A 72089-nucleotide genomic window follows, 5' to 3' on the forward strand; every position below is an offset into this window, starting at 1 on the left:
TCTGTAAAATATTTTGAGTCAGTCATTTTTGTTAAAATCACCTTAATAAATGTGCAGGATGAGCACGATGCAAAATGAACATTTTTCAATAATGACCAAAATCCCTGTCAAGTTACGGCTATGGTGGAATGATCTAGGTGTTGAAGGACAAAATGAGGTTAAGAAATATCTGAAAGGTCTTGTGGGTCTGTTGGAAATCCAGCCTCGGGGAGATATCATAAGAGCTTTGGTTACCTATTGGGACCCGGCGCACAATGTTTTCCATTTCTCTGATTTTGAGCTCACCCCAACTTTGGAAGAAATGGCCGGATACATCGGGAATACTGAACTTCCGTTGAGGGAAAAATACTTGGTCGCCCCAAGAGTCGTCACGGTACATCGATTCCTAGATTCATTGAAGATACCCAGAACAGTCCACAACCCGGATCTAGCAGCCGGATTCTGTACTCCATGCTTCATATATGATAGGTACGGTCATGAGGGGGGATTCAATAATCCAATCAACAAACTGTGCAGCAAAGGAGTTCGGCAGAAGTGGGACGAGCACAGACGGGTAGCATTCATGATGATGTTCCTGGGCCTTCTGGTATTTCCAAGGAAAGATGGAAACATTGATTTGAAGATATCTGGGGTCGTCAGCACTTTACTCACGCAAAGTGACAGTACTCTCGCGCCAATGGTGGTATCCGACATCTTTCGAGCTCTCACAGCTTGTAAAGCTGGAGAAAATTTCTTCGAAGGTTGTAACTTGCTCTTACAGATATGGATGACCGAGCACCTCTGCCATCATTCTGAGATTTTTAGCCATGGTTCCTCGGAAAAGACATGCATAGAAGAATCTTACACGAGAACCAAAGAGATCAGTTTGCCCAAAGGAGTCCTGGCCTGGACCTCGTTCTTGCAAGCTCTTACTGCTAGCCAAATACAATGGACGTTGGGATGGTTGCCTGTTGATGAGATCTTATATATGTCGGCAGCTAAAACTCATTTCTTGCTGATGGGGCTTAAGAGCATTCAACCTTACGCACCCGGCCGAGTTTTGAGACAGTTCGGAAGATGCCAGACAGTACCTCATGAGGAAGATCTTAGCACTCAAGCAGTCGAGATAAGTCCTAACGGACAGTTCCCAGAAGCAAAGATTCGCCAAATCTGGAATGAGGGCCAATATCTGAAATCAGATACTTGCGTGCGGGATCGAGCCAAAGGAGAAACAGCGCCAGGTTACCTTGCATGGTACAGAAGGGAACTTGAGCATGAAAGGCCAGCTAAGAGACCCCACATCCGAAATTTCACCGAGTCATCGCAAAGGCATTGAGATTGGTTAGCAAAGGAAAGAGGCTATTGTGCCGAAATCAGCAGGTTAAAGCAACAAATAGAAGGTTTGAAATACGAGCACAACGTGCAAATTGCTACCGATCTGGGAGAGCGGAACAGGCTAATTCAAGAAAATGAAATGCTCAGAGCCCAGATAAAACAGATAAGGTTGGATGCAGATAAACAGCCAAGGCGTCGATCAGACGAGCACCTGATAAAAAGGCTAAAAAGCGAGATCAGAGAATGGCAAGACGGTTTGGAGAAATCTGAAAACGTCATAGCAGAGCTCAAAGCACAGTGGGATACAAAAGCAGATAAGCATCGTCGATACCTGAATCAATTGGAAGACGACCACGAGAAAACTGTTGCTAAAACAAAGAGAGAGATGGCTGCACTTGAGATCAAAGCAGCTAATCAAGCCAAGGATTTCCAAATTGAGAGCAGATACTGGTATGACTCAATAGCCCAGATGAAGTTGGAAGTACGGCGACTGAAGCATCAGCATGTACAAGATGCTCAAGTTTTCAAGATATGCAGCGATCAGATAAAACGCCTGCTCATAGAGAAGAAGCGAACCAGAGATAGGATCAAGGCCATTGCCCATGTCATCACCAGATGATGCCTACGATGTGAAAACATGTCCAGCGTTACCGTCCTCTCGGCAGTAATGGGTTATGTCAAGCAGACTATGCACGAGCTGGAGCAACTTGAGAGGGATCTCACGCCTAGGACCGCGGTGAGGCCGAACGATGCCCCGCGGACACCAATTTTCAAAACCATAATGCGTTCATAGGTCAAATCTGTATTTTTGCATCTTCTGTTTGTTTTCCCATCAGGGTGATTTTTAGTCTATTTCGAATCTAGTTTTGTTTTCAAAGTTCGCTTTTTCTTTTGCAAATGTAGCTTGTAATAGAACATTTCAACAATAAAGAGGTCGTTTCTTTTACGCTCATTTGTGTTATTTGAACTACGTAATGATCTGATTCACGTGGGCATCGTGATACGTAGGCAATCCTCATCGGATCCGGTCGCATTTCTTTTACTGCAAAATAAATAAAATAAATAAAAGAAAAACAAAAGAGAAAAGAAAAGAAAAGAAAAAAAAATAACAAAAACGCCGAAATGACGCATGCTCTCGTAGCAAACATATAGTAATCCACTTAACTGTATAGGTGCATCATGCCCAACGTGAGATTAACTATCTGTTATTTGCTACAAATTAACCGTGCGTTTGTCATTGAGCATTTTCCCAGGATTTTGAAAGGACGGTTGGTTTGGTGAAAGTCTGGCCTCACACTCATATTTCACGAGGTCAAGGAGAAGTGTTCAACTACCTGTTGTTAGGGCCAGAAGTAGTACTCACACTTACTTCACCAGGTCAAAAGGAAGTGTGGAAATGTCTTCAGAAATTCCATTGCAAACGATCCCTGTTTCCGAGGAGAGCTCGATCTCAGCCGTCCTCACACCTGAATCCGCAACTGCGGAGGAAAATAGAATCCTACGGCTCCGCATGTTGGAAATGCTGGACGACTGGAATAATGGGAAAGAGCCGCCAAGTGTCGTCCCCGGATTCCCTGAATTATTCTCCAGGTCAAGTGGGACTTCTAATGTCCCCATAAATTATCCTGCTACCCCATTCGGGTACCCAGCCACCTCAGCCTTCTCCGCTGGATCGCCTTCTGAACCTCATCCCCGAATGTCGGCCACTGATGCAAGCATGAACATTTTTACTACAACGCCTTGCCCGGTTACGGCACAACCTACCACATACAAGCCAAGCTTTGACTCATCATCTTTTACATTCCAAGCCACATCGTTCTCAATGGAACCAACTAGGTTCGCTACCAATACTAATCCTCTACCGCCTTAGTGCGAGCTTGCACCCGGGCAGGATCAGAACCCCAGATTTGCAGAACAAAATGAGATTGCCAAAAGGATGAGAAGCCTTGAACAAAGTTTGAAGAATATGCAAGGATTGAGCGGACAAAAGAGCGTCTCTTACGCTGACCTGTGTATGTTTCCTCACGTGCACCTGTCGATGGGTTTCAAGACCCCAAAGTTTGAGAAATACGATGGGCACGGTGACCCCATTGCACATCTTAAGAAATACTGCAACCAATTGCGGGGAGCCGGCGGAAAAGAAGAACTGCTAATGGCATACTTTGGGGAAAGTCTAGTAGGGATAGCTTCGGAATGGTATATGGATCAGGAAATGTCCCGATGGCATATATGGGATGATCTCGCCAGAGATTTTGTAAAACAATTCCAATATAACATCGACATTGCGCCAGACCGAAACTCTCTGTCGAATTTGAAGAAGAAGCCTTCGGAAAGCTTTAGAGAGTATGCTATTAAGTGGCGTGAACAGGCGTCGAGAGTGAAGCCTCCCATGGATGAAGTGGAAATGGTCACTACCTTTCTCCAGGCTCAAGAGTCTGACTATTTCCAAAACATGATGTCGGCCATGGGTAAGCCATTCGCGGAAGCGATCAAGATTGGAGAGATGGTGGAAAATGGGTTGAAAACGGGAAGGATTTTGAGTCAAGCAGCCATAAGGGCAACCTCTCAGGCCGTCCAAAGCGGGTCTGGAGGAACGACAAGGGGAAAGAAGAAGGAAGAAACGACTATGGCGGCCTCTGAAGCAAGGGAGTATCGTCATCCCAGGCCCCATTTTCCGGAAAGAGCCCCACAACACTATTACCCCCACTCAAATTTGGCATATGCTCATCAGCCTTATATGGTCATGAATGCCCAACCTTATAACCATCCACCACAACAAGCCAACCGAGGCCCAGCTCCACCTCCCAGAAATCAGCCTCCTTACCGCAACCACTATAACCCACAACCCCCGCAGAATAACTACCGCCCCCAGGAGCCACCTCGACGGCGGACTTTCACGCCCATCGGTGAACAATACTCTACTTTGTTCCCTAAGCTAGTCCAGTTGGGTTTCTTGCAACCAATTCCCCAAACAAGACAAAACCCAACATCGCCTTCTTACAAAGCCGGAGTCATATGCGCCTATCATTCAGGGGCCGAGGGACATGATACGAACGACTGCTGGTCATTGAAAAGAGTGGTCGAAAACCTGATAGAGCAAGGGAAGATAGTGCTAAGGGACGAGGAGATCCCGAATGTAACTAACAATCCACTACCTGCTCACAATAACGGGCCGCTGATCGGAATGATTTGTGAAGACAAAGAATTCGACCCTGCTCTGAAAGCCATAATTGCCATTGTCGACACAGGGAAGAGGCCCGAAATGGACCAGAAACCAGAAAAGGGGGAAGAGGCCAAAGCTATAAAGACAGTGCTTGAGAAGAAGGTAGACAAGAAAGTGGTACCAGCAAAAGGGGAGTTCTTTACATACCACGAGGTCAAGCTGAGAAGACGCAGAAATCCGGGATCAAAAAGACAAAACCCATGTACATGCCAAAAGGGGCCTATGTGGTCCGGGGGACGATTCAACCACCTCGGCTGAATGAGCCAGTGGTTATCGGACGCGTGCCACAAAAGCCAATGACCAACCCGTCCACGGTGCCGTGGAATTATCAAAAGACTTTGGTGATGTACAAAGGTAAAGAGGTCATGGGAGAACTTCCAGGAAATACTTTCGTTGGAAGGTATTCAAATACCCAAGGATTAAACAACGCCACGCAAAGGCGCTTCCCTCCAAAGGAGCCCGTGAGTGTTGAAGAAGCGGAAATGTTCTTCCAACAAATGAAAATGCCGGATTACGAAGTGATAGATCAGCTGCGCAAGTACCCTGAGCAAGTATCCATGTTGTCATTATTGATGAAGTCAACCGAGCATCAAAAGATCCTGCTGAAAACCCTGAATGAAGCATATGTACCAGTTGGAACCTCGGTGGAGCAACTAGAGCGGATGACAGAAAGATTCTTCGCCGTCAACCAAATCTCTTTCAGCAAGAATGATTTACCCCCGGAAGGAGCGGCACACAACAAGGCCTTGCATTTAACAGTTAAATGCGAGGACTACTATGTCAAGCGGGTAATGTTGGATGGAGGCTCAGGCGTTGACATTTGCCCGCTCTCCACGCTACAAAGGATGGAAATTGGGACCGGAAGAATCCGACCCAACAATGTCTGCGTAAGAGCTTTCGACGGCATCAAAAGAGATACCATGGGAGAAATAGACCTGATGTTGGCCATAGGACCAGTCGAATTTCGAGTAACCTTCCAGGTGATCGACATGGACACATCCTACAATTTTCTCCTTGGCAGACCTTGGATCCATGCGGCAGGAGCCGTTCCTTCCACTCTTCACCAGATGGTGAAGTTCGTGTACGAAGACCGAGAGATCGTGGTCCACGGGGAAGATGAGCATGCCATTTATCGGGATCCATCCATCTCGTACCTTGAACCAAGAGAAGGAAGGGAACATACGGTCTATCAAGCTTTCGAGGTTGTACTGGCAGAGCAGCGCGAAGAGGGAATACCCTGCCCCCAGCCTTTCTTGTCTAACGCTTCGTTTATGGTAGCCAAAGAGATGATCCGGCACGGATTTAGGCCAGGGAAGGGACTTGGACGAACCCTTCAGGGAATAACAGAACCCATTACTTTGCCAATCATCAAGAAACCTTTTGGACTAGGTTTCAAACCTACTCCAGCAGACGAAGAGTGGGCAAAGAAAAGGAAAAATGAGGGTTGGAAGTTACCACAACCACTGCCAGATTTATATGCAACTTTCATCAGTCCGAGGTACATTGAAGAAGAAGATGATGAGGTCTTCACGGCTCAGGAGATTGAGGAGATATGTGGGGCAATGAGAGAGATGCTCTACGAGGTACACATGGTTCAACCAGGTGAAGGCACAAGCACTGCTGAGATGCTGTACATGGGGCCGAGCGCCCAACTTCAAAACTGGGAGGCCACGCCATTCCCGACTAGACGGAAGTCCGGGTAGACCTGTCCCGCCACCTTTCCTGTGTCACAAGTTATCTCCAGGACATAACTTGAATGTTTTCTTCTTCTCATTTGTTGCTTCGAATTCCTAGTTGTAAACATTGTTGTCTTCCCACTTTCCAAAGAAAATAATAAAAAAATCATCATTGCTTTCCTATTCTTTCTTTGGTTCTGATTTTTATCATTTTTCCTTTTATTTTCCTTTTCAGTCCTAATAATGCGGCTTTAAATATGACATGCTTGCGGACTTCACGCCCGGATCACAATGAGTTATTTAACTGCGAATTAATGAACCCAGAACCAGAATATGATGCGGAAGAGGCTTTTAGGGAGATAAACCGAGAGTTGGAATATTTCGAGAATAAACCTAAGCCAAATCTGAATGACACTGAACCGGTAAATTTAGGAACCCCGGAAGAAATCCGGGAGACCAAGATAAGCATTCACACGGACAAGAAAACGCGAGAGGCGATAATTCAACTTCTTTTTGAATTCAAAGATGTGTTTGCTTGGTCATATGATGACATGCCGGGACTAGGTGTTGATCTAGTGGTTCACAAATTGCCGATTCATCCTGATTGTCCTCCAGTTCAACAAAAGCAACGAAAGTTCAAAACTGAGGTCAGTGACAAGATTAAGGAGGAGATCACCAAGCAACTAAAAACAGGAGTGATCCGGGTAGTCCAATATACAACATGGTTGGCGAATGTGGTTCCAGTACCAAAAAAGGACGGGAAAACTCGGATATGTGTAGATTACCGAGATCTGAACAGAGCAAGTCCTAAAGATAATTTCCCGCTGCCCAACATCTACATCCTCGTTGATAATTGTGCCAAACACGAGATACAGTCTTTTGTAGATTGTTATGTTGGGTATCATCAGGTACTGATGGATGAAGAGGACGCCGAGAAAACTGCCTTCACCACGCCTTGGGGCACCTACTGTTACCGGGTCATGCCATTTGGTCTGGAGAATGATGGGGCTACTTACATGAGGGCCATGACTGCCATTTTCCATGACATGATGCATCAGGAAATAGAAGTGTACGTGGATGACGTGATAGTCAAGTCCAGGACGCAGGATAATCACATCCAAGACTTGAGGAAATTCTTCGAGAGATTAAGGAAGTATGACTTGAAGCTAAACCCAGCCAAATGCGCTTTCGGAGTTCCGTCGGGCAAACTTTTGGGCTTCATCGTAAGCAGGAGAGGAATTGAGCTAGATCCAACTAAGATAAAATCCATCAGAGATCTACCTCCCCCGAGAACAAAGAAAGACGTGATGAGTCTGTTGGGCAGGTTGAATTACATCAGTCGGTTCATTGCCCAACTGACAAGCACGTGCGAGCCCATATTCAAGCTGTTAAGGAAAGACGCGGCGATCAAATGGACAGTTGAATGTCAAGAAGCCTTTGATAAAGTCAAAGAATACCTTTCGAATCCCCCGGTCTTGGTCCCTCCAGAACCGGGAAGACCACTTTTCTTGTATCTGACAGTCTTGGAGAATTCTTTCGGCTGCGTCTTCGGGCAACACGACGTAACCGGGAAGAAGGAGCAGGCAATCTACTACTTGAGCAAGAAATTCACCGGCTACGAGGCCAAATACACTTTGCTGGAAAGGACATGCTGCGCTCTCACATGGGTTGCTCAAAAGCTGAGACATTATCTCCAAGCCCACACTACATTCCTCATAAGCAGGTTGGATCCTTTGAAGTATATATTTCAGAAACCAATGCCTACTGGGAGACTGGCTAAATGGCAAATCTTGCTTACGGAATTCGACATAGTTTATGTCACTCGCACGGCCATGAAAGCCCAGGCGTTAGCAGATCATTTGGCCGAAAATCCGGTTGATGAGGAATACCAGCCATTGGATACCTACTTTCCAGATGAAGAAGTGAACACCGTAGAAGTGATCTCGGAGGAAGCACATGTTTGGAAGATGTTCTTTGACGGAGCCGTGAACGCCAAGGGTGTAGGGATTGGGGCAATATTGATCTCGCCTTCCGGTCAGCATTATCCCGCCACAGCTAGACTTCGTTTCTTTTGCACAAATAATACAGCTGAGTATGAAGCCTGCATTATGGGCATGCATATGGCAATCGATCAGGATGTCGAAGACTTACTGATTATGGGAGATTCTGACCTGATCATCCGGCAAGCTCAAGGCGAATGGGAAACTCGGGATGTCAAACTTATCCCGTACCAACAACATGTGGAGGACCTCAGCAAGCGCTTCACATCAATAGAATTCAGGTACATTCCGAGGTGTCACAATGAACTGGCAGATGCACTTGCTACTTTGGCTTCAATGCTACCCTACCCGGGCAACGCCCACGTCGATCCTTTGGAAATCTAAATCAAGGAAAGACACGGTTACTGCAGTGTAATCGAGGCGGGGTCAAATACACAGCCTTGGTACCACGACATCAAGAGGTTCCTAAAGACGCAAGAATACCCTGAGCACGCTACTGGAGATCAAAAGAGGACCATTAGGCGACATGCAAGTGGTTTCTTTTTTAGCGGTGAATTGTTATATAAGAGGACCCCGGACCTCAATCTCCTAAGATGTGTCGATATCGAGGAGGCAAGAAAGATCATGCACGAAGTACACGCAGGTGTGTGCGGACCTCACATGAACGGGTATGTCTTAGCGAAGAAAATCCTCCGAGCAGGTTATTATTGGATGACCATGGAAAAGGATTGCTTTAGCTTTGTCCGGAAGTGTCATCAGTGTCAGGTGCACGGTGATTTGATTCATGCACCTCCCACGGAACTGCATCCCATGTCCGCTCCTTGGCCATTTGTCGCTTGGGGCATGGACGTCATTGGACCGATTGAACCAAAGGCTTCGAATGGACACAGGTTTATACTGGTAGCCATCGATTACTTCACAAAATGGGTAGAAGCTGTCACTCTCAAGTCGGTCACCAAGAAAGCTGTGGTGGATTTTGTACACTCAAATCTTATCTGTCGCTTCGGTATTCCTGCGACTATCATTACAGATAACGCAGCAAACTTGAACAGTCACTTGATGGGAGATGTGTGCGAGCAATTCAAGATAACACACAGGAATTCTACTCCTTATCGGCCAAAAGCCAATGGTGTCGTGGAAGCGGCAAACAAAAACATCAAGAAGATTCTGAGGAAAACGATCCAAAGTTCCCGACAGTGGCATGAGCAGTTACCTTTTGCATTATTGGGGTACCGCACTACGGTACGCACGTCAGTAGGAGCAACTTCTTATCTTTTGGTTTATGGGACCGAGGTCGTAATACCGGCAGAGGTAGAGATTCCTTCACTTCGAATCATTGTCGAAGCAGAAATCGAGGACAGCGAGTGGGTTAAGACTCGGTTAGAGCAATTGACGTTGATTGATGAAAAGCGGATGGCTGCAGTTTGTCACGGACAGTTATACCAACGAAGGATGGCCCGTGCTTACAACAAGAAAGTCCGACCCCGGAATTTCGAAGTAGGTCAGCTGGTACTGAGGCGTATTCTGCCGCATCATGAAGAAGCAAAAGGAAAGTTTGCCCCAAATTGGAAAGGCCCATACATCGTAAGGAAAATATTGCCAAGAGGAGCATTGTATTTAGGTGATATCGAAGGAAATGACCCCGACACAGCAGTAAATGCAGATGCAGTCAAGAGGTATTACGTCTAAATCATACTCCAGTGGTCCAGACACGTTTGAAAATGGCGAAGGTGTTTATTCCCCACTACTCTCCCAAACACTACCCAATTCTCTCTACCAACTTTTGAGCCGCTTACAAAACCAAAATAAAAAAAAAACAAAGAAAAAAAAAACAACAAAAAAAAAAAAAAAAAAAAACAAAATTTGATTGAGGCCTGAACTACGTTTGACTTGATTCCGAAAGGATACGTAGGCAGCCTCTCCCTGAGGTTCAGTCACACCAACAATAAAATCCCATTCACCCTGAAATTGAAACCGGGGCACGTCGAGCAGTTTAGAAGTTAGTATCATCTACCTCTCTTTACCAAGCACAAGCCTTCAAATCAATTACCAAAGATAGTGGGGAACCAATAAGCGTCACAAATGGAGACCAGCACACTCTGAATTGAGAGAGATAAAATGAGAGAGTCTCGGCGGTGAAAACCTTCGGGCACCACGAGGCGACGGGAGTAGAGAAACCAAAATGAGAGAGCTTGTTTAGTAAAAACTCGCAAAGAGTGCTATCAAGCGATGACAGGAAGAGAAATGAGAGAGGTCAGCCAGCGAAAACCCGCAAAGGGCGCTGTTGGCCGAAAAGGAATGACGCCACCCCAAGAAGGTCTCGGCAAAGTTCCACCGGTTTTGGAATCACAGATCTGTTCTGGTTCAGGAAAACGCAAGTTCATGGAAGGTCGGACGTCCAGTCCAAAGAGCATGTCATGTCATTTAAAGCCAGCGTTATCTTCCTCAGATAAGTCTTTCTCGTCCCGAAAAGGGTATTCCTTTTCTGATTTGTTTTCCCCTTTCTTTGTTTCTTTTCGAATCCCTTTTGCATTTTTTACCCCGAGTTCAGAACACACCGGAAAGGACAGGTGGCAGGTTTGTTTGCACGGAATCCCGTCGCATGAAGGAAAGCACCTCATCTCGTTGATATGATTACCCAAGCATGATGAATCATGACGTTTGATGGTGTTCCGGAGTAAAGAAGAAAGAGAGAAATCTTGAAATCTTCCCCAGCAAGTCCACCTTCGGACAAATCCCCACAGAGTCTCCCCCTGTACAAAACCCCACAGAGTTTCTCTTTTTGTACAATCTCCCACAAAGTCTCCCCAGTATATAAAAAAAAATAAAAAAAAAAATCCCCGTTGGAATTTCATCAGCACATCCCCAGCGAGTCTTTGTGTAAATATTCTCCAACAAGCTTACCCCAACAAACCCTGGGAAACCCGTTTTGAAACAAAAACCCAGCATACCCCATTTTACAGAATCCGCACAAAGAATCCACTTTGTAAATATTCCCCCCACATAGCTTCCATTTGTACAAGTTCCCACAGAACACCTCCAATGAAACCCCCGTTGAGAACCTTCAATCAAAACGGGACAAAAGAAAAAAGAGGCCTCACGAGGCAAATCATCACAGAATCCGGAAATACAAGCCTGAGCAGTCTAAAGGTTTCGCCATTCGAATCAAATCAATGGCGGGACTTCGCAACAGAAATAGAGACGCAACAAAGCAATTGGGAACGATCAAGGTCACTGAACCAACCGTCGTTTCCGAACTAACAATTTTTCTTTGTCTGAAAAGTTGAAACAGGAATGATCCAAGACAACCATGCAAGAAGCGGGTGTCGCCCAAAGGAGAAGGTACACGGGTACAAGAAATATTTTGGCAATAAGGAATTCACTCAAAAGGTAAGTTCCCGCAAAACTCCCTTTTATCTTCTATTAAAACAAGAAAACTCAAAAATAGATCGTGTAGTATTCTCGAGCTTTATCTCCAGCCAATCAGCATTAGGGTTTTAAAACCCTAAACTGAATTTTCCTTTTAATCAACATTAGGGTTTTAAACCCTAAACTGAATTTTCCTTTTTGTCAGCATTAGGGTTTTAAACCCTAAACTGAACTTTTTCCTTCCAGCCAGCATTAGAGTTTTAAACTCTAAACTGAGCTTTTTCATGCAATCAGCATTAGGGTTTTAAACCTTAAACTGAATTTTCCTTTTAGTTAGCATTAGGGTTTTAAACCCTAAACTGAACTTTTCCCTTTCAGCCAGCATTAGAGTTTTAAACTCTAAACTGAGCTTTTCCATGCAATCAGCATTAGGGTTTTAAACCCTAAACTGAATTTTCCTTTTAGTCAGCATTAGGGTTTTAAACCCTAAACTGAACTTTTCCCTTTCAGCCAGCATTAGAGTTTTAAACTCTAAACTGAGCTTTTCCATGCAATCAGCATTAGGGTTTTAAACCCTAAACTAAATTTTCCTTTTAGTCAGCATTAGGGTTTTAAACCCTAAACTGAACTTTTCCCTTTCAGCCAGCATTAGAGTTTTAAACTCTAAACTGAGCTTTTTCCATGCAATCAGCATTAGGGTTTTAAACCCTAAACTGAATTTTCCTTTTAGTCAGCATTAGGGTTTTAAACCCTAAACTGAACTTTTCCCTTTCAGCCAGCATTAGAGTTTTAAACTCTAAACTGAGCTTTTCCATGCAATCAGCATTAGGGTTTTAAACCCTAAACTGAATTTTCCTTTTAGTTAGCATTAGGGTTTTAAACCCTAAACTGAACTTTTCCCTTTCAGCCAGCATTAGAGTTTTAAACTCTAAACTGAGCTTTTCCATGCAATCAGCATTAGGGTTTTAAACCCTAAACTGAATTTTCCTTTTAGTCAGCATTAGGGTTTTAAACCCTAAACTGAACTTTTCCCTTTCAGCCAGCATTAGAGTTTTAAACTCTAAACTGAGCTTTTCCATGCAATCAGCATTAGGGTTTTAAACCCTAAACTGAATTTTCCTTTTAGTCAGCATTAGGGTTTTAAACCCTAAACTGAACTTTTCCCTTTCAGCCAGCATTAGAGTTTTAAACTCTAAACTGAGCTTTTCCATGCAATCAGCATTAGGGTTTTAAACCCTAAACTGAATTTTCCTTTTAGTCAGCATTAGGGTTTTAAACCCTAAACTGAACTTTTCCTTTCAGCCAGCATTAGAGTTTTAAACTCTAAACTGAGCTTTTCCATGCAATCAGCATTAGGGTTTTAAACCCTAAACTGAATTTTCCTTTTAGTCAGCATTAGGGTTTTAAACCCTAAACTGAACTTTTTCCTTTCAGCCAGCATTAGAGTTTTAAACTCTAAACTGAGCTTTTTTCATGCAATCAGCATTAGGGTTTTAAACCCTAAACTGAATTCTCCTTTTAGTCAGCATTAGGGTTTTAAACCCTAAACTGAACTTTTTCCTTTTAATCAGCATTAGGGTTTTAAACCCTAAACTGAATTTTCCTTTTAGTCAGCATTAGGGTTTTAAACCCTAAACTGAACTTTTTCCTTTCAGCCAGCATTAGAGTTTTAAACTCTAAACTGAGCTTTTTCATGCAATCAGCATTAGGGTTTTAAAACCCTAAACTGAATTTTCCTTTTAGTCAGCATTAGGGTTTTAAACCCTAAACTGAACTTTTTCCTTTCAGCCAGCATTAGAGTTTTAAACTCTAAACTGAGCTTTTTCATGCAATCGGCATTAGGGTTTTAAACCCTGAACTGAACCTTTCCCCAGCTAGTCGGTATTAGGGCTCCAACCCTGAACTGAGCATGCATATCCTCTTTCATCAATTTTATGAACTTCCTGGTGAATAATTAACGAAATTTTCCTAGTGAAACTGGGGCAGAAAATTTCGTTCGTTTGTTTTTTTTTCCCGCAGGTCTAACCTCGAGCCACACGGATCGAAATGACCCACGAGATGAGTCTCGACTCAGAATCAAAGAAGAAAAAAGACAAAAGAAGACATCTCGAGATATCAGAGTGAATGGATAGCAGATCGACTCCAACATTTGACTAAGGTCCTAAACCCTGCCAATTGCGTCTCACTCAGTATCCCAGAGGTTAAACAAGTCGCCGCAACTCGCAAGCATCAAGATTCAGATCGGAGTCTACAAGCAGAATCAGCTAAGACCCAAGATCAAGTCGTAAAAGAATCATAGATAGGAATCTTGTAACTAGCAGTTGACATACATATAAGTAGTTAGTTCAGTTTCTAATTTTCGTTTGGTTGTAATAAGGCGGTCAGTGACGTAGCAGTGACAACAGCAGCAGCAGTAGCAGCAAGCATTGCAGTCCCATGGTAGTCCCAGCTACCAAAACTTCTCGAACTACATTGACCTGATTCCTGTTTAGCCCAGGATATGTAGGAAATCTTTGAAGCAAGATTCGGTCAGATCTTTCAAAAAAACATGCTTCATACGGAGTGGTCCATAGGCAAAAATCGCTCATACACGCTCACTTTATCTTTGCACGAAAACTCTTCGTGTTTCCGAACAAAGAGGGGCAGCTGTGAGCACGTGATTTTTGTTTCGCACGACAATCGCTCCAAAAAGAAATAAAAAATAATAATTGGCCCTGCTGTACAATTTTTGGATTTCTGTGCGGCACCTTGTTGATTTATTTGTGACTTCGGCCCATTTTTATTTATTTACTTTATTAAAACAAAATTCAAAAAATATATGTGTCCTGCATAATTCGAACCGTAATCCGGTCGTTAAATAGAAAATCATGAATAGGCATCTTCGTCCGTGATTTTATTTTGTTTGACTTTACCTGTTTTGAAATATTTTAGTGTGTGTGCAAATAATTGTATTGAGTGTGTATTTAATTTTAATTTGATTTTTTGGCTTAGTTTTTGTTTTAAAATAAATAAGAATAAAAAGAAATAAATAAAAAAATAAATAAATAAATAAATAAAATAAAGGACCCCTTCCCTTCCGGACTTGGGCCAATTTTAACAAAATTGGCCCAAACAAACAGCCCAAAACCCAGGCCTGCCCGGTCCAGGCCACCTGATGCCCAGGACGTCCAAACGACGACGTTTTAGTCTAGTGTGATCTGGGCCGTTGATCTCAGATTGATCAACGGCCAAGATCACTTCCCCACAACCCACTGAGGAACCCGACCCGTTCACACCCGGACCGACCCCAACTCTCAACACTTGAAACGACACCGTTTCACTTAAGACCATCAGATCCAAACCGTAGATCTAGATTGATCTAACGGTTGAGATCAATCCACCCACTAACTATATAAGCCCAGATCGTTACCCTACCCCCCTATCCAATACCCCAGCCTCGTCGTCTTCACCCAAACCCACAAACCCTAGGCCGCCCCTATACTCCTCACCATGAAAAACCGGCGGCATGAACGCCGGTGACCTCGCCTTGAACACCATAGAACCCCCTCACCACCCTGAACATAGACCTGTTAACCGTTTAGTTCGAATCACCCTCCAAGTCCTCGAATCTTCATTTGAAGATTCGAGTCAAAACTCGATCTACACCAACCAACCCCAGCTTCACACTAGACACTCCCCAGGCCCTCCTCGTGACCAAACCATACTTGGTTTGGTCCGAATCTGATCAGGGAAGCCTGAATCCCAGATCTAAGTTTTGAAAGTTTTGTGTTCCTCCGTCACTGGTTCAACCGAAGAGATTGAGGTCTAATGGACTTTAATCAAAGTGTTTCTCATCTGAGAAACACTTCGTTTAAAGTCCGTTCAGCCTTAAGAAAGTCCTGACCAAGTCCGAGTTATGGTTTTGATCTTTTGCGGTTTAAGGTGAGTTTCTTTCTTTTCTTAGTTGTTTTGGTTCGTTTGATTTGTTGTAAGGGTATGTTCGTTTTCTGTCCTTGACTTCTATCAACTGTGTTTCAACCGCTTTGCCTGAACCTCTGTTTGTTTGTCTAAAATTCCCCCCTCCTATTCTGATAAGACATATGTATTTGTTGTACAATAATTGAGCTTCAAATGTTGACTGAGCAATTGGTTCCTTGAGTACCACTTTGTTCAGTTAGTATAATTCGAATTATGGGTCGATACTGTTAAATGTCGGATTTTTGGTTACGATTGTGTATGTTAATGCTAATGTAGTCGAGTCGACATGTGTCGTCAATTAGTTTCAACTGTCCGAACAATAACAAATCGACTTACTTCTGCTAAGCATGTGTTGAGTCAATTAAGAACCAGTTTTGCTTACTTATAGCTGTTGAATTGATCAGTAATGTAAAAAGGGATGTTTGGTTTAAATTCTGTATTGAGAGGCATGTGCACTCGGGCACAGCATGTGCATTGGTGCACCTCATGTGCTTTGTGCACAGCCTGTGGCCTGCATAAAGGTTTTTTGTTAAGTTTTAAACAATTTGACAGCATATGCTGTCAGATATATTCTACTGCCCATACCTTGCTTTAAGTTTAAAAAGTATTAAACCTTTTAAAAGTAAGTCTGCCAGGGAATGTTGATGGAGGTTATATACTTAAATAACTAATTGGGATCTGAAAAGGTAAAAGACACATGGGAGGGGTACTGTGACATTCTGAAAACAGGCTGTTAAAAGAGATGGTGTTGAGGCTTATAAAAGGAGGAGGACCTGGGAGAGAAAAAGGATACAGAATTAGGGGGAGAGACAGAATTAAAAAAAGGGAGAGAATAAGAGGATATAGAGAGAATTAGAGGGGAAAAAGAAAATAGATAGACTGTGAGGAATTCTTTGAAAGAGAGAGCTGGAATACACACTGATAGAGACACACAGACAGAACACACAGAGATAGGGAGAGATACTAAGAGGGAACATCTGAGAGTTCAAATTTGTTGGAAACAGAAAACTGGAAAAGAATTTTTGTCTGATAACTCAGACAGACAAAACCAGAAGTTGCTTCCTTTCCTTTTGTTTCTGACTTCACTAAATCTGGACCTGTTCTGTGCAACACTGATTTCTCACAACTGAGTCTGCTTGTTTGTTGTTTGTTCTACTCGAAAGTTTGGTTTAGTCGGGGTTGATCTCACTCCAATTGTTTTGTGAGTTGTGGTTGCTACTCTACTGTTTCTTGTTGCTGTTGCTATACTGCCCTACTGCTACTGTTAGTGTTGTACTGCTGCTGCATTTGTTCATTGTTACTCTACTGATTGCCCTCTTCTTCAATTGCAAATATTCCCAGGTACACAACCTTTGAACCATGTATTGTTGAAAGTTTGAAGTTGAAGCAGAAATAAAGAAATGAACATCAGTTTATGTTATAGCATTGGTGTAAAAAGATAGTTCGAATGTTAGTTGGGCCTGTATTTTTACTGCAAACTGCAAATATTCTGTATAAACTAGCATACATTCTGTTTAAGATGAACTGTTAGATAGCATGGCTCAACAGTAATGACAGTATGACATAGACAACATGTTTGATTTAGTATACATTCAGTTCAGTATAACACTTGTTTGGTTTAGTTATGACTCTATAACATAGAGTCATGGTAAGCACCTGTATGTATTTTGCCTAGACCACTGAATTGACAAATCTGTGGTACTAGGTACGGGATAAATGTATCCCAAATAAACTCTCATGCGGTCGCATTAAGAGTTTGGCTATGAAGGTCAGCTTTCCTGTCAGATTATGTGCTCCAATATAAGTTCGATGTCGGGTCTCGGTATAGATTCCTTGTTTCGAAATAATGTGATGAATGTTGAGGGAAGCTAGTAGTCGTTTTGAGGTCAATTAGTCGTAATTTTCCTAATAAAACAGCCAATTTCGTTTATCAATTTCAAATAGGTTGGAGTTAAAAAAAACAGAACTTGGAGGTCGTTAAATATAACTCAGTATATGTTGTTAGTTTGCTTGCAATCTCACTTAGCAAATTAATAAGCGCGTTCATTCGATGAAGACAAAGCATGAGGTGACTCTCACCTCATAAATATTCAATCGGGTAATCAAACAAACTTAGGTTCGGCAAACATAATGAAGATTCAGTCTGTATTTGTTCAAATAAGTAAGTTCGGTATCATCTTTCTTTTAGAGACACACATAGTAGAAATGTCGTCACTGTAGGATACCTTTCTAAAATAAAGAGACGAGCCTCGCCAAATAAAAAATGCAAATTGCGGGGCCCTCGATAAATAACCATAATAAATATTTTAGAATTCAGGCTAGGCCGTTTAGCGAATCTCACGGTCCTCCACTAAATAATAACGCGCTAGACTCTTCAGGCACGGTTTAAGTAAATTATATTCTTAAATTCGGGTGCACATTGATGTGACCCAAATTCAAATCTCAACGAAGTCGAAATGTGTTAACAACTACGGGTGCATTGATTGTGACGTGGTTCGAGATGCATTTTCACGACGTTGCAATTCTATAAAAATAAATGATAATGATAAAAGCGGTTTTAAACTTAATAAAAGCACATATAGTCATAACATGTACTTGAATCAGATATTTAGCCATTATAACAATTTAAGCGACCGTGCTAGAACCACGGGATTCGAGGGTGCCTAACACCTTCCCTCGGGTCAACAGAATTCCTTACTTAGAATTTCTGGTTCGCAGACTTCATTTGGAAAAGTCTAAAAATTCCTCGACTTGGGATTCAAGATAAACCGGTGACTTGGGACACCAAAAGTCAAACCTTTCCCAAGTGGCGACTCTGAATTAAATAAATAATCCCATTTCGAATATTGTCACTTAAATTGGAAAAACTCCCCTCGCGCATTTAACCCTTCGAGGCCGGGCGCGCAAAAAGGAGGTGTGACAAGTGTAAGTTCAGTGGAGAGGTCAACCAGTCGAAGAGTCTATATGGGATACTGGGCAGGAGAAGCGGAGCAGCTATCCACACCTATTTGAGACTCCAGGTATGATCTAGACCAATTCGAGGACAAATGTTTATTTAAGAGGGAGAGAATGTAACGACCCGACCAGTCGTTCTGAGAATGATAGCCATGTTTCCCCATTTATTGCTTATTCTATATTTGTTTGTTGTTATGTGACTTTCTCGGGTGGTCGGTTAGGTTCTAGAGATATTTCGGAATGAATTGGGACAATTAGTTCCAAAGTTGGAAGCTTAAGGTAAAAAAATTTACTGGATATTGAATTATGAGTAAATCACTTTACTATAGAGTTTTGATGCTTCTAATAGCTTCGTATAGTGATTTTTGACTTAGGAGTATGTCCAGATATTAATTTGGAGGCCCGTAGGACGTTTTGGCTTGAATTGGCAAAAGTTGAAAAGTTGAAGGTTTGGAAAGTTGAGAAGTTTGACCAAGAGTTCACTTTGTTGATACCGGGCATAGATTTTGATTTCGGGAGTTGGAATAGGTCCATTGTATCATTTATGACTTGGGTGCAAATTTTGAGGTCAATCAGAGTTGGTTTGATAAGTTTCGACATCGATTGTAGAAGTTGGAAGTCCACTAGTTCCAATAGGCTTGAATTGGGGTGCGAGTCGTATTTTGATGTTGCTTGATGTGATTTGAGGCTTCAACTAAGCTCGTATAATAATTTGGGATGGGTTGGTATGATACGATGGGGTACCGGCAGCCTCGAGTGTGTTTCAGATTGAAATCGGAATGAGAATTTAACTTGTGAAATTTTTGCTATGTTCAATTCTGGTGCAACCACACCTGCAAGAAATTGGCCGCAAGTGCGGAGCCGCAGAAATGGCCAAGGGGTCGCAGAAGTGGTTCTGGGTAAGCTGCGCAGTGGCCGCATGTGCGTGATTTATTCCGCATCTGCGATCCCGCATGTGCGTAATTGTTTTCGCAGAAGCGGAAGAGGAGCTGAAGTTGTAGGTCTGCAGAAGCGGATAGTTGTGCATAGAGGCAGTGGTCATCTTTTAAGTGAATTTCGCAAATGCATATTTTTGACCGCAGAAGCGGCGATCTTAACCCATAAGTGGTGGTCTTGACCGCGGAACAATTTTGCTGGAAAGAAGATTATAATCGAGGGTTTTGAGAATTCAATCATTTTTGGACTTTGCAAGCTCGACTAGCGGCGATTTTTAAGAGGGGTTTCTCTAGATTTCAATAGTAAGCAACATTTGATCATTTTTATTCATTAATATTGAATATCCATTGATTTCTACACCTAGATTATGTTTTTTAAGGTGAAAATTGAGAGATTTTAGACTAGGGATTGGAGAGTAAGATTTGCGAGTTTGAGGGTCGATTTGTGGTCGGAATTTGATGATTTTGGTATGGTTGGACTCGTTATTGAATAGAAGTTCGTATTTTGTAAATTTTGTCGGGTTCCAAGGTATGATATCGGGGTTGACTTTTGAATTTGGTTAAAGAACTTAGTTTTATCTTATGGGATCAATTCCTATAGTTTGTATTGATTATATTGAGTTGTTTGTGACTAGATTTGAGTCGTTCGGAGGTCGATTCGCAAGGAAAGAGTTTGTTGGAGCATTGAGTTGCGCACTTTAAGGTAAGTAACACTTCTATATTTTGTACTAAGGGTATACATCCCTAGAATACATGTTATATGGTTGGTGTTGGTGTCACACACATGCTAGGTGATGAGTGTGTGGATATGGACTGTGGTAATTATGACTCGGTTGATTCTGTGGTACTATGTAATTATCTAGTGATCTTATTTATATCCGTGTAATTCCTACGTGTTAGAGTAGTTGAGTTGTGATTCATGTTAGCAATCATGTTTAGGCTATGTGCTTATTCCTTTGGGACCCACTTAGGTCATTTCTGATGTTGAGTTATTTGCCTAAGTTGCAATTATGTGCTCAGTCATATTCATTCATTTTCATATCATATCTCAGTCTCTATTATTATTCACTATTACATCATGCTTTCATTGCTTGGGCTGAGAGGTATGAGATTTCTGAGCCTGAGAGACTAGAGAGATTGATGACTGTGTTGGGGCCTGAGAGTTGTGTTGAGAGTGATATTATGGCTCGGGCTGCATGCCGTAGTAGCCATATTAGCTTTATATCTATTATTATTATTATTATTATTATTATTATTATTATTATTATTATTATTATTATTATTATTGTTGTTGTTGTTGTTGTTGTTGGCCGCAACCCGGAACCACACCTCTGAACTCGATAAAACACACAAATTCTGATAACCCATTCGAATACAAGTCCAACCATACTAGTTTCATGCAAATCTGACCTCAATTTCATGTTCAAAACCCAAAATTCATTCTCTTAAGTTCAAGTAAAAAAACCATAATTTCTTCTCCTCAAATCCTTGATTTAGGTGTAATAATCCATGTAAAAACAAAATGTATAACCAAAATAAAGATACATAAGATATTTTATCGGATGATTACTTGAAGCTTGATTATCCGCAATTTGATTACAGCGAGATTGACCAATTGCCAAAAGTAAAGAAAAGTAGATTTATAAGAACAATAAGATTTTTAGCGTTGATAGCAATTCAAGTGATTTTAGATGATCTGCCAAAGTGAACAAGTATTGGCATTTATAGTGATAAGTCTAGGTTGTTGTTTTCTTAAGTCACATTACTATTACATTCATTTATTTTGGCCATTTAAATAATCTGTAACAGTTGATTTATGTTAATTAAATGCTAAATCTTGTAATCACTGAGTGAATAGCGAATCCCGGATATTTTTAAACCTGTCGTCTGCTACCTTCCTTATCCGTAAACTCTTAGTTCTCCGGACACTCATCTTCTTTCTGAGTATTCGAGTTGATCTTTCGAGTCTTTTATCTTCCTTCGATTTTAAAAAACTCAAGGTACATATTCTGACTTCCCGATTTATGTACTGGCGCACGCGTAAACTCTCTAGACAATACTTGCCACGTGTCTTTTTCTAAATGGAACACGTGTTAAGCTAGTTTTTCTATCAATACAGGCGCCCCCGGGCCTCATATATTGTTGGGCCTCCAAAGCCAAACACTTAAGTTAGCCCATTTCTTTATTTATTCTGTAAAGAGGTTGTCTTGTATAGATATCCATTCTTTGTGTTGTATTAGAGTTAGCCAGATTTAATAGGTTAGTCATAATATATTGTATTAGTTTTGTAAACATTGTGGACCCGGTCTGGTGAAGTAAAGATAGTCTTAGGCCCAACTGTATTGGGTTGGCCGACCATTTCTCTCATTTCTTTGCCTCGTTTCTATCTTATTCTCTCTTGTAAGAAACATCTAGAAGCCCTAACCACCATTAACAAATTCTTGGATTGAGCTCCTATCTTCTGTTTTATCATGGTATCAGAGAGGGAATCGATCAATCCTTGTTCTCCTCTATCGGGCGGTGTTACCCTCGCCTGATTTCGTCAAGTTTTCACTACAGTCGGAGTTAGGTTGTTTATGTTGATATCTCGATAGAAATCTAGCTTTTTTGTTTCAATTTTTCATTACTGACATGGAGAAGTTATATTAGGTGGAAGTTTCCTTTCTGATCAAATTTTGGTTACGCAGAAGATTCAGTCACTCGATTTCATCAGATTAGGATTTTTCTTGGTGCATTCATCAGAGCTTTTCTCGTTTTCCAGGCCTTACTTCTTCAGGTTGCTAAGAAGGCTGGCATTATCTTCTCTTATTTGATTTATTGTGTGTGGTTTTGTGTGTTATCATTTGTGACTTGTTGCTGTGAGTTGTTGATTGATACTCCTTATTTGATATCATGACTGGTTCTAGTACATCTTCTGCATATACTCATGAGCCTTTCTCTCCCTTGTACCTCCTATTTTTTTTATATTCCCGGAGTATCCCTTGTTCCTGTACCTTTCTCAGGGAATGGTTTTAGGGGTTGAAATGTAGCATGATAGTTTCTCTTCCCTCTAGGAATAAGATAGTTTTTATTAATGGTTCATGTCCCAAAACTGTTGTGACTTCCCCTGATTATAAACAATGGGATCGTTGTAATAACATGGTTATATCATGGATAATTAGCTCGTTGTCTTCAAAAATAGCTGAAAGTGGTCACTACTCAGAGACAGCTAAAAGTATTTGGAAACAATTAAGTAACAGATATGGAACTGTAAATGGCACCAAAGTATTTAAATTAAAAAGGGAATTAGCATCTACTTATTAAGGATCCCTTGATATTGCTTCCTACTTCACCAAACTTAAAAGAATCTGGGATGAATTGGGGGTACTATGCACCAGCCATGTAAATACTTGTACGTGTGCTGCTAAAGAAGGTCTTCAGAAGGAGAAAGAGGAGGATAAAGTCCATCAGTTCTACATGGGAGGAACATGTGGGTGTCAAAAGCAATTTGCTAATGATGCAACCTTTGCCATCTGTTGACAATGTCTACAACATCCTTCTGTAAGATGAAAAACAAAGACAAGTCAATCCTACTATACAATTTACTGCTGAATAAGCATCTTTCAATGTCAATTCTCCCAATGACAAACCTCTTCAACCACAAATTAATATTTAGGGTCATCAGAGACATTTTGATCAGAGAGTCAATTTTGACAAATCTAGGTCTAACCTCTTTTGTAAGTATTATGTGATATCTGGGAACTCTATTGATAAGTGTTTCAAGCTTCATGGTTCCCTCCCAATTTCAAGTTCACTAAAGGAAAGAAAGCAACTGCCAATGTGGTTATGGACTATGACTTTTCTACTCCTAAGTGTTCTTCACCCAACCAAGCCCTTGTTTTTGCTGCTAGTTCTAATGAACATGGTTCTGGGGTGCCTGGATTGACAAAGCAGCAGTATTATCAGTTGATTTAACTACTACAGTAATATCTCTGATTCTGGATCTCAATTCAACATAATGAGCTCTGCCAATTTTGCTGGTACTTTACTGCCTAAGAATATAGTATATAGTTTTAATTCTACCCTACTAAGTCAATCTGATTCATTAACTTGTATTGTTGACTCTTGTGCATCAGATTACACGACCTCAAACAATATTACCTTATTAATATCACACATTTACCTATTCCTTTCCTTGTTTCCCTGCCAAATGAATACAAAGTTAAAGTCACTTGCACAAATTTGTGTAAGAACAACCTTCTCAGCCCCAAGCTACTTTGTCAAATTCTTGTTGCAGCTTGTCATCTATTTGTAATCCGATTTCTGTTCCTTCTATTGTAAATATTATTTCTTCCACTTGTAATAAAGCTGCAATGAATAAAATGGACATTGTTTGGCATTGTGGACTTGATCATGTCCCTTTTATTAGAATAAAATGTATTTTTGAAGTATCTTCTGATATTTTTTCTACACGGTCTTTTCCATGTCATGTCTGTCCAATGGCTAGGCAAACTAGATTGTCTTTTCCTGATAGCTCAATTCGTAGCTCTAAGCCTTTCCAAATTATCCATGTTGAGACTTGGGGATCATATCACACGCCTACTTAGTCAAGTTCTAAATACTTCCTTACTATTGTTGATGATTTCACTATAAGCACTTGAACTCACTTAGTGGGCTCCAAGAGTAATGATTTCCCTCTTCTTAAGGCTTTTGTTGCAATGGTAAAGACACAATTTCATGTGACTATTCAGTGTATAAGGTCTGGCAATGCTTTAGAGTTAAGAGCTAGTAATGCTGCTATTTCCTTCTTTTCTGAACATGGTATAATATCATCAAACCAGCTGTCCTCACACACCCCAACAAAATGTTGTGGCAGAGAGGAAGCATAGAACTTTTCTTGAAGCTTCTAGAGCTTTGCTTTTTCAGTCTCAAGTTCCAATTAGATTCTGGGGAGACTGTCTCCTCACAACCACTTATATCATAAATAGACTTCCCTCTAGCTTGCTTTAAAATAAGTCTCCTTATGAGTTATTATTCAGCAAAAAGTCCAATTATTCTCACTTAAGAACTTTTGGCTGTCTTTGTGTTGTCACTGTTCCCACTTCTCAAAGAGATAAATTGAAACCTAAAGCTAATCCTTGTGTATTCCTTGGCTATCCCTTTGCAAGGAAGCCCTATAAGTTGTATAATTTGCAATCTAAATAGTGTTTCATATCCAGAGATGTGGTTTTCCACGAGTTGAATTTTCCTTTTCCCTTAGATTCCCCTTTCCTGTTGTGTCTGAGTCCCTTTTGTCAACTACCCTTTTACCTTATTTTCCCCATAATTTTCCTATTCCTTCTCCTTCTCCTGAAGTTGCTACCTCACCCCTTACACCTCATAGTCCTTCTTCGATACTTGTTCCCTCATCTCATACTCCTCCCAGTACCTCTTCTCCTCTTGGCATAGATGTTGCAGTTTCTCCTTCAGCTGCAGTCTCTCATTCTGCCCCTGATTCTCCTTCTTTCAAACCTGATGATGCCATTCCTGCACCATTCTCTATTCCCTTCAGAAAATCTGATAGACCTCTTACTCATCCTTCTTACTTAAATGATTACATCTACAAGCAGCCCACTTCCTTTTCTTGTTCCTCTTCCCAGGTAGTAGAGTTTGAACCATATATATTTTCCTAGGCAGCCCCTATCCTAGCTTGGCAAGATGCCATGAGGAAAGAGTTTGAGGCTTTAGAAGCAAATCACACTTGGGATATTGTTGAGATTCCTAAGGGTAAGAAACATATTGATAGTAAATGGGTCTATAAGATCAAATACAAAGCTAATGGTGAGGTTGAAAGATAAAAGGTTAGGATTATTTTTAGGGGGGACACACATGTTGAGGGAGTGGATTTCATTAAGACATTCTCACATGTTGTAAAGATGTCTACTGTTAAGTCTTGATTGTTGTTGTCGTTAAAAATAATTGGTCTTTATTTCAACTTGATGTCAATAATGTCTTTCTTCATGGTAACTTAGATGAGGAGGTTTATATGAAATTACCTCCTAGCCTCCTTGTTTCTTCTCCTTCTTCTATCCCTTTGGCTTGTAAGTTGAAATCACTCTATGGGTTGCGTTAAGCCTCTAGAAAATGATATGCCAAGTTATCCGAGGCTCTTTATTTTAAAGGATACCATCATTCACTCAATGACTACTCTCTTTTCATCAAAGGGTCTCTAGGTAATTTGGTGAAAATTTCAGCTTTAAAGCATTCTCTGGATGATGAGTTTAAAATTAAAGACTTGGGTTTTCTACACTATTTCCTGGGCATTGAGGTTACTGTTTTCCCTGATGGTGTTCTTTTAAATCAAAAGAAATTTGTTTTTGGTAAGATAAAAGAGTTTGATTTTTTGAGGGTCAATTCTGTTGCTAGTCCCCTAGAGCTAACCCCAAAGCTCAAGGCTGCTGAGGGTGAGGTATTACCTTCTCCTAAGAAGTACAGGAGACTCATTAGCAAATTGCTCTTTTTAACTCACACAGCCTGACATCTGTTTTGGGGTTCAACATTTGAGCCAATTTTTGCACACTCCTTGGATACCTCACACGGTAGCTGCTCTCCACCTGCTCCGGTATCTTAAGGGCATACTTGATTTTGGTTTATTTTACTCTAACAATCTTGATTTCTCTATAAAGGCTTATACAAATAATGATTTGACTGCTTGCCCCGATACTTGCAAATCTATCTCGGGCTATTGTATTTTCTTGGGAGAGTCTTGTTGGCTGAAAACCCAAAAAGCAACCCAGGGTTTCTCTGTCATCCACTGAAGCTGAGTATCGAGTTGTGTCATATGGTGGCTGAATTAGTTTGGTTGTCCTGCCTTTTACATGATCTAGCAATCCATGTTTTTGTCTTTTGTGATAACATGGAAGCTCTTCATATTGCGAAGAACTTGGTGTTCATTGAGCGTACAAAGCACATCGAAGTGGATTGTCACTTCATCAGAAACAAGTTGGCTGAGGGGTTCCTCCAATTGTCCCATATTTCCACCTCCTACCAACTTGCCAATGTCTTCACTAAACTACTGTTTGGGGTCCTCCATCATACCTTTCTAGGCAAGTTGAAGGTGGTTTCTCCCTCCAACTTGGGGGGGGGGGGATGTTTTGGGCCTCTACAGCCAAACACTTAAGTTGGCCATTTCTTTATTTAGTCTGTAAATAGGTAGTCTTGTATAGATAGCCATTCTTTGTATTGTATTAGAGTTAGCTAGATTTAATAGCTTAGTCTCAATATGTCGTATTAGTTTTGTAAACATTGTGGACCGGGTATGGTGAAGTATAAATAGTCTTACGGCCAATTGTATTGTGGTCGACCATTTCTCTCATTTCTCTGCCTCGTTTCTATCTTTTCTCTCTGATAAGAAACATCTATATGCCCTAATCTCCATTCACAAATTCTTCAATTGAGCTCGTATTTTCTGTGTTATCATATATATAATTAAAAATAGTACAAACAGATATATTGATTTCCTATATATTTAGTTTTCCAAATACAAAAGGGATATCTAAGACTATCGTCTATCACCCTCTATTTTTGATGCAGTGACAAATTTAACTAATAGTTCCAATAAGTATTCCGCAAGCAATTCAAACGAGAAGAGAACATTGATACATTACCAGATTGACAAAAGGTTTAAACCAGTCATCATCAAATAGTTCTGTTATTTGTGGTTTGAATTATTTCTTTGTATTTTTAGGAAATCCATAGTCCTATAGGTTTAGGAAAACCTATTGTCCTAATAGATTTGGGAAAGAAAAAATTATAGTCCTTGTCAAATTGGGAAACTTTTCTCATATATGTTTGGGTCCTTTTGGGATCTATATATAGGGGTTGTAGTTGGGGATTCTATAGATTGTATTGTGTTTTTCTTCTCATTCATAGTGAAAAACTCTTTCTGCTTTTGCCCAGAGGAATAGGCTTAGCCGAACCTCGTTAAATCCTTGTGTTGATTTTTCTTTTCTATTCTTTACTAGAAATCCGGAAAAAAGCAACCAAAATTTGGCGACCAAAATTGGTCTGTCAAGAAAAGCGACCAACGTTGGTCGCTAAATTGGAGAAAATAATTAAATAATTATTCTAAATACATTAGCGACCAATGTTGGTCGCTTTTTGGTCGATAATTTGGTCAAAATATTGACCGGAGTGATCAGACTTGCTTGGTCAAAGAAACACTGAAATTAACGACCAACTTTGGTCGCTAAAGTGGGACTCACTTTATAAAATTTTAATAATTATATTATTATTTAAAAAAAATATAAAATATAAATAAATATAATTTAAAATTAGCGACCAAAGTTGGTCGCTAACGAAAGGAAGCAGATAAAGACCAACTTTAGCTATATATACTATATACTATACTATGTATATATAGCTTATATACTATATACTATACTATATATATAGCTTATATACTATATACTATACTATACAATACATATCGAATATAGCTTGTATACTATGCACTTAGTATATATAATACACCACACACACACACACACACACACACACACACACACACACACACACATATATATATATATATATATATATATATATATATATATATATATATAGCTTATATACTATATACTATACTATATAGTTGTAATTAACTTATAGATTGACATTATACTAAGTATTAGTGCATTAGCTAATATTATATATATATATATATATATATATATATATATATATATATATATATATATATATATTTAAAAAAAACAAAATAGAAAAAAAAGTTATTTAATTTTTTTTTTAGAAATAGCGACTAACTTTGGTCGCTATTTTGGTCAAACAGACAGAAATAGCGACCAATGTTGGCCGCTTTTTTGTAAATCCAGACTCAAAAACGGGTTTCCCCCTCCCATTCTCTTATTTTCTTCCCAAAATTTCCCCAAGTTCTCTCTCAGCACATTCCCCTCCCCTTCTCTATTTCCCTCACACAAATCAATCCCCTCACCCCGCGTCACCACTGTGACCGCCTGAGCCACCGCCGGAGCCGCCGCTGCCGCCGCTGTCGCCGCTGCCGCCGCTGCCCCTTTCTCTCCTTCTCCACCTAAAAAAAACTAGGTTTGAATTATAACCTTGAATCTTTGTTATTTCTAGTTTTTGTTTCAATTATTTCAATATTGTAGTTTAAGGATATGAATTAGTGTTTAAATTCTTTGAACATTGTATTTTATTGAAGATTAGGGTTTAGGTCTTGTTTTAGTTAGCCTTGTTAATTAATTTTATTAACTAATTAGTTTAATTAGTGTTGAATTTAGTTTAGTTAGATTTGAATTATACTTTGTATTGTCTTAATAGTTTAGTTATAATCTAGGGTTTAGTTTATGTATTGGAATTTTAGTTGATAAATTGAAATTTTAGTTTATAAATTGAAATTTTTGTGTATGAATTGAACTTTTAGGATATGAATTGAAATTTTTGTGTATGAATTGAACTTTTGAGATATGAGTTGAACCTTTAGGATATGAATTGGACTTTTAGTTTATGTATTGGAATTTTAGTTTATAAATTGAAATTTTAGGATATGAATTGAACTTTTGTGGATATGAGTTGAATCTTTAGGATATGAATTGAACCTTTAGGATATGAATTGAAATTTTTGTGTATGAATTGAACTTTTGTGGATATTAGTTGAACCTTTAGGATATGAATTGAAATTTTTGTGTATGAATTGAACTTTTGTGGATATGAGTTAAAGTAGCAGGAATTTTTGTGTATGAATTGAATTTTTGTTATACTATAACATGCTATATATGTAGTTAAAGTAGCAAGAAGTGTGTGTGTTATATATATACACACACTAACGTATACTATAACAAGTTATATATACGTTATAGTATTACAGTGAAGTGTTTATGTGTGTATGTGTGTGCGCATCTATATATATATATATATATATATACACACACTAACATATACTATCTCAAAACAATAGCCGAATATATATATATATATATATATACACACACACATGTTTGCGGTTGACGGATATAAATAGTTTCGGCCGCGGGCTAAAAATAATCTTTGCCCAAGTTGTTTTGGCCAACCCGAGATTATAATGGGAGTTTTGCATTTGTGCCCGTTTTTGGGGTCACAATATATATATATATATACTATACTATACAATACATATCGAATATAGCTTGTATACTATGCACTTAGTATATATATATAATACACTATACTCTATACACACACACACATATATATATATATACTATGTACTATTCTATATAGTTGTAATTAACTTATAGATTGACATTATACTAAGTATTAGTGCATTAGCTAATATTATATATATATATATATATATATATATATATATATATATATACACACATACATATACATATACATACATGCTCGTATTTAAATTGTATTAAATTGTTAATTTTTAATATCTAATATATATATATATATATATATATATATATATATATATATATTAATTTTAAATTGAAATAAAAGTAATTTAATTTTTTTTTAGAAATAGCGACTAACTTTGGTCGCTATTTTGGTCAAACAGTCAAAAATAGCGACCAACGTTGGTCGCTATTTTGGTCAAATAGTCAACCTAATTAGCTACCAAAATAGCGACCAACGTTGGTCGCTTTTTTGTAAATCCAGACTCAAAAATGGGTTTCCCCCTCCCATTCTCTTATTTTCTTCCCAAAATTTCCCCAAATTCTCTCTCAACACATTGCCCTCCCCTTCTTTATTTCCCTCACACAAATCAATCCCCCTACCCCGCATCACCACTGTGACCGCCTAAGCCACCGTCGGAGCCGCCACTGCCACTGCCACCGCTGCCGCTACCCCTTTCTCTCCTTCTCCACCTAAAAAAAAACTAGGTTTGAATTATAACCTTGAATCTTTGTTATTTCTAGTTTTTGTTTCAATTATTTCAATATTGTAGTTTAAGGATATGAATTAGTGTTTAAAATTCTTTGAACATTGTATTTTATTGAGGATTAGGGTTTAGGTCTTGTTTTAGTTAGCCTTGTTAATTAATTTTATTAACTAATTAGTTTAATTAGTGTTGAATTTAGTTTAGTTAGATTTGAATTGTACTTTGTATTGTCTTAATAGTTTAGTTAGAATCTAGGGTTTAGTTTATGTATTGGAATTTTAGTTGATAAATTGAAATTTTAGTTTATAAATTGAAATTTTTGTGTAAGAATTGAACTTTTAGGATATGAATTAAACATTTAGGATATGAATTGAAATTTTTGTGTATGAATTGAGCTTTTGTGGATATGAGTTGAACCTTAAGGATATGAATTGAACCATTAGGATATGAATTGAAATTTTTGTGTATGATGAACTTTTGTGGATATGAGTTAAATCTTTAGGATATGAATTGGACTTTTAGTTTATGTATTGGAATTTTAGTTTATATATTGAAATTTTAGGATATGAATTGAACTTTTGCGAATATGAGTTGAACCTTTAAGATATGAATTGAAATTTTTGTGTATGAATTGAACTTTTAGGATATGAATTGAGTCTTTAGGATATGAATTGGACTTTTAGTTTATGTATTGGAATTTTAGTTTGGAAATTGAAATTTTAGGATATGAATTGAACTTTTGTGGATATGAGTTGAACCTTTAGGATATGTATTGAACCTTTAGGATATGAATTAAAATTTTTGTGTATGAATTGAACTTTTAAGATATGAATTGAGACATTAGTTTATTTGTCAAGGGCCGAGCCTCGACTATACATGTAAATTTTTTACTTTTCATTATGTTTTTTGATATACTTTTGTATAAGTTTTGAAATACTAATTCAATGTAATTTTTCTTATAGGTTCGCTTCACAGCTGACGTGGAGGAATTCATACACAGTCAACCACCTAATGAGTCGGGCGAGGCAATTCAACTTTAGGACGGGGATGCTGAAAGAACATTCCTTGAGTACTTCATATACTTTGAACTAAACAATAGAACCAGTTTTCGAATGAGCTTGTAATAAGCGTTAACTTAGTTTTGTTAGCTTAATGTGTTAGTTGTATTGAACTTTATACTTTGTTGGTTTTAATGTTGTTGTGTTGTTTTTGTGTTGTTGTTGGTATTGTTGTTGTTGTTGTTGCTTGTAATAAGGATATGGTATGACTGGCAGGTGGTGTAGCTGCCAAAACAGGCAGTTTTTGCCAAAATAATACACAGAAAAGCGACCAACTTTGGTCTCTTGTTGGTCGCTTTTCTATTAAAAAAATTATTTTTTGGGTAATAGCGACCAAAGTTGGTCGCTAATTAACCTAGATTTCTCAAAAAGCGACCAACTTTGGTCGCTATTCCATTAAAAAAACACTTTCTGGAAATATAGCGACCAACTTTGGTCGCTTATATTTAAAAAAAAAAATTAAATTCTTGAAATTAGCGATCAACTTTGGTCGCTTATTTTTAAAAAAAATTAATAAAAAAGAGACCAACTTTGGTCTCTATTTTTCAGATTTTAAAATATAATATTTGGATTAGAGACCAAAGTTGGTCGCTTTTTTATGATTAATAATAAATAAAAAAAACGTATTTTACATGTAGAGACCAACTTTGGTCGCCAAAATTATAATATTAAAATATTAAAACGACTAAAGTTGGTCGCTATAGTCTTTACCCGGAATATTTGGTCCTTTTACCTTAGAGACCAATGTTGGTCGCTAATTAGCGACCAACTTTGGTCCCTAAAATAAAGGGACCAGCACTATAGCGACCATGCATGTTTGGACGCTTTTTGGTCTCTTTTAGACCTATAAGCGACCAACTTTGGTCGCTTTTTGTGGTTGCTTTTTACCAAATTTGTAGTAGTGAATTATTTGCTTTGTGTGTGATTGTGTGCTAGTTAACCCTCGATATTCCGCAACAAGTTTCAACGAGAAGGGCACGCTAATCATTGAAGTATTGTGCTAGGATAAGCCCATGAAACTGAGAATCCTAGAATGAACTTTTAAGTTGCAAAGTTGAAGGAAATTGAAATATACCAGCTGAGCCAGCATTATGGAAAATCTTATCTTGTTTCAACTGATTCATAATCCTAATTCCTAAAGGCCTTAATCATTATTTGAAGATAGATATCCATATGGGAAAAGAAGAGACAAGACCAACCTGCAACTATTGGTTTAAATCAGGTGATCACTCTAAGATATTACAATGATAATTAGAGTTTTAAAATTTTGAGAAATGAAAGTGATTTTATCTTGAGATCAAGTGATAGTATTGTTGTGCCACACTCAGTTTTACTTGATGCTGAATAATGTTAACCAGCCTTACAACTATTTTGCATCATCATATTTGTGGAGATGAAATTTTAAAAGAATTGGAAAACAGGAGAAACTTTTGAATTAAAATTACAAAACACATGATGTTTATTTGTACATCAACAAATGATGATGGATATAAGGATACATTATATATATTAGTATATCCTGGATGTGGTGAAGTAATTAATGAGATTTTGTCATTCAAAGGTGACCACAGTCATATTGCACATGAGCAAATGGGTTTTTGAAGAAAAGGGCCATCGCAGCTGTGACAAATTTTTTTGTCAGCATTGGTCTATCCTCAATAAGAAGAGCAGTAAGATAAGCTTGTGTTGCCAGTTTCACCACCCTCATTCTCCTCTCTTTTATATACTGATCCAGTGCCTCTCCAACTTTTTCATGATCAAAACCTCCCTTTAATGTCTTCGCCAAGTTTCTTGCAAGAACCACTGCATCTTCTATTCCTGCTGAACCTCCCTGGCCAAGAAATGGACCCATTACATGCATTGCATCTCCAGCAACCGTTACTGTGTTTTCGCTAAAATTTCCAAGCATCAAGTTCCATGGTTCGTGATATCTCAAGTGAAAGAAAGATAGAGAATCCAGGTCACACCCCTCTATTATTTCTTGTACATGTTTTGGATGATCACTTGTTGCCTCCAGGGCTGTTTGTTTGATTAGCTCTGCATCTTGTGGAAATTTGGTATCTGAATGTGCACATTGTAAACATTGAGTTAAGAATCAAACAGATCATATAGAGAAGAAGATGGATATATGAGGTATACAAATACGTAAAAATAGGTACCTGTTCCGTGATGGAGATTAATAAACCAATGGACCAGCTTATCGGTAATTGGTAATATTCCAAATTTAGTGTGACCACTAATGAGGCGGACAAATTCGAGAGGAAATGAATGACCATTTGGATAACTCGTTAAACCCCTAATTGCAGCGACGCGCAAAGTCTTGGTAGGCTTTACCCCAAGGAAACTTGACACTACTGACCTCGATCCATCACACCCGATCAAAATCTGCAATAATCACTCAAACATAATGAAATCAACTATTGCCCACTAGTTTCTGACAACAATTTTTTTTTTTTTTTTTTTTTTTTTTTTGTGACAAGGGGAAAATAGTAATTGTAAGCCTTTAATTTTGTAATCTAGCTTATATTATCAGATTTTTTAAAGCTTATTGGCCCATTAAATTGAAGACACTCAATACTGATAAATTATCAATATCCCTAAATTTCATTGTGTTCTTTAGCTGCTTAATTATTCGGTTGCAACCGAGCCAGTCTCGAGGGCTTGACCGCGGTCAATTTCAATGTTCATCTAAAAAGTCAGGCTCAATTGTTCTAACACGTTTAATTGATTACTTTGCTTGTCTTTACTTTAATTAATTTCTGTTCATATTCGTATTAAATTAAATCAGGTATATATCCTTTACCCGCGTACAAATTTAGTTGTTACTCATTTTAAGGGTAAACAATATACACTGTATTTTTTTTTTGTCCAGGAGATTTAATCGAACCCCGTCAGATAAAATATAGTTCATCAGCGTGGGAATAGATACTAATGTAGCGCCTTTGACATTAAACACTTTCAAGTTTCAAATGGTATAAGAATTGAGTTTGCACGATTTTGTTTTTTTTTTTTAAAAAGAAGCAAAAAGGGTACTTTATATTCAAATATGAAGTAGCGGAAAGAGCAAATAACAAAAGTACCTTGGCACCAATACGCTTTCCATTAGAAAGTAGAATACATGGCAATGAAGTGAGAGGATCCATTTCCACTGACGCAATTTCACATCCAAAACGTATAGTCTTCCGAGGCAAAGCATCAGCAAATGTTTCGACTATATCGCTCCTTTTCAGACAGCGAACCTCCCCAATATTCCTTTATTTTCATACAATGATAAAATACTTATTTCATGCTCTTTTTATGTGCAGAAAAAGGAGAGTAATATCTCAGTTTTACTTACTTGTTTGATATGTATTGTTCTCTGCCCTTGTCGATCCATGCCATTCGATTCCTGTTTTAAAGTGATGAGATATACTACATAAAGTTAACGAGAGTACAACGAGTTGCAACTACATCAAATGTACAGTAACATTGTTTTAGCAAATCGATTACTTCCACCATCCTATTTTACTGATACCCTTTTACTTTTAATTAGTCTAAAAAAAATGATACATTTTTATATTTAATAACAATTCAATTTTAATTTTTTGTAATCCTTGATGAAATAATGTCTAACCACACAAATTTTTATGAATTATTTTAGAGCATAAATTTAAAGGTTTTCTTTTATTTTTTAAACTACTTTTGTAGTTAACCACCTTCGCGTATATTGAGGCAGAGAAAGTACCATGATTTAATTTATAGGTACTCACCGTAAAAAAAGTTTCTGCTCTAAGTACATATTTGGCATTTAAGTGACCTAATAGTAAAATTAATTGCAGTAGTGTACAAAAATTAAACTCTGTACAAAAAAGAGTGTAAAGTCATTTGGCCAATTTGACGAGTGATGTTATATTTACTTTTGGTCGTTGTCTATATAATACTTGTAGTTATTTCTTAGCACGATTTTTCCATTGTTTACTACTCAATCCATTTCAATTTATATGACATGCTTTTCTTTTAAGTAGGTAAAAAAAGTCACATAAATTAGGGTAATAATTTTTTTTAGACATAATATAAATTTAAACTTTTTGATATATAATTTAATGAGTTGCTTTATAACAACACAAATATCTATGATTTATGTTTAATCATAATATTTAAAAAAATTGATCATTCTTAAACGGCATTCAAATAAATGCCACCACATAAATTATAGGACTTCTCAAGGTAAAGTTCTTCTCCTAGTTGTTTGTTAATGGAGGTCCCCAACACTTTCGATCAGTTAATCAGTACTTTAAGTTAGTACTATGTTTCATCTCTTTCATTTTATATGTCTAATTAGTTTTATATCTTCTGATCTTAAACTAAAAGGGTATATAGCATATCAAAGCTAGCCTCTGAATCTGGTGAGCTTAAACATACCATGTCATTCTTGTAAAAGAATGTTATTAAGGATAAAATTAGAACGTTAGATTAAGTACATATACCTTCTTGAAAAGGAAAAGATAAAATGATGTATAACCAAATAGGAAAATGGGTCATTAGGATAGGAGAAACAAAAGGATCACCCTTCGAGACGAAGAGCAGTAGCTCTTAGCTGAGACCCGACACCAAGCTGATCAAGTGCCCTCCATCCATTAGGCAATACACCTATAGCTGCTCCTGCTGCTCTTAATGTTTCTGATTTCTCTAACACCACACTCTTTATTCCTTTCCTGCATTTGATTTATACATATTCTTCTTCAGTAAACTACATACGACATAACTTGTCCATACACAGGAAGAAGAAAAAGTAGAGAAAAAATTAACGTACTTGTGCAAAGCAAGGGCTGTAGCAAGGCCGCAGAGGCCACCACCCACTATGACTATCTCGTGCATTTCTTCACAACCAGCTGACTCCATCTTCTCCCTCTCTCCCTCTCTCACGATATCTATGACTTTGTGACTTTTGGATATGAGGTGATTGATTGGATCTATATATATATAAATAGAAGGAGTGCGGAACCAAAATATTGTTAATTTTTACTAAAAATACTCAAATAAGTGTAAAAAAAAAAAGTTACCAAAGTATATATAACGCCACTAATAGTGGCGCTATACAGTAACGTTAACTGTACCGTTACTGTATAGCGCCACTATTAGTGGCGTTATACTGACAAACTTACATAGCGCCATTAATAGTGGCGCTATATGTCTTATACCTGAAGACATAGCGCCATTAATAGTGGCGCTATACCCCTTAATACAAATCCCCCCATCTTCTTCTTCTTCGTTCCATCTCCCTCTTTTCACTTCTGGTCCCCCCCCCCCCCCCCCGTCTGCCCCAATTTTAAAAAAAAAAAAAAATTTTTTGGCTCCCCCGTCACATAAAAGTTTAATATTTGTGGTCCCACTGTTGAGTAGAGCTTCGTGTTATTGTGGATTCACTCTTCCGGAGTCAAAATTTCGATCTATCTACATTTCAAATATTCTAAATCGAGGTATTTCAATTTATTTTAAGTTGAAACTTTTATAACAATGCATATTACTTGATTTGTATGTGTTCTATTTCGGTTTGTGTTTATTTTTTCCGAAACTAGCATGTTAAATTTTATCCGGATTTAATTTTAGTGTTGTATAAAAATATGTAAATTAGTCTAAAAATGTGTTTGTTAATATCCTCATGTATATTTATGTGTTTTTATGCCGTTTAGTTTAGATTATTTTTTAGCGTAGTAAAATGTATACTTTATTAGCGTAGTAAAACGTAGACTTTTTTAGCGTAGTAAAACGTAGACCCCTATAGCGTAGTAAAATGTAGAGTCTTGTAACGTAGTATTGTGTAGTAATTGTTTAATTATCTTATATTCTAGCACGAAACTCATATATATATATATATATATATATAATTTTTACAATTTAGTTATTAAATAAATATGAATAAAAATTATTAAAAAAATATAAAATTATTAATGATAGTTTGGTAACACTGAGTTTCAGAAAATCTAATATATATATATATATATATATATATATATATATATATATATATATATATATATATATATATATATATATATATATATATATATATATATATATATATATATATATATATATATATATATATATATATATATATATATATATATATATATATATATATATATATATATATATATATATATATATATATATATATATATATATATATATATATATATATATATATATATATATATATATATATATATATATATATATATATATATATATATATATATATATATATATATATATATATATATATATATATATATATATATATATATATATATATATATATATATATATATATATATATATATATATATATACCACTGAGTTTCAGAAAATCTAGCACGAAACCCATAATTATAAAAATTATATATATATATATAATTTTTACAATTAAGTTATTAAAAAATATGAATTAAAATTATTAAAAAAACATAAGATTATTAATGATAGTTTGGTACCACTGGGCACGAAACCCATAAGTTTATATATAATTTTATACAATTAAGTTGTTAAAAAATATGAATTTAAATTATAAAAAACACACATAAATTTTAATGATAGTTATTAAAAATTATGAATTTTCAGTTGACGACATGGATGCACCTATACATCCCGGCCCTCGGACGTCGGAGCTACTACCCCTACAGCCCCAGCATAGATCCGAGCATATATGGGGGGGAGAGTTGCTTACGCAGACTTTTCGGGGCAGGAGAGTGGATTTATTGTGGGAGTTTTTGACTCCTCCCCGCGTTCTACATCCCCGTGTGGTCCATCACCTGGAGGAGATGGGATTATATAGGATCATTAGCATTGGCCGGATACAGCTCGACTATGCTTTGATTGAGCGGTGGCGACCGGAGACGCACACTTTTCATCTGCCCATCGGCGAAGCCACCATCACACTCCAGGATGTCGAGATTTTATATGGCCTGTCCACCGATGGCTTGCCAGTTTTACTGCCTGGGAACATAAGATATTTTAACCGGGCTGCATATATGGATATGCTGCACAGGCTCACGGGCTTCAGGTCCGAGGACCCAGATGTAGCAATTGGGAGTAGTCGTATGCAGTTGGTCCCCATTAGAGACCACTTGGTGCAGATCCACGATACTATCACCGACGACTCAGCGGAGGTGGATGTGGAGCAATATACGAGGCTGTTGTTGCTCCTTCTATTTGGGGGGTCTTGTTCCCGAACACTTCGGGGAACCTAGTGAGCCTTCGTTTTCTGCATCATATTGCGGACTTTGATGATACAGTCAACTACAGTTGGGGTGGTGCTGTCCTATCTTTTTTGTACAGGCAGATGTGCCGGGCATCCATGGGCACACAGAGAGACGTTTGTGGCTTTCTGCCACTTCTACAAGTGACAACTTATTCAAATAATTTGTCGTTTAGTTCCAATTCTAACTAGTTAGAGTTAATCTTTACGTCAACTTTCTGTTTTAGGTTTGGGTGTGGGAGCGATTTCTGCAACTTCGGCCACCTCTACCATAGCTACCGGCTAATGTACATATTCCTGATCTCCCTCTAGCTTGTAGGTGGGTATTGCATCGTAGACTTGCACGAGAGTATCATGGCCATCATAATCTCCCCTTCTGTAGGGATGTGTTGGATTTTCTGGAGGATGCACAGGTGAATATCTAACTAAACTTACCAATTAATTTTTAACTAGGTGTTGCGCAAACTAACGGTTTGTGTTATTATTTGATAGTTCATCTAGACGTCGTACAACGAAGAGCTGATAGGTACCCTGCCAGCGTATTGCACGCACGGTCGCCATATTTGGAGGGCTTCCGTCCCTCTCACGTGCCTCGATATTGTTGAGCATCATGCCTCAGAGCGAGTATTTCGTCAGTTTGGATTTCCGCAGTCTATACCGACTCAGCCTGCATGGGACACTTTACATTATGAGAGGGATGATAGGATGAGAGTGGACGACATATTTATTGAGTGGCTGACAGCGCAGTTGGGTATTTAGGACAGCCGAGGGGACTTGACCCCAGCTCCGCAACACTTTCCTATCGAAGTTTATATGGCATGGTACCGCACTGTTTCCCGACTTTTTATCGGGAACCCAGTTCATCAGGTAGATGGTCGATACGTCTCATACGCCGGGAGACATGAGGCTCTGGTATGTTTTCTGTTATTATCAATTACTTTAATAGTAATTTCTAGTCAAATACGTAGTTTATATTAAAAACTTTTGTGCAGGCGATTGGATTGCATACCGTATATCGTATGGGGCAGCAGATGCAGAGTTATGTCCACGACCCTGTGATCATGCAGGACTATAGTCGTCGCATAATGGATGTGGCTTCCCAGACACTGCAACGAGGCCGATCAGATCAGCGTTTGGCACACCAGCCAGATTATGTTGACCCAGCCACATACCAGCGAGGTCGTGGTATGCCACGGGGTGGTGGCCGACGAGCTGATGCTGCTCCACGACGACCTGCTGGTATTGGACGACGCGGTCGTCGGCGGAGAGGAGGTCCCCAGCAAGGGGGCTTTGAGGCTCATGCTGATGATGTTGCTGCTGATATGGGAGGTGGCATGCATGAGACCGACATGCCGTCTTACAGCCTTGGCATTTATGACACTCCAGGGACATCGCAGGTGACCCCATCGGGTCAATTCTTGATCATGGGCTCGAATTTTCAAGGAGTGGAGTTGGGTAGATATTTCCCTGGCCCGTCTACCACTGATGAGTCTTGACCGATCCGAGATTTTGATAGTGGGCACCGACTGAGTTATGGCAGCTCATCACATGCGCAAGTATGAGTTTATTAGTATTAATTTTATTACTGTTTTTACTATAACTTATTTATTTTGTTTTAACTTTATTAATTTACTTTTTTAGGCTTCATGCGATGCTGCGACAAATGACTACATTCAGGATCCAGACACGATTATGGTAAGACAATATAAATTTTTGTGAATTGTTATGTAGTTTTCTATACTAAGTTTGATATTATTATGTAGCCTTCTACTGGACCTGACAGCACCACCGATACATGTCATCCTGTGCCGCATCCGGCCATAAGGAGACGACTTGATGATGATGATCCTGATAGCGTACCCGGGCGGCAGGGGATGCGCCTCAGGCCAACGGCTACTTTGAGACACACCGGATGCGGGACACATTGATTCGGTCTTCCATATTTTTGTTTTTTGGTGTAAATAATATTTTTTTGTACATTAACAACAATATTTAGTCGAATATGACAGTTACTTTTTTTTAGTTCAAATCTCGTTTTATAGTTTTTGGTATAGTAACACAACAACTTAAACTTAACTTCCACTTAAATTAAAATAAAATTAAGTACAACAAACAAGGAAAACATTAGTACAACACAAACACAAACATAACAGGCCAACATAATAAAAAGACATGACATATGAAAATGACACTAAACACATACACGTAAATGCTCCATCCTCAGTTGTCATTTATTCTTCGCTCCAACCACTTAAATCGTTCTTCCATTTGTTCTTTTTCTTCTTCTAACTCTTTCACTCTCGCCTTCACCTCCGCAAGTTCCCGTTTATATTTTTTGTTGCGTTCCTTGTGTGCTTCACAATTCCATTCAGCTCTCCATTTTTTATCTTCCACCTCCTTTAGTTTCTCCCTCATATCTGTAATAATTCTATCTGCCTCCTTTTGTATTCTATGCTGGTATAACAACATATTATGAAATTCCTGTAATCTATCCCTGTAGCTTTCCTGATAACATGGTTCCTCAGCCCATTCATCAAATTCACAAGTAGGTTCGTCGGGTTGCTTGTACAACTTGTTCATACAGCACCAATAGCGGCGTCCAACGTTAGCACCTTCCCACCCACAATCCATCATGCATGGTTTTCCACATAAGCAAATTGGTGGACGACCAGGTTGAGCCATTTGTGAACTATTTGCTTATAATAAAAACCTTACTTACTTTTAATGAAATATTTCTTGGGGGAAATTTTTAGCACACAAAATAACTACAATGACCCCATTATTTATAGGCTAAACAATACACATATAACGCCATATCTAATGGCGCTATATTAGATAACGCCATATCTAATGGCGCCATATCATGATGTTGACGAGACGACTTTATGTCAGCCGGTCACACATATCTAATGGCGCCATATCATGATGTTGACGAGACGACTTTATGTCAGCCTGTCACACATATCTAATGGCGCCATATCATGATGTTTTCAGCTTTTTCAGTTTGACAAGACAAGACACACATAGCGCCATATGTATAATTTGTCTATTAAATATCGTGATAGCGACAAGACAACACACATAATAAATATACCGATAATTATATTAAATTATTATTTAAATAGGTAAAAAGGGAAAGTACAAATCATAATTAACAAACAAGAAAATATTATTTCATAAATACTTAAATCGTATACATAACAACTAATTATTACAACATGAACTCATGGGTAGTTAGGTACAATAGAAGAACACCCGCCCTGAGCTTGATTATTGTTGCCACCCAAAGGACATTTTCTACGGTCGTGGCCTGTTTGCGAGCATATACCACATTTGCGTGCATATACGATATCACTAACATCCATTTGGTTCCGTATACGCGTTCTCTTCTGCACCTGTCTTTTACGCAAATAGGACTTGTTACACACCATTTTAAATGGTTCTGGGGGCCAGTAATGCTCAGAACCCACTGGTTGCAACTGACCACTATATGTGTTTAGGTATTTGGAAACACTATATTGTTGATCAATATAGTTGGTCTCCGCATAACCAACACGTTGAAAACACTTGATGGCATGTGAACAAGGCATGTGGTAGATTGACCATTTCCCACATGAGCATAACCTTGTGGATTCATTTACAGTATGTACATTATTACCCCGATTATTATGGATAGCGGTGCGAACTTCAAAAATACCTCGTTCGTTATCATATTGCAAAAAGGAATGCCAATGTGCTCGCCGTCTGTATTTCTCTAATCTCTTCATAGGCACTGGCATAAATTCAACACCCCTTTCCATCAATTCCGTTGCAGCTGCAGACCGTTGTACAAACCTCTCCGCCATCTGCTTGAACGACATACGCACCATGGCTGTGACGGGCAATCCTCTTGCCGACTTTAATAACCCGTTGAAGGATTCTGACACGTTTGTAGTAAGAATTCCCCAGCGTCTGCCACCATCTGCATGCAACGTCCACTTTTCAGGATCATGTCGCATTAACCAACGATATGCTGCATCGTCTTCTTGCCTGATAGAATCCATATGCCTCCGGAATTTATGTTGTTGGTGGTCTGTTGCTGCCATCCACATCAAATCATGTAGATCCTTTTTGGGATGTGCCTTCTTGAAATTGGCCTTAAAGTGCCTCACACAGTAACGGTGGTATGCATAAGGTTCTTGCCAGGCAGGAAGGTTCTCCACAGAACTTAATATACCCCCGTGCCGATCAGATATTAGACAAATACCTGAACGATGTTTGACAACGTGCTCTTTCAAGTGGTTCAAAAACATTGTCCACGTCTCTGTGCTTTCATTTGCACAAATAGCAAAGGCTAGAGGAAATATCTGTCCATTTGCATCCACAGCCACGGCTATCAATAGCTTGATATCGTACTTTCCATAGACATGAGTTCCATCTATGGATATTACGGGCCGGCAATACGGAAAACCATCAATTGCTGGCTTAAACGCCCAAAACACGTAATTGAATATATATTCTGGTTTACCCGGACTCCGCTCAAGCTTCCATTCAATAACTGTTCCGGGGTTAAAGTGCTGCAGTGCAGCCATGTAGCTAGGCAGATCTGCAAATGACTTATCCCAGTTACCATAGACTATTTCAAACGCTCTTTTGCGCCCAAGATATGCCTTTCTTTTAGTAATTGTGTGGCCATATTCCTGGTAGACTGCTGTAATGCACTCTTTGATTTTATACCTTATGGACGCTTCGATGTGCGGAATAAGTACAAGAGATATCAAGTCAATATCCAAGTTGAAGTGATTCCCGTTGAAAGTGTCCATTTCGCATGTGTGGGTGGGAATGTATTTACCCACTTTCCACATACCTGTTTTCTTCTTCGACGCACGCAACATCCAATTACATGGCCAAAACCACCTGCGGCAAATAGCCTTGTATACCGTCGGACTTGACTCCGATACCTGAATCTCACGACACTCTTTAACATTGTGCATTTTACAAGCCCTGCTTACGCGTGCTTTATCAGGAAAAAACATCCCCTTTGCAAGCACCGTTGGTCTAGACTCATCCCACATTGCTGTCCGGATTTTATCAAAATCCCGTGTGAGAGCTTCCACATCCGGCACGGCTGACAAGTTATCAATATAAGGAATCTCCCTTGAATGAAACGGCACTTCAGACTCGTTCACTTTTCGTCTATGGGGGCTCTCTTCAAATTCGGTCCTTCCTCCTCGTCCTCTTCATCACCATCCTCACGAGCAAATGGTGTCTCGTCTCCCGATTCATCGACATTGTTATCGTAATCGCTGTTCTCTTCCTCACTCTGTTCATCTGCCAGATCCTGGTGTAATACGTCGTTTTCGGGCAATTGAGTGAGTACGGGTAGTTCAACTTGCTCGTTTTCACTGCACATTTCAACAAAAATATAAGCTGCTAAATTAATAAATGCTTTATATATGGCTGTAGCTTTTCACTTACAAGTTGTAATGTGATGACATTCCATGATGGACGTTTTCAGTTAGGTGATGACTACCGGATGGGTCACTTGTAAAATTCATATCCGGCTGGTACCCCTATTAAATAAATGAGCGTTAAAATTTATTCAATACGCAAAAATATACATATTAACACAAATGAAAATTGAAGTTTACCACTCTTCTTGTGAATTATGCAAAACAGGGTATAAATTATTTTCTCGCTGCTCATTCGCCGACGGTGATAAATTTAAATCAAGAAAAATTCTTTCATCTGGAACATGTCCGGCAAAAACTGATCCAGAATAACCACCCGATGACTGGGGGTTATCTCTACTACGCACAACCTCATTTTTTGGAACGTCTTCGACCTTCACGTACATCTCCAACATTGTGATTACAAGAAATTCCCGGCATTCGTCCGGAGTCCTCAAGAAATCACTCAAAGTGTCATCATCGTCGATGTTAAACTCTGAGTAAAAAGCAACCCCTTGCGGCGTAACGGAATACGGATATCTTCCGGTTACTTTGAGTATCACTGAACGTTTTCTCACACTCATTTTTTTGCATAACAACGATATCAATGTTTCGTACTCAATTGAAAGTGGCAATTTAACATTACACTTAGCAGGTAAACTGTAGCCCACAGAGTTATTCTCCATCACAACCTCACCCCCCAATATAATGATACTCTTATTCTACGTTCTTCAGACATAATGAAAAAATGCTGGAGAATTTAACAACAATAGAAACCAACAAGAGTTAAAAAAAATTTTTGAATGAAGTTGGGGCGATTCTACGATGTTTATATAGAAAATGGCTAGCCGGGTAATTTTTTTTTTTGGTATATAGCGCCACAAAAAGTGGCTTTATACACATTTAAATTATTGAACCCAGACATTATTGGTGGGGTCAGGGTATAAGACATATAGCGCCACTATTAATGGCGCTATGTAAGTTTGTCAGTATAACGCCACTAATAGTGGCGCTATACAGTAACGGTACAGTTAACGTTACTGTATAGCGCCACTATTAGTGGCGTTATATATACTTTGGTAACTTTTTTTTTTACACTTATTTGAGTATTTTTAGTAAAAATTAACAATATTTTGGTTCCGCACTCTAAATAGAAGTGGTTACTTAAGTAGTCTCGCAATAGGTAATGCCTGCGTACACATTATTCTTCCCAAACTTTACTTGTGCGATCTTACTGGGTTGTTGTTGATTAATTTTTTTCTTCCTCTATAATTGATATCTAATATATTGTGACCTTCGGATAAGATCGGTGATTGCTTGATCTATATATAAATAAATATTAAATCAAAGTGGTTACTAAAGGAAGACAATTAATAAAGAAAATGTATCGTTTTCCCAAGAAAGGGTTGAATTCCTTTGCAAGAAAAAGTTTGCCCAAAAACTTAAATTGTTTCCTATCTCTCTCACCAAAATAACGTGATAACATGCATGGTGTCATTGGAAACCTTAAGAAAGTTGTACTAAGATACTGTTTGATTAATCTCTTTTTAGGACGTAACCGCGTAATTGGGCGTGATATGCGTTCTTTTTCTTTTATCGTTACCAACTATCAATATTAATTCGAAATTGAAATACATGTCTTTTTGGTTTGTTTTTTCTAAAGCGTGTGTTTGAATGAGTTCAGTGTATAGGGTAAAATTGTTTTACATTAAATGATCGAATGACTGTGTGAAATATAGAATCGGAGGCAGACGGAAGATGAATCGAGTAAGAATTGAGATCGAGGATAACAACTGCAGTTGGTATTGGATAGATCTCGAATGGAACATAATCAACGGAAGCGAAACGAATGTTTGTCACCAGATAACATTTAATGAAGAATATTTTAAATATTAAATAGGCAGTCGCTGCAGAGAATTTTGGCATTTATGACATGCCGTTAAATCTTCATCAATGACATCCTTTATTGTAATTTAATAGGGGCGTAATCCTAGGATCTTGTTTTATATGTGTAGCTATAAATAGTAGTTTCAACAGCCATTATAGGGACACGAAATCTTTGGCAAAACTTATACAATATTCTATTTTCAAGTTAAATAATACAACATTATTTCCTGCTTTACATTGCTATAACTTCTGTCCTTGGAGGAATCACTCCCGGAGTAAGATCTGCCATTTCCTTTAGTTTTTATACTAAGTCTTATCTTTAATCTAATTTATTTATCGTTTTGGATCAAATCAGTTAGCTTGTCTATAAACCACGTGAAAAATTCAACTGTATTATTGACGAGGGCAAAACACAACACGAAATTGATGCTCGCCAGTCAAAGGTAAAATAGTTAACATATCGTCTTCATAGAGATTGTATTTAAACAATGCTCTAGCAATTTATGGTTTAACGCTAGGATTATCAAAACTTGATTGGAATGATTACGAACTACGATTAAATACTAAGGTAAAGTAATTTACAATAGACTGCAAAGAACTAGAGATTAGCAAAGTTCGGTTCTTATCAATGTGAGAAATAAGGGGTTTGACATGATAGGTGCAAGGTTATTTTTCTAGATATGATATTGTTATATTTCACTCTTGATGTTCTATCGATTCTTATGAATTCAATAGGTGATTAGCTTATACTTTCGATTCAGACTCCTCTCTCGATTAAATCTAAATTTTTCAAATAAACTAATGTGAAGTGCGGTGAAACTCGCAAGAATCTATTGGTAGGAATGATCTAAGAGAAACTTCTTGCGATTATTTCACAATCTTAATTTAAACGGTAACTCAAAAAATCTCTCTCGATTACTTCAAAGAACCATCAAAATAAACTAAGGCATACACTGCAATGATAAAGTTATTTCCATGTGACTAGGAGGTCATGGGTTTAAGCCGTGAAAACAGCCTCTTGTAGAAATGCAGGGTAAGGATGCGTACTATAGATCCTTACGGTCCGACCCTTTCCCAGACCCCGTCCATAGCGGGAGCTTAGTGCACCGGGCTGCCCTTTTATACGGTGCAATGATATTCAATCAGATGTTCCTCTTTTGATTAAACACTATAAAGAATGAAATCACAACTCTACTAAAGCTCCTCTAACAAATGCAAGCAATTAAACAATAATCAAATGTCATTATCCAAATTCTTCCTACGTGAATTGTCGTGACGACACCTAGTCTCTACAACTTGGTAAGCCTAACATTTGCGAAAATAAAATGAGAAACATAAAATTTAACAACTAATCGTAGCAGATAATTTTAATTGAAATGTTGGAGATGCCGCTCGGCATATACAATAATTAACTCTTGAAGTATACACAACTCTCTCAAGACCCGGAACACCATAAGTCACATGTTTCTAACAATTTCTAACTGTTTTATACATCAGTGTCTAAAGAAATAAGGGAAGAATCGACATAGGGGGATAGAGGGGGACTCCGAGGTCTGCGGACGTGGGAAGGTGTACCTTGAAATCTCTTGAACAGCAGCAACCGTGAAACTAAACTCGAAACTAGTAAGAGGTATCTGGATCTGCACACGATAAACATGTGCAGGAGAGGCATGAGTACACCACAATGGTACCTAGTAAGTGACAAGCCTAACCTCGATCGAGTAGTGATGAGGTCAGGTAAGGGCCCCATTAGTATATATATAATAAAATAAGGCAGAGTAAAATAAAGGCTGAAATTTAACAAGAATGAAATCATAGAAATGTAATAACTCAGTACACAGAGATAACAACAGGGGATCTCCCAAGATACCATCTCATAGTCCCAAACGTAAATATGCAGGGGGATCTACCGAAAACGTTCCGTAGTCCCAAAGTAAATATGTAGCTCAAACAATAAGATAACAGTTATGGTAAGAAAATATGCAGTTTATACTAAGTACAAGTCAAGGGAAATCAGGAAATCCACTAAGCGTGCTGCACAACGTTCAGTTAAGCAATTAAGGCACATAGATATGCTAGTCTAGGCTAAACATGATACTGCACATGCTGGTATAACTCAAATAAGAAGAAAACATGTTATTACTTAGCAGAAATCGGGTTTTTTGTACAATAACCATGTACGTACTCATCACCGCACATAAACGGTGCTCACATATCAAAAATAGTACCAAATTAAGGGGAGTTCCCTCACACAAGGTTTGGCAAGCCACTTACCTCAAACCAAGCTCAAATCAATCCGTAAAAATATTTTCCCTATAAATATCCGACTCTGAATGGCCCAAATCTAGCCAAAATCAATTACATAACATAAATATAACTACAAGGAACTAATCTAGCTAATGGATTGGAAAATCACCCAAAAAGTCTCCCCGGGCCCATGTGTCGAAATCGGGTAAAAGTCACAAAATATGAACACTCATTCACTCATGAGTCTAACTATACAAGAATTACTCGAATCCAACCTCAAATTGTCTTTCAAAACTCAAAATTTTAATTTATGAAGTTTCTACCACTTTTCCCCAAACTTCCAACTCAAATCCCTAATTAGAAGATGAAAATAACAATAGATTCATGAAATATCGCCCAATCCGAGTTAGAATCACTTAGCCTAACAATCTTCTCGAAGAAACGTCGAAAAATCACCTCACCCCGAGCTCTCAAAGTCCCAAAATCGAAATGGGAATCAAATCCTCGAATTTCTCTTTTCTACCCAGTTATATCCGCATCTACGGACCTGCCATCACACCTGCATCACCGCACCTGCAAATCGCCATTGCAGGTGTGGATTCCACTTAAAACTCAGCGTCCACTCCTGCGATCAGAGGGTATCACCTGTGTGTGCAAACCTGCGGACCCATGTCCGCTTCTGCTGTCCTTCACCGCTCATGCAAACACTCTAACGCATCTGCGGGCATCACAGATGCGGAATTCACCTCGCACATGTGACCCCTAGCAACTCCTCTATTTTCTAGTTCTATGCTTGGCTCTCTGCACGTGTGATCCTGCACCTACGGTCTTCCCACCGCAGGTGCGAAAACACCAGAACTCAGATAGCTTCAGCAATTGCATAAGTCAAAAACTCAATCCATTAAGCATCTGAAACACACCCAAGGCCCCCCGGGACCTCAACCAAACATACCAAAAAGTACTAAAACACCATACAAACTTAGTTGAGCCCTCAAATCACATCAAACAACGCTAAAATCATGAATCATCCTCCAATTCAAAGTTAAAGAACTTGAAACTTCAAATTTCTACTACCGACGCCGAAACCTATCAAACCATGTCCGATTGACCTCAAATTTTGCACACAAGTAATATTTAACATTACAGACCTACTTCAACTTCTTAAATCCGATTCCGACATTGATATAAAAAAGTCCACTGCTGGTCAAAATCTCCACTAATTCAATTTTCGTCATTTCAAGCCTAAATCAGCTACAAACCTCCAAAATACAATCCGGACACACCCCCAAGTCCAAAATCACCCAATGGAGCTAATGGAACCGACGAAACTCTATTCTAGAGTTGCCTTCACACAATTTTGACTACAGTCCAAATCCTAAGACTTAAGCCTCCGTTTAGGGACTAAGTGTCCCAAAACACTCCAAAAACTAAAACGAAACCTCCCGGCAAGTCACATATGCAGAAACGATACGGGGGAAGTAACAAATAGGGGATTGGGGATATAAATCTCAAAAATACCGACCGGGTCGTTATATCAAATCCATAAACAATAACCAAGTCCTCAAATAATGTCAAACCCTAAGGTAAACTACTAACGTTACAATCCAAGGTCAAAAGGCCTTCAATTCTAACGTCATAAAGTCTTCTGTGTCTTGTAGCCTTCAATTCTCTCCCAAAACTTCTAAGGTCAAAAGGCCATTCAAAAATATCATTTTGACATATTTATACCATGTAGAAACGGACTCGGACGAAACTACCCTTTCCAAGCCAAATAAGAAAATACTCTGAGAAATTTTTACAGGCGCGCTGCGCCATGCGCCGCCATATGTGGGACATTAGTATGAAAGTTCAGAGTGCAGATTCTGACATATAGCAGCAAACTACAATGTCGTGCCGCCCCATGCGGCGAGGCAGTACATTTTTTACACTTTATTTTATTTTCTTCACGTTCTGACATTCAGACTTGGCTCCTGACCCCCGTACGTGATCCCAGTTTAATTTCTTGAGCTTTTACTCAGACTTTAAAGGTCCAAATTGTTCGATTTAGCTCCAGAATATCTTCTTAACTCGGAATCACTACTTATAAAGCATAAAACACATAATAAGTGCAGTACACTAATATTTAAGTTCAAACACAAGTAAAATACAGTAATTGGAGTGCAAACTGTGACTAAAATACGGGTTTCTAGCCTACTATGAACACCCCATACTTAAACCATTGCTCGTCCCTGAGCAACCAAACTGCACTTCACATAGAGACAACCTTCTTATCAGACAACTTCCCCAGCTCATCAAGCGAAGAATATTAAAAGCAGACTAAGCACCCTATCATAGCATACTAGCCTCAAGACTTGACTCAAAAGCACCACGCATGTTTTTCAACCTGCTCACTTACTCTAACATAAAGGTTAAAGACTTTACCTTACCTTCGCAAATCATGTGCCCTCACACCAAAGATAGAGAATTGTTCCACACATAATAAAATTCAAGAACACATAGGAACTCAAGATAGAAAGAATTCACTCACTCTTAGAATTAAATTTCATGTTCCATAGAAGACGCACTATAAGCTTGCCCGTAGTGTAATACTCTACTAATTGAGCTCATTTAGTCAAGGATCAAGTAGGCTTTAATTGGATGTAATGTAGGATGCGGGATGGATAAGATATATTTGGATATAGTGACTGCACCTCCATAAGCACTTTAATACATATACATTAATACATTAAACTCCACACTTGTGCTGAACCAAACTCCAACCTTCACACAACATAGCATCATTCTCCTAATATCTTTAAGGGCAAGCAAGATGAGAACTACCACTAGTATGGAATCAATTTTTTATTTCTAATACATACACATATTCTCTCTTTTTTTCTTTTCAAGGTTCATTTTATTTTCCAAGAAAATTCACTTTTTTTCAATTCCCTACAGGTCGCTCTTACAAATTTTTAAATGGTGCACCTTCCTCCAAATTTCTTTCAGTTCCACTCAAGAGCTCAACCATTCCCCCACTTAACTTTTAACAAGCTTATAAATATTTCAAGTTCTCAAGAAAGGTAACAGGTTCAAACAGATAGTCAATTAAAATAAAGGGGTCATGCTTGTAGTGTGGTTTCCAAAAAAGTATGATTACAAGCTCAAAAGGGCTAACTAGAATACACAACAGTCAGGCAGGTCATAAAGATATAATTGTCTCAACAAAGAAATGTCTATATCACTTTCTAGACTAAACAAGACAGTTATTTCACTTTGCAAACACAAGGAGCAAGTTCTAGATATCAACATACATGCACAAAATATCAACAAACTCTCACGCACACATTGGCACATAATTCACTTAGGATCGGATATATCCCAACTCTTTAGCTAAAACAATTAAGCAACATCAAAATCAAACATCTTAAGGCACTTATACATGATTCAAGAACTGAGACTAGGCGTCAAAACTAAGGCACTCACTATTCTCAAGGCTCAATAAAGTCAGAAAAAGTCATCTCTAGTTAATACCACAACACAAGACTTCACTATTCCTAACAAAAGAAAAATTAACTACACCCGGTTCAAGCAAAACCATCAAAAAAGGACCGCGACACAAAGAAAAATCAAGAAAAAATTGTTACATTACCTAAGAAAAACAAATAAAAAACTTTCTTCGACTTTGATCCCTCAATAAGACAGCCGAGGAAATCCATCGTCGGGAAAAGTCAATATTTTTTTCAATCAAACGAAACAAAAACAAACAGACATATTCATATTTACATCCCCCACCCCACACTTTAAATTGTGGCATGTCCTCATGATACACAAATAAAAAGCAAGAGGTAAAGGAAACTTCACTGATTCATCTAGTTGGGGTTTGAATCGAAGTCGAGATCTCCTTTGCACGCCCGACCTAGTGCACACGTACATTCTGAGAGTTTCTTTTCGGATTTCTTTGGATACACCCCACACTTATCATTTTTACTCTCTCCAAGTTGCTCCTTTAGGGCCCCCTTCCTCCTTCCATCTTGAAGATCACCCTTTGTTCCCCCCACTCTGAACATGAGTTGCCTTTCCTGAATCTCAAGAATTTCTCTACCAGTAGCCAAGAAGGGTCTTCCTAAAATAAGATGGGCTTACATATTCTCCTCCATGTTCACCATAATGAAGTCCACATGTAACACAAATTTATCCACCGAACTAGCACATTTTCCACTATTTCTTCAGGTATGGTTGTGGTCTGATCTGCTAGCTGCAAGGACATAGGTATCAATCTGATATCTCCAAGTTCTCCCTCTAATTTCTTAAAAATAGACAAAGGCATAAAATTAATAGAAGAACCTGAATCATACAAAACTTTTTCAAACTTAGTACTTCCTAAGGAGCAAGGTATAGTAAAATTCCCCGGATCTCCTTATTTTTGTGGGAGCTTGCTTTGTAGAATGACACTACAATGCTCTGTCAGCTTGACAACCGAAGTCGCTTTTACTTTAAGCTTTTTGGACAATATCACCTTAAAAAATGTTGCATAAGCTGGCATCTGTAATAGAACCTCTGTAAAAGGTATATTTGCATGCACCTTCTTGAGCACTTCTTGAAAGCAGGCGAATTTTTTGTCTAGCTTCTCTCTTCTTTGCTTCTGCGGGAAAGGTAGAGCATGCATATATTTACTTTTTTCAGTCTCCTTATTTACTGAAATCTCATCTTTCTTCTTCTTCTAAGCTCTAGTCTTCCCCTTCTTCTTCTGATCATTATCCATTATCCCTGCACTTTCTTGAATGTAGTCATTTTTCTGCTCCTCTACAATCTCCACCTGCCTTTCAATCAGCTCATCCTTTTGTTTTACCATGGGATCCTCAAATACATGCCCACTCCTCAAAGACACCTGCATTTAATGTCTCTTTTGGATTTCTTTCAGTATTAGTAGGAAGAATACCTAGAATCCTCTCAGACAATAGATTGGCTAGTTGCCCCACCTGTCTTTCCAAGTTTCGAATGGCCGTGGCTTATTTCAAGCCTCTCATCTGTCTTAATAATAAATTCCTTCATCAGATCTTCCATGCTAGACTGATTAGACTTTGGAGAATGATATTACTGCCTCTGTTGATTTTGAAAACCTGGAGCTCCCTGTCCCTAGGGTCTGGAGTTATTTTGCTGCCATGTTGCACTGCCACATAGTGACCTCCAAGAGAAACCTGGGTGCCTTTATCCCATGGAGTAAAAGTTGTTGCCACGTTGGTAGTTGCCTCTGTCAATGCTCCCTACTATATTTACTACTTCAATTGAAGTTTGGCACTCATTTGTAGGGTGTCCCATTTCACAAAAGTCACATGTTGCTTGCGGCTCGCTCTATACCTTGGCCAATGTCAGCTTTCTTATCTCTTTGGCTATGGTGCCTAGCTGGGCTTGCACTGGTGTGTTAGAGTCTACATGCTTCACCCCAGCTGATTTTCTTCTATCATTACTCTCAACAGGCCATTGGTTAGCATCTACAGAGAGCTCGTCAAGAATTGCAACAATCTCCTTAGGAGTCTTCTTCATTAAAGGACCTCCAACTGCGGTACTCAGAGTTCGTCGTGAGGAAGGTGTCAATCCATCCCAAAGGTCCGGAAGCTTCATCCACAATTCAATCCCATTATGCCGACACTTTCTCACTATCTCCTTGAATCTTTCTCAAGCCTCGAAAACTATTTCAGTGTCCTCTTGGTGGAAGTTGTGAATTTTCCTTCTAAATTTCATTATTTTGCATATGAGAAGTATTTGTCAAGAAACATTTTAGTTATATCTTCCCATGTCCTGATCGATCTAGTTGGTAAGCTACTAAGCCAGTGCTTTGCTTCATCCTTCAGTGAAAAGGAGAATGCCCTTAAGTAGACTGCATCTTTTGATACTCCATTGTACTGGAAGGTGTTTATGATTTCCTCAAAACCCGTTAAGTGAGTGTTAGGATATTCATTCACCTTTTCCCTAAAGAAACAATTATTCTAGATAGTTTTAAGCAAGCCTTGCTTCAACTCGAAATTATTTGTTGCTACTGGTGGAGGTTTGATACTGGACGGTCCCTGATTATAGAATTGTATGGCATAATCACCCAATGCTCTAGCAGAACTAGGTACCGCATTCTCAAACTGGTCTTCAACCAAGGGTCAATTTAAATTGAGTCTTCGACTCACATCATCTTCGATAGTCTCCTCAGCAACTCTACAGGCTGCCCCGTTAACTGCCTGTGTGACTGCTTCCTGTGGGGCTCCTTCACATGTAGCTGAATCAACTACCTGTTCACCGTTTTTAGACATGTTCTCTTAGGCTGAAGATTACCCCAAGAATTTCCTGGTAAGTTCTTTCTCTTTCCTCAACTGTCGCAGACACTTTTCCACCTCTAGGTTGTATGGAATCAATTCTTTTGATGAACATCGAGTCATACACCAGAGAAGTCAACCTGTTGCTTGCATACGGAAGAGAAAACTCGTGAAGAATAAAATAAAATAAAATAATTTCCTGAATTAGCACCAAAAACTATTTTGAACACTATTTACTACCAACCCTCGGCAACGTCGCCAAAATTTAACGAGCGCAAAATAGAACACGAAAATGATGTACGTTAGCCAAAGCTAATATAGTTATATTATCATCTCCATAGAGATTGAATTTAAACAATGCTCTAGTAATTTCTGGTTTAACTCTGTTCAGGGTGATCAAAACTTGATTTGAATAATAACGAACTACAATTAACTAAAAAGTAAAGCAATTTACAATTGACTACAAAGAACTAAAGATAGCATAGTTGGATTCTTATCAATGTGAGAAATAAGGGTTTTGAAATGATAGGTGCAAGGTTGTTTTTCTAGATATGATGCTATTATATTTCACTTTTGAGGTTCTATAGATTCTCACGAATTTAGTAGGTGATTAGCTTATACTTGCGATTCAGGCTCCTCTCTCGTTGAAATCTAAATCTTTCATATACTTGCGATTCAGACTCCTCTAAGAGAAACTTCTCCTGATTATTCCACAATTTTAATTTAAACAGTAACTCAAAAAGCTCTCTCGATTACTTCAAAGAATCACCAAAATAAACTATGGCATATGCTGCAACGATATTCAATAAGAAGTTCCTCTTTTGATTAAACACTATAAAGAATAAAATCACAACTCTACTAAAACTCCTCCAACAAATACAAGCAATTAAATAGTAATCAAATCCATAGACAATAACCAAGTCACCAAATCATGTCAAACCCTAAGGTAAACTACTCCATAATAATGGAGGAAGTCATCACAAATATAATTAAAGAGTGAGAAAGCATCATCTAACGTTACAATCCAAACTGTTGTATTGAATTGATGGAGAGATAATGAAATCTTATGTGTATTATAGCCTCCAATGCTCTCCCAAAGCATTGAAGGCCAAAACTCCCTTCAAAAATGTCTTTTTGGTGTATTCATACCATGTAAGAACGGGCCCAGACGAAACTACGCTTTCCAAGCCGAAACAGGAAAATACAGTGAGAAATTTATATAGGCGCACCGCGCCATGTGCCGCCACATGCGCGATATTGGTGGGAAAGTTCAGAGAGTGAATTCTGACAGGCAGCAACAAACTACAGTATCTATGGCACGATAGTTAATTTTTTACAGAGTATTTTCTTTTCTTCGTGTTTTGATATCCAGAGTTAGCTCCCAATCCCTGAACGCAATCCCCGTTTAATTCCTTGGAATTTTACTCAGACTTCAAAGTTCTAAATTGTTCGATTTAGCTCCAGATTATCTTCTTAATTCAGAATCACCTCATACAAGGCATAAAACACATAATAAGTGCAATACTCTAGTATCTAAGCTCAAACACAAGTAAAATACAGTAATTGGAGTGGAAACTATGACAAAAACACAGGATTCTAGCTACCATCATCATTTTACGGGTAAATAGTTTGATGCCCACCGTGGGGCTTAGACAACTGCATAATTGAATTGATCCATGCATCTGTACTAACTCGTTTGATTCCTTATTTCATATCCAAAAATTGAAAAATGGCAACTAACAATGTCAACATCGCACATAATGTTGACGCGCACGAAAATCTACCTCAACATGAGGATTCAATCAGTGACACTCGCAACGAGGGGGACATAGCAAATCCGGTCCATGGCGGATAATATCCCTGACATGTGTGGGAAATGACTCCCAGTGACGCTAAGGATGAGCATGTTGCGGAAACAGTAAGGATCTTGAGAGAGCAGCAAAAGGCCATAATGGGTCCTCTCTCAAACAGGACTAGGTCATGATGGAACTAAAGCAGACGTTATTAGGAACTTCCAACAATGCAAGTGGAAGAGGGTGTTCCTGCAAATCAAATGGCTCAAAGAGTTGAGAATAATACCCCAAGGGGTGAGGTCAGCTTCGACGGAGCCGGGAGGATCGGTGGCAGTTCTGGTGACAACAACGGTAATGATCCCTTTAAATCTGAACTCATAAGATTCATGAGAGAAATGTACAAGTGGATGGATCATAACACGAAGGATTTCCACACCCGAATGGATCAAATTTCAGGTGCACCACTAGTTTGGAAGCGTCCAGATTCGAAGAAGTATACCCAGTTGCCGTTTAAGCTGAGTACAACTCTAGAATTGATTATGAAATGGTTCAATATGCTGGACATACCGAAGTACGATGGAACTTTAGACCCTTAGGTGCACATCACAACTTATACAATGACGGTGAAATGAAATTACTTGGCCCAACAGGAGATTGAGTCGGCTCCGCTGAAGAAATTCGGAGAAACCCTCACGAAAGGGGCCTTGGCATGCTTTTCACTTCTACCCGAACACTCAATAGATTCCTTTGAAATGCTCACAGATTCTTTCATTAAAGCCCACACCTGTGTTGGGAAGGTCCAGGCCCGGAAGGCGGACATATTCAGAATTGTGCAAGGAGAGTCCGAATTGCTGTGTGAGTTAGTGATCAGGTTCCAAAAAAGGATGATGTTACCGATCGTGCCAGACGATTGGACAGCGGGGGCATTCACTAGGGGCCTGAACTCGAGAAGCTCTGACGCCTCTCGAAAGTTGAAGGAATGCCTGATCAAACTCTAGCCGACCATATAGGTGGATGTGCAAAACTGCTATGAATCAAAGATAAGTATAATAGATAATTATCTCGGGTTTTAGACATCGACCAAGGGGTGGGACCGAGAAAAAAATAGGATAAATTCAAGGATGATTTTGATGCACACCTGTCATGACCCAAACCGATGGGTTGCGACAGGTGTCTGAGTCCTACCTGTCAAACACCCCTAAGCATACGTCTAAGATATGAAGATGTGTAACATCTTCTGAATTACGAAGATAACATATATGAAAGAAACTTGTCAATAGGGCATATGTACGTATATCTGCAGAATATGGGGCGAGCCGGTAAGGCTGCTATAGACAACTATACATCCAATAACTGAAAGCCGACAAGGCCACATACATCCCAACTAGACATACTATCTACAGACCTCTAACAGAAACATAACTGTATAAAGACAGGAATGAGCCACGTCATGCCCATATACATATATATATATATATATATATATATATGTATATACAAACGTATCATACCAGCATCAAAAGCAGCTCCGGATCAAATGGAGCACGCCAACTCTCGCTGATCAGGGATCCTAAGAAGGGGCCATCAACTTGCCTATATGCACCTGCGGGCATGAAACATAGGCCCCTTGAAATAGGGCATTAATACAAAAAATGTACTGAGTATGTAAGGCATGAAAATATGTACGTAAAAGACATAGATGAAACATGGAATATAGAAACATATCTTTAAATCTGAATAATTTTGTAAATTCTAAAACGTTTATAACGTCATGAACATGCGTATTAATGGTGTGCCATGCATAGGTATGGGTGTACATAATATCATCAAGCCACTAAGAGCATCCCATCATATTGTCTCGGCCACTGTGGGCACATCATCAACATATACCAGCTGATCAGGTGGTGGTGCGTATATAACGCCATAGCCTCTTCCCATATCCCATATACATATACATATACATACATATATACGTGTATATGACACCGTCTGAGTCATATTTCAGCCACTGTGGGCAACATCATCATTATATATCAACTGATCAGGAGGTGGTGCGTATATAACGTCGTAACATTTTCCCATATCCCATATACATATATTTACATATATACGCGTATATAACGCCATCTGGTCATGGGTCAATTCACATGAGTGAAATGCATGAAAATACGTAATAATCTCAATATTCCTTCCGGATAAACTTTTCCAACTGCATATTATTCTGAGACCCATGAACAGAAAATAATAATAATATGGGGAATCAAGAATATAGACATCCCTAATAATACTATGAATAGAATAATTTCTGGAAATTGCGTATTTGCTCATTTCTTCAATATGATTTGGGCCATGCCAAAAGAAAGAAGGGAGGGCCTTAACATACCTGTTCCTTGAATTATTTGATCGAAGTGAAGCTTCTGCTTCTGTGAAATACTTTGAAACGAGAGGATGAAGCTTCAACTTCTGAATTTGAATGAAACCTTGCTATGTATTTAACAAAATTGTTGTTGTTCTTTGAATTTTCAATTCGAAATTTGGTCTAAAAATTTGGATGAACTTATTCTGCTTCTCACGTCTTTCTTTTGAAACCAAATATAGAATGCTTTCATTTGCTTACTTAGTTTTCTAGGTAATGAAATGCTTATTTGCTAATACATTTAAGTCATGCCTTGGTTGAAATTATCAAGAGCCATTTGGCAGAAATGACTTACTTAGTCATTTCCAATTGTGTGGCTTTTTTCCACATTGGGGGGGGGAGGGTTATTTTAATAATTTTTTATTCACTTATTAGTTAACCGGGTAATGCCCTGTTACCCGGTAATTAATCAATTACCCATATAACTTAAAAATTACCATAAAATTACTTAAAATTCTATTTATTTTTAAAATACTTCATATATACTTTATATATTATACCACTGTGGTCATATGGTACCTTGCATGTACTAGTTCATAATTATCGGGTATTATCGCTCGACCTGTATTTTATTCCAAATTGGCCACTTCCAACGAAACCTATTTTCGTTAATCCGTGTACCCCTTTATCCTTCGTAACACTTATTTATCGCTTGTTATAAATAGCATAAGTACGTTAACGTCAAGATGATCTCATCCCCGAGTCTATGTCGGTTAACTGAAAATGAATTTTTAACGTACGAAAACGCGAGATATAACATGCTTCCCCCCTTATAAACATTCGTCCTTGAATGTTTAACCTTCCGGGATTTATATAACCTTGGTAGAGTCGCCCTTGTAACCACGCTACTACCATCTCTTCTTGTAAAAACCCAATAATTTAACGCCATATAGGACCATAATCATTAATAACGACGATAGCCTTACACGACCAATAACAATAACTAGCACAAGAATTCGTACACACACCTTGAGGTTATGACGTCTCAATCGGACCCTTCTCTGGAGGAGGAAATAAGTAGGGATATCTAGACTTCATGTCTTCCTCAGCCTCCCAAGTCATTTCTTCTACATTGTTGTTCTTCCAAAGTACTTTCACGGAGGTTTTCTCCTTCCGTAGCTTGCGGATTTGTCAGTCTAGAATGGAAACCAGAATTTTCTCGTATGATAAGTCTTCTATAATCTATACATCATCCATGGGCACCACTCGGGTAGGATTGCCAATGCACTTTCGTAACATAGATACGTGAAAAATTGGACGGACAAACTCTAATTTTGAGGGCAATTCTAACTCATAAGCTACTTGGCCCACTCTCCGGATGATCCTATAAGGCCCAATAATCCATGGGCTAAGTTTGCCTTTCATGCCCAACCTCATCACACCCTTCATATGTGACACCTTTAAGAATAACCAGTCATCAACCTCGAACTCTAAATCTCGATGCCGCACGTCAGAATATGACTTATGACGACTTTGAGCTGTCAATAGTCAATCTCGAATCAACTTTACTTTCTTTATGGCTTGCTGAACCAAGTCTGGCTCGTGTAATCCAGATAGTCCAATGTTGAACCACCCTATAGGCGACCTACACTTTTGTCCATAAAGAGCTTCGTATGGAGCTATTTGAATGCTGGAATGGTAGCTATTATTATATGCGAACTAAATAAGCGGCAGATGATCATCCCAGCTACCTTTGGAATCTATTGCATAAACTCGTAACATATCCTCCAGTGTTTGAAAGTACGCTCAGCCTGTCCATCTGTCTGGGGATGAAATTATGTACCAAGACTTACTTGAGTCCCCAATTCTTTTTGGAAGGGCCTCCAGAAGTTAGCTGTAAATTGAGCTCATCTATCCGAGATAATAGATATAGGGACACCATGCAATCGTACTATCTCCTTAATATAAAGCCTCATCTAATCCTTTGAGGAATATATAGTCCTGACAGGTAGAAAATGGGATGACTTTGTAAGCCTATCAACAATCACCCATATCGAATCGAACTTACACTGGGTACGAGGTAAGCCTATGATGAAGTCCATATTGATTATTTTCCATTTCCAAGTCAGAATCTCCATAGTCTGCAGCAATCCACCAGGTTTTTGATGCTCAATCTTAACTTATTGACAGTTAGGACATTGAGCAACAAATTCTGCTGTATCCTTTTTCATTTCGTCCCACAAATATACTTCCCTGATGTCATGATACATCTTTGTCGCTCCTGGATGGATAGAATAACGAGAATAGTGGGTTCCCATAACCTGCCGACGCAGCCATGCAATATTAGGCACACATAATCGTCTTCGATATCTGAGGACCCCATCTTGGGTAATTCCAAATGGTGTCTTCTCCTTTTGAAGGGTGGCATCCTTATAATGAACTAACACATGATCCTCGTACTGGCGTTCCTTTACTTTATTTACTAATGAGGATGTTGCCATATCTTGAAGAGTAATTCCAACGTCACCTAAGTTCAGTAACCTAACTCCAAGACTAGCTAGCTGATGAACCTCATGGGTTATTCCTCTCTTTTCTGGCTACAAATACAATAGGATACCCATAGATCTACGGCTGAAGGTGTCGGCTACTACATTCGCCTTCCTTGGATGGTATAAAATATCAACGTTATAGTCTTTAAGTAGCTCCAACCATCTCCTTTGACATAGATTCAATTCCTTTTGCTTGAATATGTACTGGAGGCTCTTATGATCCGTATAGATATCAACATGAATGCCATACAAGTAGTTCCTCCACATCTTTAGTGCATGAATCACCACGGCTAACTCTAAATTGTGGGTCAGGTAGTTCTTCTCATGCTTTCTTAGTTGTCTAGAAGCATAATCCACAACCTTACCATGCTGCATTAGCATACAACCCAACCCAACGACTGAAGCGTCACAATAGATAACGTAATCATCAGTTCCTTATGGAAGTGTTAGAACCGATGCTGAAGTTAATCTGTCCTTTAAGGCCTAGAAAACTCTGTTTGCAAGCGTCGGTCCATTGAAACCTAGTTCCCTTCTGAGTTAACTTACATGGTTATCCTAATCTTGTACAATTCAGGAAATTCCCCTCTTCGGAGGCCCAAATTCATCTTTTATCCCTTACAATTTTGCCCTTATCTTACTATTAGGGTAACATTTCATTTATTCTAAACGTTACTAGTCTTAGACTCTTTTGAGTTTATTCGGGCTATACTGAGCCTTCTATAACTTAGAGAAACTATCAGCTCTCTAACGAACTTATTCCCAAGGAGTTATCCATTCTTGTTACCTCTTTACTCATCTTTTCTTATCCTTCCTCCTGTCTTGCTAGAACCTTGTCGCTCTACCATACTTTAGCTTGCGACCTACAAATATTTACTTATACTTATTCACAACCTTTCTTCAACCTTCTTGCACCATAGATTTCCTTATGTTATTCCGGAACATCAAGCAAAACACCACATACCACTTTGGTCAAAGGTGCTTAAGAGAGAAGAAAATTTTGTTACAAGTTTCTTGATAACCTGCCAAAAAAATCTATGAACCTTCATCGGTGTTGTGGGTCTAGGAAAAGTCTTCACCGCCTCAGTCTCTTGTGTATCCACTCGGAGTCCTTACCCGAAATAATATGCCTAAGGAAAGCTACAGAGTTCAACCAGAGTTCATATTTAGAAAATTTTGCATACAACTTCCCTTCTTGTAGAACTCTGAGCGATGATCTGCATGCTTAGCCTCTAAATGAGAATATACCAATATATCGTCAATAAATATAGTTACAAACAGATCTAAAATAAGGCCTGAATACACGATTCATTAAATCCATGAATACTGCTGGGGCATTGGTCAGACCGAACGACATAACCCGAAACTCAAAGTGCCCATATCTAGTCCTGAATGTAGTCTTCAGCATCTTTAACCCTTACCTGATGGTACCCAGACCTCAAGTCTATCTTTGAAAAACACTTGGCACCTTGCAACTGATCAAATAATTCATCAATTCTCGGTAGCGGGTACTTATTCTTGATCATTACCTTATTCAGTTGCCTATAATCAATACATATTCATAAGGAACCATCTTTATTTCTCACAAACAACACAGGTGCTCCCCACGGTGATGTACTAGGTCTGACAAAACCTTTTTCGAGCAAGTCCATTAGTTGTTCCTTTAACTTTTTCAGCTCTACGGGGGTCATTATATAAGGGGATAAATATTGGATGAATATCTGGTAGTAGGTTGATGGCAAACATAATTTCTCTCTCTGGCGGAAGACTTGGAAGCTCATCAGGAAACTCATTATCTTCAGGAAAGGACTGATATGGTTGATAATTCTAATTCCACATCCCAAACCCGAATTAAGTGATAAATACAACCCTTTCTAATCATCTTCCTTGCCTTGAGATAAGAGATAAATTTACCTATTTGGTGATGCCATATTACATTCCCATTCTAAAATAGACTCTCCTAGGGATTAAAATTAAACCATCCTTGATTTGATGTTAGCATAACAAAAGGCCAACCAATCCATACCCATTATAATATCAAGTTCTACCCAACCGAACACCACGTACCTTATCCTTGCTTATTACCAAATCTATCATGGGCCATTACGGCGACATCCGTATATATAATCAACAATATTAAGACTTAACTCGGATAACTAATTTAGAAAAAAGGTTTATATACATAGGGGTCGACTAAGCCGTAGACATATCATACCCAAAACTATATACAGGATACTGTTTGCAAAACTGCTAAGTAGGCATAACCATAATATATACAAGTCGGGACGGGGCTCCCTACATCCTCATAAACAACTAAACACATTTAAAACCCTGACTTGGTAATATTCCAAGAAGAGGTGGAACTCACCAACCAAAAACTAACACTTGGAGGAAGTTTATAGTAGAGGATCCTTGCCTCGTCCTATATAAGAACCTCAATAGAACACACTTCGAAGAAGAATCTTCATGTCCTTATCAGTTACCTTCCTCCTCTTAGCCCGACTACTATCTTCTTCCTCTACGTATCCCATAACATACACCGACAAACCTTGATTGACGAACTCCCAAGACTGTGGACTATCCGGAACCTCAGAAGAGCTAGTGTCCTCAAATACCTTGACATGGTTTTGAGCCTGAGGGAATCCCGGCTGTGCTAATACATGCACTACTCCCCTCATATCCTGATCAACCGGCTGTGCAACTAAGGGTCTTGGTGAGGTCGGAACTCCTCTCACCCCATCTACTACTGGAGTGGTCGAAATAACTTGAACGGATGAATCATATGGATCCTCGGATGGATCCTCCTTAATAGAACCCATGATCTCCGATGGGTCTGAATCCATAGTATAACGTATCTCTCTTTCTAACACCTTCATAGCCTTTTGACCCATGCTAGAGGCTGTAGTCTTTGGAGGCATCACTGAAAACATAAAACATCGTTAGGAACACAAATGCTTATATCGCACGATCTAAGATAAGAAGAGAGGATAACATCCTATATGTCCTGTAGCCTCCTGTCTATAAGTGTGGTGCACAAAACACCCATAAACAAGATTCTACTAGACACGATCTGTAGAAAACCCTAGGACAGAACTGCTCTGATATCACTTTTATCATGACCCAAACCGATGGGCCGCAACGGGTGCCTGAGTCCTACCTGTCAAACACCCCTAAGCATACGTCTAGGATATGAACCTATGTAACATCTTCTGAATTACGAAGATAGCATATATAAAAAAAACCTGCCAACAAGGCATATGTACGTATATCTACAAAATACAGGGGGCGAGCCGGCAAGGCTGTTATAGACAACTATACATCCAATAACTGAAAGTCGACAAGGCCACATACATCCCAACTAGACATACTGTCTATAGACCTCTAACAGAAACATAACTATACAAAGACGAGACTGAGCCACGTTATTCCCATATATATATATATATACACACACACAAACACACACACAAACGTATCGTACTAACATCAAAAGCAGCTCCGGATCAAATGGAGCATGCCAACTCTCACTGATTAGGGATATTAAGAAGGGGGACAGTCAGCTTGCCTACATGCACCTGCGGGCATGAAATGCAGGCCCTGTGAAATAGGGAGTCAGTACGAAAAATGTAGTGAGTATGTAAGACATGAAAATTTGTACGTAAAAGACATAGATGAAACATGGATTATAGAAACACATCTTTAAATCTGAATAACTTTGTAAATTCTAAAATGTTTATAACGTTATGCACATGCGTATTAATGTTGTGCCATGCATAGGTGTGGGTGTAAATAATATCATCAAGCCACTAAGGGCATCCCATCATATCGTCTCGGCCACTGTGAGCACATCATCAACATATACCAACTGATCAGGTGGTGGTGCATATACAACGCCATAACCTCTTTCCATATCCCATATACATATATGTAAATATATACGCATATATAACACCGTCTGAGTCATATTTCAGCCACTGTGGGAAACATCATCATCATATACTAGCTGATCAGGTGGTGGTACATATATAACGCAGTAACCTTTTCCCATATCCCATATACATGTATTTACATATATACGTGTATATAATGCCATCTGGTCATGGGTCAATGCACATGAGTGAAATGCATGAAAAATACGTAATAATCTCAATATTCCTTTCGGATAAACTTTTCCAAGTGCGTATTATTCTGAGACCCATGAATAGAAAATAATAATAATTTTCACGGGGAATCAAGAATATAGACATCCCTAATAATTCTATGAATAGAGTAATTTCTGGAAATTGCGTATTTGCTCGTTTCTTCAATATAATTTGGGTCATGCCAAAAGAAAGAAGGGAGGGCTTTAACATACTCGTTCCTTGAATTATTTGATCAAAGTGAAGCTTCTACTTCCGTGAAATACGTTGGAACGAGAGGATGAAGCTTTAGCTTCTGAATTTAAACGAAACCTTGCTATGGATTTAACAAAATTGTTGTTGTTTTTTGAATTTTCAATTCGAAATTTGGCCTAAATATTTGGACGCACTTATTCTGGTTCTCACATCTTTCTTTTGAAACCAAATACAGAATGCCTTCATTTGCTTACTTAGTTTTCTAGGTAATAAAATGTCTTATTTGCTAAGACATTTAAGTCATGCCTTGGTTGAAATTATCAAGAGCCATCTGGCAGAAATGACTTACTTAGTCATTACCAATTGTGTGGCTTTTTGCCACGTTTTGGTGGTGGGGGGTGGGGTGGGGTTATTTTAATAAATTTGTTTATCCACTTATTAGCTAACCGGGTAATGTCTTGTTACCCATTAATTAATCAATTACTCGCATAACTTAAAAATTACCACAAATTTCTTAAAATTCTATTTATTTTTAAAATACTTCATATATATTTTATATATTATACCACCATGGTCATATGGTACCTTGCATGGTACTAGTTCATAATTATCGAGTATTATCGCTCGATCGGTATTTTATTCCAAATTGGCCACTTCCAACGAAACTTATTTTCGTTAATCCGTGTACCCCTTTATCCTTCATAACACTTATTTATCGCTTGTTATAAATAGAATAAGTATGCTAACGTTAAGATGATCACATCCCCGAGTCTACGTCGGTTAACTGAAAACGAAATTTTAATGTACGAAAGCGCGAGATGTAATAACACCGACGATCTTCTAAGGGCCGATTCTTGTTGTACGAGAGAGCCAAGGGATGCGGCAGCAAAGGGTTTCGGTCCGCGGATAGGTTCGCCCCTGATAGAAGAACTGACCGCGGTCGGAAGAACAGGTCATTGGTAGAGAAAGAGGTATCCGGGTCCTGGGATTCAACTTATCCCAGGTTGTTAGAGTACAATTTCAACGTTAGCATCGTTGAGTTGGTAATGGCGATGGAGAATATCAAAGAGGCACGATTCTCGAAACTAATCAGATCCAAGCCTAGCCAAAGGAATCCCAACTTATGGTGCAAATATCATGGGACTCATGGACACAGAATTGGGGATTGCCGCCATCTATGCGAGGAGGTGGCAAAGATACTAAAGAATGGCCATCTCAGGGAGTTCTTGAGTGACTGAGCTAAGAATAATTATGGTCGCAGCTGTGACAACACAGAACCCTCGATGATAGGGGAAAATCGTCCTCGACTAGCTATTAACATGATTTTTGAAAGGAATAAAATCAATGGTGTAACCTTTTCGGTGACCAAAGAGAAAAAAGTATCGATAACACACAGCAAGAGACTCCGGGAAGTCGGTGAAGAGGACATCACCTTCACGAAAGAGGACGTTGATGGACTTCTTCTACCGCATAATTATGCCCTAGTAATTTCTTTTATTGTTTTATATTTTAAGATTAAATGTGTTTTGATTGACCCAAGAAGCTCAGCCAACATCATTCAATCGAGAGTACTAGGACAAGCCAAACTAATAGGAAGTATCATTTCGGCAACAAAATGCCCCGTTGGGATTCAATCCGGCGAGTGTGACAACCCCAGGGGAGCTTGCTGCCCATGAACGCCAAAGGGGTCAAGAAAACCACCTTATTTGAAGTGGTGGATGGTGACATGGGTTACAACAGAATCCTCGGTAGACCATGGTTACATTAGATGAAGGTTTTATTGTCAACTTATCAGCAACTACTAAAATTCCTGACCCTAAAGGGAATCAAGAAGATAAAAGGGGATCAACCGGCATCAAGAGAAATGAGTGCAGTGTCAGTTTCCAACAGTAAGGGGAATGAACCTAGCTAATAGTAATTACATAAACTGATGCCTACTCCCATTCCGAGCGAAGATGATAAAGACGAGGAGTCGTTAGAATCCCACCACGTACCGAGATACTTTCAGGTACCAGAAGAGAGAGAAATAACCAAGTCTACAATAGAAGAACTCGAACAAGTAGTTTTGTTAAGACTCAATTCATAACTCAGGTCAGGGTTTATTGATTTCCTTAAAACTAACATTGATTGATTTGAATGGTCGCCCTCAGATATGACAGGTATCCCACTAGAGGTAGTCATGCATAAGCTAACCCTGGACCTAAACATCCCTTTAGTAAGGCAAAAGAAATGAATGATATTTGAGGTAAGAAACAGGTTTGTTAAGGAAGAGGTAACTCGGTTACTTGACATCAGTTCAATGTAGGAGGTAAAGTATCACGGTTGGCTAGCTAATGTGGTTGTAGTTCCATAAAAGAATAACAAATTTCGAATGTGCATAGATTACAAAGACTTGATTAAGGCGTGCTCAACGGACTCGTTCCCGCAACCAAATATTGATCAAATGATTGATGCAACAGCCGACACGAGTTAATGAGTCTTCTCGATGCCTATTCCGGGTACAATCAAATTAAGATGAACCCGGAGGATCAGGAAAAGACTTTGTTCATAATGAACTTTGGCACATATTGTTATAATATGATGCCATATTATTATAATGTGATGCCCTTCGGGCTTAAAAATCCAGATCCACTTATTAGAAGCTCGTGAAAAAGATGTTCAAGAAACAAATAGGTAGAACCATGGAAGTGTACATAGATGACATGTTGGTCAAGTCTTTGAATGCAGGTGACAATTTAAAACACCTCCAGAAACCTTCGATATCATGAGGAAGCACAACATGAAATTCAACACCGAAAAATGCGCGTTCAGGGTTAGCTCCGATAAGTTCTCGAGTTTCTTAGTTTCACAAAGAGGGATCGAGGTAAATCTCAAAAAGATCAAAGCTATCGAGGACATCCAAGACCAGTTGACAAGCGTGAAAGAAGTCTAAAGGCTAATCAGGAGATTCATCTCTTGATTCTCGGACAAATGTCATCACATCTTTTAACTTTTGAAGACGAATAATTTTTTTGAATGGACATCAGAATTTCAACAGGCCTTAAAATACCTAAAATGTTACCTATCGAGCCCCCCGTTACTATCAAAGCTAGGGGAAGATGAACATCTCCTAATATACTTAGCGGTCTCTAAGGTAGCGATAAATGTGGTTCTAGTCCGGGAGGATGAAGGTACACAATCTCCTATCTATTATGTAAGCAAAATTGTATCAAGAGAGGAAACTCGTTATCCACACCTCGAAAAACTAGCTTTAGCTCTCGTAGTCGCCTCTCAAAAGCTTAGGCCTTACTTTCAGTGCCACCTAATAGCCGTTGTGACAAACTTTCCCCTGAGAAATATCCTACACAAACCTGAGTTGTTAGGTCGGTTGAACAAATGGGCAGTTGAAATTAGTGAATTTGATATTGAATATAAACCTAGGACTACGATGAAATCACAAGTTTTCTATGACTTTGTGGCCGATTTCAATCTCGGGTTATTGTCGTTGGCTGCAAATGAAGCAGTGATGGCGTCAGAAAGGACACCAGTAGTTTGGACCTTGTTAACAGACGGAGCTTCCAATGTGAAAGGGTCAGGGCTCGGGTGATCCTAATCACGCCTTCAAGGGAGACCCTGAAGTAGGTCATAAAATCATTCTGTTGACTAATAATGAAGCCGAGTATGAGGCTTTAATTGTAGGACTTGAGTTGGCCTGGGGACTTGCCTCCGAGGTCATCAAAATCAAATGTGATTCCCAACTAGTAGTAAATCGAGTATATGGAATATTCGACACAAAGAAGGAGCGCATGGAGTAGTATGTGATTAAAGTTCAAACTTTGCTTACATGATTCAGGGAGTGTTCGATCACATAGATCCTGAGAGAAGAGAACATAAAAGCAGATGCATTGGCAAATTTGGGGTCATCCATGGAGATGAAAAGATCTGACTCCGGTAGTGTCGTTTAACTTATGCATTCGGTACTGGATGCGGACGACTATTAGGAATTAAATACAACCAACCTAGGTTGGGACTGGAGGAATGAGTTCATCGATTACCTTCCGCATGACACATTCCTGTAAACCCAAAAACATCTCGGGCTCTACACACCAAGGAGGCTCACTACAACCTCTTGAGAGGACAGTTATATAAAAGACCGTTCCAAGGCCCGTTGTCCCGTTGCTTAGGTGCCTCAGAGGCAGACTACATAATGAGAGAGGTACACGAAAGAATTTGTGGAAACCACTCAGATGCTGATTCGTTAGTGTTAAAACTGGTTAGGGCAGGATACTACTAGCCCCGAATGGAACAAGATGCAAAAGCATTCGTTCAGGAATGCGACAGGTGTCAACGCTATGCACAGTTGGTATACCAACTAGCAATACTCTTGCATTTGGTGCTATCCCCATGGTCATTCATGAAATGGGGGATGGATATAGTTGGGTCGTTGCCACCGGGTCCTAGAAAGGAAATATTTCCTTTAATTTTAAGTGATTACTTTACTAAATGGGTTGAAGCAGGTCCTTACCAAAAGATCGGTGAGCGCAAAATGGTCGACTTCCTGTGGGAAAACATAATTTTCCTGTTTGGAATATCGTTTGTCACGACCTAAACCGAAAGGTCATGACCAAGAACTGGTGCCTTACTCAACCGAGTACCAACGTAACATATCTTTCTTATCATACTATTATTGGTAACTGGACCAACATGGCCGCTACTCATAATGTATAACTATAAGTGGGAAAGCACTGTATCAATGAACCATCTTTTGTAAAATATGAATACATATGGGCCGTCAAGGCCTCTGACATACTGTACAAAATGAACCTCTGTCTATAAAGGCTCCAAGAGTATTTGACATCAAATGGGATAGGGTACCGGCCTAACCATAAGTCTGTAGCAAAATCCTAATACGATGACTCAGACTCGGCTGCACTCCGAATGAGCTGGAGTCTAACCGATCCTTCGGTGAATGCTAACCTTGTATGCTATTAGGGCTCGTCAAACTGATTGTCTATACTTGTAGGCATGAATGCAGAGTCCCCAACAAAAGAACTTTAGTATGAATAATGTACCGAGTATGTAAGGCACATAAATAAGTATATAAAGACATGGAAGAAACATGGAGTAAATGACTTAACCTGTAAGTCTAGATAACTCTATAAATCATGAAATGCTTATAGTGTCATGGATATGGGTATGAATTCATGTCGTGCATAGGTACATTTGTTCATAACATTATCAAGCCTCTAATGGTATCCCATCATATTATCTCGGCCACTGTAGGCAAAATCATCAACGTATACCAGCTGATCAGATGGTGGTGTGTATATAACGCCGTAACCTTTTCCCATATCCCATATACATATTTATACATATATACATACGTGTATATAATGTCATCTGGTCATGGGTCAATGTACATGTATAATGAATGAAATGCATGAGAAGTACGTCAATAAAATCTTTCATAACTTCATAAGACCATTATGCCTCTGATTAATATCATGAAATAAACTTTATCAACTTACATATTTTTTGAGACCCATGAACAGACGATAGAATAATAAGACATATGGGGAATCAAGAATATATGCATCCCTAGCATTTCTATGAATAGAGTCATTTATAGAAGTTGTGCATTTGCTTGTTTTGTTTGTATCGTATGGAATATGCCAAAAGGAAAGAAGGGATATGCTTAATATACCTGAGTTGATTCTCTTGGAAATCCCTCTAACACACTTCAATTGCGGCATCACGTAACGGCGGATAGAAGTAGGGAAAAATCCGTATGATAATCTCGAGAAAGATTGCAATGTACTCCCTTAGAATCTCAAATCTTACACTTTATCGTATTATGAGTTTCAAACAAGCTAATTGAGCTTCATCCGTTAGCATGGACATAAGATACAACCTAAATGATCTTCATCTTAGCATAGCCTTAAGATACAACCCAAATGATCTTCATCCGTTAACATAGCCTTAAGATACAACCTAAATGATGTAATGAGATTGTCTCAAAATTGTTGGTTGTCATGGGCCCCATTAGGATGACTAAGCTTTGGCATAGAGGCCCCTATTTGCCACCTATTTTAATGACTAAGAGTAATTACTTGGGCTGCCACATTAAGGGGAGGGGGGGTCAAACTTATCCAAAATTTTATAATTAATTAACTAATCTCCCACCAAAAATTATTAATTATCCAATTATCCACAAAATTAAGAATTATCTCAAATTACTTAAAATACTACTCCTTTTAACACACTTTATGTACCCTACTATCATGATCATGTGGTACCTTGTATGGTACTTATCCATAAATACAGGGTATTATAGCTTGGACCGTGTTTTACCTCAAAATGTCAAACTTCGACAAAACTTATTTTCTTCCACTCGCTCATCCTCTCACCTTCACGAATTTACTTATCACTTATTTTCTTCATTGAACCAAAGGTTATCCAACCATTCACAAGTAATTTTCCTCAAAGGAAAAAGAATTCTAGTGTTTCAATTCGCATACTTCACATTCGAACACTAGGGGAAAATAATGTGAGAATACAACATATGATTGCTACAAAAATGGGGATTATGAGACCCGATAACAATAATGTCTTATCGGGATCAAGGACTGCACATCCAGCC

At 38.7% G+C, this 72089-nt stretch overlaps 1 protein-coding gene and 2 long non-coding RNA genes across 3 annotated transcripts; 2 read left to right on the forward strand and 1 right to left on the reverse strand.

Annotated features, from left to right (window-relative positions):
- Window positions 1-21778: 21778 nt before the first annotated feature.
- On the forward strand, window positions 21779-22520 carry LOC104225883 (uncharacterized). The gene is made up of 2 exons (XR_710688.2): window positions 21779-21998; window positions 22079-22520. It is a non-coding gene; the product is annotated as an uncharacterized lncRNA (long non-coding RNA).
- Window positions 22521-32792: 10272 nt separating this feature from the next.
- LOC104235761 (monooxygenase 1-like) lies at window positions 32793-36275 on the reverse strand. The gene is made up of 6 exons (XM_070171592.1): window positions 36150-36275; window positions 35905-36051; window positions 34695-34745; window positions 34438-34609; window positions 33517-33742; window positions 32793-33418 (listed from the first exon to the last, which is right to left on the reverse strand). The coding sequence occupies exons 1-6, from the start codon at window positions 36236-36238 to the stop codon at window positions 32913-32915; spliced, it is 1191 nt and encodes a 396-aa protein (XP_070027693.1). The 5' UTR covers window positions 36239-36275; the 3' UTR covers window positions 32793-32912.
- Window positions 36276-40260: 3985 nt separating this feature from the next.
- On the forward strand, window positions 40261-40626 carry LOC138889008 (uncharacterized). Its single transcript, XR_011406551.1, has 2 exons — window positions 40261-40292; window positions 40361-40626. It is a non-coding gene; the product is annotated as an uncharacterized lncRNA (long non-coding RNA).
- Window positions 40627-72089: the final 31463 nt, after the last annotated feature.

Source organism: Nicotiana sylvestris, chromosome 4, assembly GCF_000393655.2.
Source record: "Nicotiana sylvestris chromosome 4, ASM39365v2, whole genome shotgun sequence".
Taxonomy (NCBI): domain Eukaryota; kingdom Viridiplantae; phylum Streptophyta; class Magnoliopsida; order Solanales; family Solanaceae; genus Nicotiana; species Nicotiana sylvestris.

What these genes read in the sequence shown, in the direction of transcription:
- LOC104235761 (XM_070171592.1), bottom strand. Translation starts at nt 36,238, where the DNA reads ATGGAGTCAGCTGGTTGTGAAGAAATGCACGAGATAGTCATAGTGGGT. An exon ending in GAACAATACATATCAAACAA is followed by an intron (nt 34,610 to 34,694) that starts GTAAGTAAAACT and finishes ATGAAAATAAAG; the next exon opens with GAATATTGGGGAGGTTCGCT. An exon ending in GAAAGCGTATTGGTGCCAAG is followed by an intron (nt 33,743 to 34,437) that starts GTACTTTTGTTA and finishes TGATTATTGCAG; the next exon opens with ATTTTGATCGGGTGTGATGG.